This window comes from Odontesthes bonariensis, chromosome 6 (assembly GCF_027942865.1).
Source record: "Odontesthes bonariensis isolate fOdoBon6 chromosome 6, fOdoBon6.hap1, whole genome shotgun sequence".
Lineage (NCBI taxonomy): Eukaryota > Metazoa > Chordata > Actinopteri > Atheriniformes > Atherinopsidae > Odontesthes > Odontesthes bonariensis.
In genome coordinates this window covers 30,156,709-30,220,885 of record NC_134511.1, presented here as the reverse complement: position 1 = coordinate 30,220,885, position 64,177 = coordinate 30,156,709, and the positions used below count along the sequence as shown (strand labels likewise).

Genomic DNA, 64,177 nt, shown 5'->3' with positions numbered 1-64,177 from the left:
TTTTAATCTTCTTGTTCTGGTCTGGAATGACCTTCAGCTGAACTGGGGAAGATATTTCTGAGTCAATTTAGTTCAAGCCAAATTATTTACAAATGTGGCACAATTTTCTGGAAGACCCCAAGAAGCCTAATCAATGACATTTATTATGAGTTTGGGAGTTCCTTTGTGGTAAATTCACATAAAGTTCAGTCCAGTTGACAATTAAAGGCACTATCTGATAAGTCACCCTTTTTAAATGATTTATGAAACAATCAAGACAATAATAAAAAAAAAAAACTGTCATGTTGTTTAGGTTAGTTAAGGCCAATAGGTATTCATTGCTAACCCTCGTAGGAACTGATGAGGTTCAGCAAGTAGCAAAGTAGTGAAAAATCCCTTCTGTGTCTGTGTTACAGATTATGCTTTACAAATTATGCTTATTTGCTGTCTGGCTATGAATTGAATTAGAAAACTGATATAATTCTTTGTATAAAATCAAATATAAGCCCTTTGTAGAACGAGCAGCTAGTTACCTTAGCCTAACAGAAACAGCAAGTTAGCTGAGTTTAACAGAAACATGGGGATGTTATTAAAGTTGATGGGTCTGTCTGTCAAGTTCAAAATCTGCCTAATAGCGCCTCTAAAGCTCACCTATGTCTTATTTCTTTAAGAACGTCTAGATTGTTAAACCCTTTATGTATCTGCAAGTTATCAAGAAATAGCTAGCCTGATAGATCCAATCTAGTTGTTTCCCAGGTTTTTGTGCTAAGCTAAGTTAGTGAGCTGTTGTTGTTAGCCTTACATTACATTACAAACATACATGAGACGGATTTATCTGAAAGCGAAAATTACCAAAATGTAGAGCTATTCTTTTATTAGGCAATAATACAGGGCATCGGATATCAACATGCTGTTATAAGCGGTGAGTAGTTTCTCTCTCTGAAGAAGCCAAAAAGATAATTTGTTGATACACTTGATAAGAGCTTTTTTAAAGAGCGATAAACCTGAATTTGAAAGTAAGTCAATAGAGTTTCCTGCCTTTTTCAGGATAGAGGCCATACACTTGTGTTCATGAGCTATTAAGCTGCTGCTCAAGGTGGAAAAATACAAGCCTTGTGGATTTTTCCTACATGTATTAAACTCACTAGTTAACCGCGATTTGATTAAGAAGACATCAGGATTCTCGGGTTAACACTTTCAATACCAAAAGTATGCACCAAAAACCAAGCTATTTCACCCTAAACTCACCAAAATGGCATATATCGCAACCCAAAAAATATTTATAACAAAAAGTACAAAATAACTTAAGCCGACAAAAATTCAGGAATATGTCATAACATCAACAACCAAAAGTGAAAGCAGACACACTAAGCTGCAATGATTTGATTTCCTAAATGGCATTTTTTTTATGTAATAATTTAACAGTAATGCAGCCATTAAAAACCTCTCCATGAAGGGTGCCATTTTAAAAAGTTCTTTATTAAAAATGCATGATCAGACAGACACCCTAAAGTTAATGAGCCACATGCTTCTCCTGTAATGTAGAAGTCGTTGTATTGAATTACTGCACGATTGACGTGTTATTACAGCAATTTGGAACTCCCATCCATTGACTGCCAGGTGAGAAATGGGTTTAGCGACAGTCACTCCCGCCAGAACCAGACTGTAATTTGTCTCTTTTCATATCACATTTGTTAGAAAGACAATACACTGTATGATTTTTGGTTCTGCTAACATTATATTAGTGTAATTACTGTCTTCGTTTCTTGTTGGTTTGACTTTTGCTCTGACACTAGACTGAACTGATTCATTTTCCAACTGAAAGCATGTGCTGTCTTTCTGCGGTAGGCTAAACATCATGATGCTGCTTCTGTAGATCGAGTGTGTGTTGCAGTGGCAGTCACACAGAGATGCCATTGAGTGTGTTTTTGTTCATCGTCCCTCCATGGACTGATGCTGTTTTGGAATTTAATGCTTTCGATGGGCTCATTGTGCTCCGTGTGACTAACAGCACTTGTTTCAGTTGCAAAATGCTTCAAACTATTCAAAATATTTGCCATGCAATTTTCTTAGTATTTTTTGTACAAATAAATACTTTACAATCCTCTTGTCTCCTCTGACTTGGACTGGATGAACAGATGCTTTCTGTCTGTGGTTCTCACAGTCATCTAAATGAAGCTGCTGATGCTTCTAGTTTTCAGATGAATTACAAAAGCAGCAGTGTGAGGGATAAAAGTGTAGCGGGTGAATGGTGAAAAGGTGACTTCTGGATGGAAGAGCACAGACATTGGACACTGGAAGACACTGAGGAACAGGCCATTTGTGAGATGCAGAACAAACCAATAGATGCTCAATACCATCAGTCAAGCATGGTGGGGGCAGTGTGATGGTCTGGTGGTGCTTTGGAGGTGGTAAAACAGCTATCACATCTTTTTGCAGCCACTGTCATGCCACACCCTGTGGACAGCGCTTTATTGGGGCCAGTTTCATTCTACAACATCCAAGATGTGTTGGCAGTATTTAAAGAACAAGCAGTCGCCCAGAATTCTCCATCAAGCTAAAGCCAAGTTTCTATTTTCAACTCTGACAGTGTCTGCATGTCCTGTTCATCTGCTATATTTCCTATTCAGACTAATTTTGTGGGGGTTTCCACGGAAAACAAGAAAACTTCCAAGTGATCCCAAACTTTTGAGCAACCATGTATGTGTACTGATGATGTAAAGACACTCAGGCATGAGTTCCCTGGTGAAAAATGAACATACTCTATTCTATTTAAAAGATATTCACATTTTCAGACGCATATTGTCAATGTAAGGACTAAAGTGAAATATCTAAAAATATACAAGTATGCTAATGTAACGCTTTGTACACTTTAGTGAAATATAATGAAAGGAAATAGACTAAGTTTAAGTTATCTGCAATTACTAAAGTGTAGTAAAACAGTATTCACAGAATTATCATTAGCCGCATTCGGACAGAGCAGTTCTAAGAACGGTGCTCCTCGTATTTTAACCCATAAACTCATAAAAGTAAATTTGTAAGTTCAAACTTTTATCAATAGAAATGTATGAAAAGTACAAAAGATTATTCAAATAAAAGATATTGGCAGTTTTGCAATCATTTTTAAGTATCTTTATAAACAAAGTAATTAAAGTTTATTCTACTAATCAAATTAGTACACACAATAATGTACAAGTTGTCCCACTTTAGCGCTAAAGTACACTTCAAATTCTTCTTTTTCTACAATTTTATTACAACTATCATAAACTTGGCTCTAAACCAGTTGTTCCAAAATAGGAAACTTCAATTAAACTAGTCATTACCATGTTTTAAGTGGGTTAATCTGCCTGTAAGTTCTCAAGTATGCTCAAATTTCATATTTCACATTTGTTTTCATCAGGGTTTGAGAGCTTTGTAGATATTAAAGAACGAGGATATTTGCTGCTTGTGGAGAAACAACTTCTTATAATAAAACACAATTTATCGTTCCAAAAAGAGTTTTGCCAAAGACCAGTTCACATTTCCTCCCATACAGTTTTATTCACAATAAAAAACAGAATAGACACAGGTTTAAAATTAACTCCAGATCAAGCCTCAGATTACTGACAAATGACATCAGCCATTATGTGTCAAATATTTATTCCTTTAAAACGTTTATTACTGATTAAATTCATGTAGGGAAAATTGAATAGTACATCTTTTTTTTTTTCTCCAGTGTACAGCAAACCACAGCTGACGAGTGTGTTTCAACCGTAGCACACGGGCCATGTTTAACACATGCGCATTTTGGTGTGCTAATTACTTGTGTATGTTCTATACTGAATATAAACACACCAATATATTTATATATACATACACATAATGAAGGGAAATCATAAAGTGTGATATTTGATACCATTTTTTAGGCGCGTCTGGTCACAGGGACCCCTCGACATTTATCAGGATCCCAATCAGTTAGCCAGAGTCCGCTCAGCGATGAAAACCAAGTGTTTTCAACAGAGGAGTACGCAGCGCCTGTCGCTCTCTCCATTCACAACTCTCCCAAATTATAAAATAAAGAAAAAAATGTCAGTAATAAATCGTGCGTGCTGCTAGGCCTCCGAGACGAACCCTGGCAGAGAAGCTCGGGATCCAGTGCTGCAGTTTGTCCCCGTTTGTTCTCACATTACCAGCCGCACACTCATCACGGACACCAAAAACACGACTGTTTGAACACTTCAGTTTGAACAGGTAGTGGCGTTCGTGACAAAGAAGACAAAAACATGACGCAAGACTTTAAATATTAGTCCACTGTTAGGAATATTCTGCAAGATGAGAACACGCAGTAAATTCATGACAGCTCCGATGCTAAACGTATGTCGTTACCTGTTACAGACCCCTTCAAAAAGAGTGTTACATGCTCAAAAACACACAAAACAAGTCTCGGATTGGAGGTCACGATGACGATGCACGGTTGGAACTTCAGTGCGCTCCTGGATTTCAGGCGGCGAGGCTGTCGCTGTGAGAGGTGCTGATATGTGGGTGTTGAGGGGAAGAGAAGGCCTACGGCTACAGAAACACAGAAGAAGAGAGGAAGAGGGAGGAAGCACTTCCTGAGGACTTGACGGGGTCCCATCAGATGCTGATTCACCCTGCTTCTGCTTCTTGGCCAACTGCGGGTCACTATGGCAACAGTCCAACAAGAGGCTCTCCTGAGCTCTGAATATTGTTTGATATTGGCAGTATCATTGTTGTTTTCTTTTCTTTTCTTTCTTTTTTTTTTTTTTAAATAGAGAGGAAAAAGGTTTGACAGAAGACTGCATTGAACGGTGCAGTCAGAGCTCCAGGAGTGGTTAATCTGCTCCAATGCATTTAAAGGACAAAAAAAGTCAAATAAAAATCAATTATCATTGGCTCAGCACTACTGGGAGTTAGTGGGGAGAGGGTGGGAGGCTTGGCAAAATACAGAAGAAGACAGTACATAAGAGTCACCAGTTCTGTCCATGGGATTAGTTGCTTGAAGTCGTCTACCAATAAACATCTACATCATCATCTGTGTGATTTTTTTCCCCCACCAAGTCAAATAAAAAGACATCTAGCACATGATCTCTTGGCGTGGGCTGTGGCGAGACTCCAGGGAGGTTCTGAGACCTCCACTCTTCCTCATACGCCCATCCAGACAACCGTGTCTGAACCACACAAACAGCCCCACCCAAACAAACAAACAAACAAACAAAAAAAAAACGAAAAACAGAACTAGAACCAAATAAGTCCAGGAGAGTTGAGCCCTCCTCCTCCTCAGGTGCAGAGTCGGCCTCGACTTTGAATGTCCCGTGTGCAGTGGAATGAGAAGGAGAGATGACGTACTGATGGAGGAACACGAGGGTTATGTGGATAGAAATCGGAACATTATGGCGGTCAGTTGTCAGCTTGCAGGTCCTTTTACAAACGAGGACCTCAGGTCAACAGCGCCCATCCGCTGAATTCCAAATAAAACTTGATCTGACATCTAATAAAAATCTGTACATTTTTTTTTTTTTTAAAGTCTTCATGATTAGTTTGTCCAAAGGGGACATTTTTCCATTTATTTACTTTTTAATCTTTCAACTTATATTTATTAAATCTTTATCTGCTCTTTAATTTAGATGCTCTGAGTCCCATCGTGTGTGTGTGTGTGCATGTGTGAGAAAAAGACGCCCCCGGCCTTTGGTGGATGGCTTCCGATTTGCTAGCAGCACTTTTTCTTCCGTTTACTGTTCCGGGTGAGTTTGACCACGTCGTTCTGTTGCTGCTGCTGCTGCTTTGCGAGAACCTCCTTCTTGGCTCGTAGCACTAGCTCTGTGATGCAGTTAAACATCTGCGGGGGAAGCACAGGCCAGAGGCGATTACTTTACGATGTATGCAGAGTTTGAACATTTCCCTTCCACAGTCCAATATGCATATTCTCATCATCGTAATCAGCAATGAAGAAATTCTAGATCCTTCAAGTGATTGATGTAGCTACACTATTACACGAGGGATCAATATAAACACGACACTGCTTTTTGTGCACTTCTGTCCAGGCAGCCTGGTCTTGTGAAAAGACGTAGTTATTATAAGTCATTTGGTGCATTATTCCAACACTTTTTGGACGTTTTTGTGTCATTTTATGCAACGTATTTTGAAAAAATAAATGGCGTTCTGCCCTTTACTTTTGCCGTAACCCTATCTATTTCACGTTATGTACGGTAATATGAGAACCTTCACCGTACTGTACTATAACCCGAACCATTTGACATATTTGAACGGCGTAAACTAACGCCAAAAAGCCTTAAATGTGTACAAATGACATGCGAAAAAGTGCAGAGAGCAGCCAGCTGTTTATAAGCATTTCCACGAGGACACGTGGGGCCAGGAGGCTCATTCTCCAACGTTAAGCCGAAAGGGGTAAAGAGATTATGTTTCACATTAGCATCACATTTTACGCTACCCGGCAACGATTCAGGTCCTATTCTGAAAATATGGTGGCCATTGTTGTAGGTTTTTGATAATTTTTGTGTACTATGTCCGGGTAAAACTGTCCAGATGAGGGATGGAAACTTTGTTGATAATAGTGTATTTTTATACGAATCTGGCTGTACGATCTAGAAATCTGGAGATGGCTTTAAGTTTAATATGTCTGCGTTTGTACTGTGTTATAACGAGAAAATAACAATAAAGAAACTTAATCAGTGCAACATCAGTGTCAATTTACAATATTCTGACATCACTACTTTCAGCTGGACAGAACCTCAGTTGACGAAACATGAGATCAACGTCCAACTAACTACTCGGGACAAACACTGTGAGCGTTCTGAAGCCTGAGGCTGTACATTACCTCTTCGACGTTGATGTTTTCTTTTGCACTAGTCTCAAACAGGCTGATTCCCATCTGCTCTGCAAACTTCTGCGCGTCAGTCGTCTCCACTACTTTGGAGTTGGGGTCGTCGTTCTTGTTTCCCACTAAGAACAAATAGAATATTACCAAGGTGGTGAAATGGAGCAAAGAAATATTCTGCCCACTGTCTGCAAATAAAAACTTGAGTGAAGGAGGCGAAAAGAAGCAGAGGCAGAGCCTGGACCTTTGAAAGCCCGCTGAAAAAGGAGCACACTCACCTAATATTCGGCACACGTCGTCACAGTTCTGGTTGATTTCATGTAACCATCGTTTAACATTGACAAAAGACTCGGCACTCGTGACGTCGTATACCACTATGACCCCATGCGTTCCCCTGTAGTATCTGAGGATGCAGAGGGAGAGAAGCACAGCGAGCTTTATTGTTACCCGTTAAATCCAGAATAGAGTTTAAAGTCATTCTCCTCACATATAAAGCTCTTAATGACCAAGCTCCATATCTTAAAAGACCTCATTGTTAGATATTTACACAACAGAGCACTTTGCTCTCAAACTGCAGGTTTACTTGTGGTTCCCAGAGTTTCTAAAAGTAGAATGGGAGGCAGAGCCTTCAGTTTTTCTATTCTATATACATGCTACATTATTGTTGTCATTAACTTGTGTTTTCTCTGTCTCAGCAGGTATCCCTGGCCTGGTGTCATGGTGCTTGTTGTCCTCTCAAACCCCAGCTGGTTGAGGCGGATGGCTACCCTTCCTGGTTCTGGTTCAGTTTATTCTTTCCACAATCACTTCGTGCACACTCAGGGCAGGGGATTGGATCGAAGAGAAGTTTCAGTTTTTAACTGGCTGATAAGGAGTTCAACAAATTGGAATTGATTGTCTTGTGATTGTACGATGACCTTACAAATCAAAATGTCATTAAGAAACACACTGAGCTTTGACACTGGCACACATTCATCATTAGCTTATTTATATCCAAAACTGCCCTGATTTCTCTACATATTTTATTGATAATGGGAGAGTCGGACCACTGTGTGATTTTTCCTGCACATCCCAAAGATTCTCACTGGGTTTCAGGTCCGGACTCAGTGGAGGCCAATCCTTCCTTGTGTGAAAATGATGCCTCAGGCTCCCTGAACCACTCTTTCACAAACTGAGCCACATCTTGGATTATGCTCATGTCATCAGTGATAAAAATCTATCGATGGACACCTGATCAGGTAGTCAGCTGATTTAATTTTGGGTATATAATATTTGAGAACCTAGATTTGACAAACTGAAGCATCCATAAATCATAACACTGACTCCACATGCTTCTACGGTAAGCACTCAGCATGATGGGTGCCGCTCTTCTTACCCTGATGCGCCCATCACTCTGGAACATGGCACATCTGGACACAAGACCTCAAACTGAAGCCCTTTTTTTAATCCATTAACTTCACGTAGTGGCTAAAAATGCTGAGCTCAAACGCCGTCTTTGTCACCATCTTACGACCAAAAGTAACCAGAGACAAATTTCTGACAGTAACAGAAATTTAGGATAGTGTGTAAAGCAAAACAAATCAGGAAAATGTGAATGGAAGCAAAGCAATCGAAATCTGAATTGTGGGATTCAAACAAAGGTTGAGTTTTAGCAGCAGAAGCCTTGTCTATATGATGTGTCGTCCAGCACAGACCATGAGAAGAAATAGCAGATGAAGTACTTTCAGTTTATAAAGCTTTACTTTAAGAATGGGTGGGGGGGAAGAATTAAATCTAAAATGCATCAATTCTGGCGTGAAAAATTCTGAATCAGTTCACAGCTTCAAAAAAGTGGAAATGTGAAACATCTGGACAGGCTATGGCACATGGAAGCACTTTGGCTTCTGTGAAGATAAATTAATTATATTAAACATGACAAACCATATTAAACGTTTAAACACCCGACTAAAGATGCTTGCAATCCAGAGGAACCCTGAATAAACGACGTCAAAGCTTCATCCCAACTCAAAAAGTAGCCGTTGCAACTTTTGTCGCCGAAAACGTTCCTCCAATTTCAGTCTTCGAACCACATTTGCTTTATCTTCTCATTTTATTTACACTTGTTTCAGTTAAAATCAGCAATACAAATGCAGGAATGGCCTTAGGAGGGACGTTTAATATGTCAGTTATGCGATTTCTGGGATAAAAGCCTCAAATCAGCGCTTCACCTGAAATTTCTGCTTCAAGAAATATTCTTCAAAGCTTTGGATCATAAAGCTAGAAGTCATGGAAAATGGTCAGCTTGAGAGCATGAAAAACTGTAGAAGTTGTTGGGTAAATGTATTAGATAAAGGGAAACATTCAGCAAAATGTTCATGGATAAACTTACAAGAATGGAAAAATGTCTCATAGCGAAAAGTGATGTGAATTTATAGAAAATATTTACTAAAGGTGACAGATATCAAGCAAAATCAGTGATGAATACTCGATAAATGATTCAGAAAAGGTAACGGATAAAGGAGTAAATGGATGTCCGTGGGTTAAAGTGAAACTTTTTTTGCTCCACTCTAAATTGCTAAACAGAAGCTTTTAAGAACATAAGACAATTTGATGACTAAAAACTATGTTCATCCTTCCTTATTTTCACTTTTATATTAAATACGATGAGAAATCGGCTGTAAAAAATAGGCATTTAAGGCTAAAGGCCACCAGAGGGAGACAGATATCAACTTGGGAATGATCCATGTCATCACCTCAAATCTCAATTTATAAAAATAAAACAGTTTTTTATGTTTATTTTCTTCCGTGCTTTATTGTCCACATCGACAAGTAACAGCACAGTCAGAATAAATAACTCTACAACTATGCACAGATACAACATATAAAGGCAGAGTGTGATGAAGAGGAGGAAAAAGCACTCATCTGCCACCCGTATCTGCCCCCACACAGGCAACGAAACAGTGGTCAGATCCCAGAGAGGGAGCATCCTCAGAGTAGCTGCACAGCGCCAAACAAACACAAAGAACCTTTTGTCAGGCTTACTGTGTGCGCATGTGTGTTTGTCAGTGCTCCTGCCTTTACTGACAGCGTGGGGATACAGTGTTGTCTGAGTACTGTTGAGGGTTTAATATTACTTTTTACTATACATATTTATGCATTGTGCTTATACTGAGTTGATACACTCCTGTTTGAAGGGAACAAGCATTGACTTGTGAGTTTTGAGCTTTTAGATCCTAAAAGCAGCATTTTCATGTTACGCTGTGACCTCAGAGGTGACAGTTTTCAGTCTCAAGCCCAAATCAAGACAAGTGCTGTAACTGGAAGGTCTGACATATGGCCACCACCTCAGGTTGGTCTGTCTGAGTGGCCTGAGCAGGTCAGTGCCTACGATTAATCTCCAGAGAGAAATCTATTAAGATCTAATGAGGCACCACATCACTCCACTTTGGTGGAGGGATTCCTGCAGAACAACTGGTGACAGCGTTTCTAAACTGGGACAGTCATACCCCTCAGAGGCTGATGCATCAGTACCGCTAACGATTCCATGCTTTTTGGAAGATTTTGATTCCTGATGGTCAGTAATAACTGTCCAACGTGCCCTCCTGGTGCCGTTCGGGACAATGAAAGCAAGGACTGGGAGATGTCTCATAAATGCAGCCTCTGTCTGTTTTCTAAAGTCAAAAAGAGGTGATGCAATCCAGTTCACACATCAGTGTTGTTTCTCAGACACTCACAGAGTTATGCCGCATTTCACGTGCACAGGTTTTTACTTGTGAAAGGGACACTCGGATAAAATCTTATAAAAAAATAAAATAAAATAAAAAATAAAAAAACAGCATCAGGAGGACACGACGGCTTAAAAGCTTCAGAAAAACCACCTCGAACAAACTCCATAATGAAGCAAACAGGTCAGCGGTTCCCTCACGACAAACTGCATGTTGTTTATCTTAAATGTTTTGGATGCTTGACCTTCCTCGGCTTATTCTGTCGAGTCACTTGATGCAATCTTGCTGCAATGTAATCACAAGGGTTTATGCAGAGAAAGCTTTAAAGTTGAAAAAACATCAAATCAATGGATTAAATTGCTGATATGACATGATATGTATACATACAATAACTGTCCAGGAAACCTACTGGAGCATGAAGCTGTGTAAAACTCATCTACCTCTAAATACCTTTTCATCCTGATCAAAAAAGAAAACAACAGCACCCCATGACATCCGGCTTTTAAATGTAAAAGGCACATAATCTGCATTTAGAACCTGTGCAGAAGTCAGGACGGTGCACATGCTAACTTTCCATGAGGAAGGGGGTACAAGAGCACAGCTCACTTTTTATTCATAAAGACACACGCTTACAGATGGCAATATCTCTTTTAGAGAATGTGAAACTGACAGCAATAACCCAAAACAAACAAAAATGGATAAATAAATAAAAAAAGACAACTGGCAGCTAAATATCAGTTCCCCTAAGTGAGGATGACATCTGCAGCCTAGTCAGAAATAATCAACTCGTCTACTTATGTCAGAAACTTTGGTCCAACACAGCCTGTGAGACACACGCTTCGCCATAGCATCATGTTCCCTGAGAGCAGTGTTGGGGTAGTTACTCAAAAAAAGTAATTAGTTACTTATTACTAGTTACTTCTGAAAAATGTAATGAAATTACTTTACTAGTTACTGCATTTGAAAAGTAACTTAATTACCTATTACTTTACTTTACTGTTTCTTAATAAAGCGTTAAGGTATACACAAACATCATTGCCCCATCTTCACTTGGTATTTATTGTATAATACAAAATGGCATATAAAACCACATAGAACAATACCTCACAGAAAAATCAACTAAAAAGGCTAATGTGAGGTCGGTCAGTTTCAAAACACAGGCTCTGCGACACATGAGAACAAAAATCTCAATGTAAAAATGTAAAAAACAAAGGTCACTTTACCCCATACAATTAAAACAGGGATGCACTTATGCCCATACAAGGAAACAGATAACGCACTTAATTAAATAAACAGAAATGTCATATTAATGAAATACTAAAAGAATAATTTTCCCCTTAGCTCACTCTCCTCTGACCTCCTGTCAAGTCTCAAACCTTTGAAAATTCAGAACAGAATACTGTATGTCCTCCACAATGAAGCCTGCTACCATACTATTCAACTGCTTTTGCGTTATCTGCTTTTGTGCCACAAAAGAAAAAAGTTTTGCCCGTTTCAGTGGAGGTGGGGCCGGCTGCTGGTCGTCTCTTTCAGATGACTGGCGAGGATCTTTTGCCACAAGTTTTGAGCTCCCATGGACCGATGACAAATGTTTAGACAGGTTGCTCATCGAGGTTACCGCCATAGAAAGATATTTGTTGCCGGGACATAGAGTACATTTGACTCTAATGTTTTTGTCCTTACGACAAATTAATTCAAAGTAGTGACAATATTGCCACTGGCCAAAGCCCCCTATCTCCGTCTCTGTCTCCGTGTCCATTTTCCCTCACAATCTTTTATTTATTTTCTCTCAGTTGTTTTTTTAAGTTTTCCTTCTCTCTCAGTTGTTGACAGTCGCCACTCCCGCCCCCAGCAGCTACGTCGCTATGGCAACTAGCACGTCTTTCTCTCTCACACACACACACACACACATCACAAAAAAAAAAGACAAAAAACCACACAGGCAGCACGTTCGCATACAGGCAACACAAAACAGATCAGGACTTTTCAGTGGCAAAAGCAGCCTGGGTAACGCAGGAAATCGCATTACTATAGTCTAGTAAAGTAGTGTAGTTACCGTTTTTGTTGTTTTTAATGTAACGCCTTACTTTACTTCGTTACCTTGAAAAGTAATATCGTTATGCAATCTCATGACTTTGTTATGCGTTACCCCCAACACTGCCTGAGAGGTAGCGATAATCGCAGGAAATATTCTGAATCTAAACACTACTAAGGGGTATTGATTTAATCAGCTTGTGAACATTAAACAGTAAAGAATACAACATTTTCAGTCTTTGGGGATCATATTGGTTTAGCTTCACCTGCCTTTTTCTGCCAAGTGACTTGTCACTGTCACCTGAAGGCTAAAGCCTGATTCTTACTCGGCGCAACCTCGCTTTGACCCATTCTGGTCGCAAATGGCGCAAACGGTCACGTGACCCAAAATTCCGCCACGCCCCCCGTCGCAAGCTAAAAAATCCTCGCGCGTCGCAAGGTCGCGCGCACTCAACTTTTTTTCTGACTTCGCGCGAGCTCAACCAGAAACAGCTGACCAAGAGAAAGGAAACATGAACACTGCAGAGACCGCGGTGACCGAGAGGGTGCGCCTCTACAAACATCTGTACGACACGTCTATGAAGTTACACTGGGACAACACGGCAGTGTCGAATTCCTGGGGGGAAAAAAATCGGCAGGCATCTGGGGCAGTCGGTGGTGGAGGTGAAGAAAACATGGAAATGCATCCGTGCATTCTGTTTTTGCCGCAGCCGCTTAGCTCTGAGATACATATACAGTTCTACACCCAGAGTAAATTCATTACGCATCCGCATCAGATGTGCCAGCCTCTGCTGACGTGACACCACAGGTGGCATTGTGTATGCTTTCTTCGTATGCTTTTCTTCGTCCGGTTCTTCAGCTTGTTTCCTCAACAGTGACGCCCGCTGGTCTGGAGAGAACTGCAAATGTGACGCATACTCGGCGCAAACTGCGCTTATGAGCTGAATGAACTGTGAAGGGGCTGGCGCTTTCGATGACGTCATTAATGGTTCTCGAGCCAGAACAGTTGCGCGGTTGCGCCGAGTAAGAATCAGGCTTAACTACTGAAGCATCCTCCAGTCTAACATCACTGTGATGTAATCCAGAGTTTTATTCATTAGCACTGCGAAATGCACGAGTGAGGGCAAATTTGAGCAACCGTTGGGTAGTTAACACACTTTACTTTCAGTTTCATGACATAAATCTGTTATGTTCAGTCTAAAAAAAGGACATAATTCGTCTTTTAAGGAGGGCAAGCCGTTCTAAATGTGTCAGTGTAGAGGCACATGGATTTACCATGCTGTAAGAGACCCAGCTGCCACCGTCATTTCGCAGTGCCGTACGTTTGGAGCCTCCCTCTCACATCTGTAATTAGGATCTGAGGGGAATTCCACCCAATTTCACAGTGCAGCACCAACTTACTGTAGTTGTCTGCAAACGGCTTCCTCATATAATATCTCGTCAAAAGACCGCAAAAAGCCTTTCTTGGTTTCAGCTCTAATCACTGAAGCGAAAACCCGACATGAAAGTGCAAATGTGAGTCTGGATCTACGTACGTTGAGGTGATGGTGCGAAAGCGTTCCTGCCCTGCTGTATCCCAGATTTGTAGCTTCACCTTCTCACCGTTGATCTCCACTGTCCGGATCTTAAAGTCCACGCCAATTGTGGTGATATAGCTACCTGTAAAGAGGCATGTGAATTAAATTTAAAAAAAAAAAAGGTTTTAGGAGAGGCTAATAAACTGTAGAGACTTCAGAGCAGAGGTTAGAGCCACACACCTGAAAATGTGTTGTCTGCAAATCGTAGGAGGAGACTGCTCTTGCCCACTCCTGTGGAGGAAACAAAAGCACAGGATGAGGTTTAGACTACGACTAGCTTCCAAACCGAGTAAAAGATATAAAGGAATAACCGAATGTTCTCTTTAGCATTTGACTATAAGCTTGTAACAAAACCCTACCTTTTTTTTTCTCTTGGTGGTGAGGACTGCGTGTATCCCTTTTCCAACCCAGTTTAGACAAAACCACGCCCCCTTGCTAGTACGGAAGCCGCGTATGCCGACGCGAAGTAGCAGCTACCCATACGCTATCATCGCTCGCCCGCCATCGTAACTTTACTGTGTAAAAGCAGTCATTTAGTAATGTTTATTTATTGTCATGAGCGCATATGTCATTCTGATCACAAATGCGAAAAGACGTAGCTCGTCTATGTGCTAGCTAGGCTATCGCATATCTTTAGTGTAGTCAGCAGTTAAGCAGTCAGTTTAGTAATCTTAATAAATTGTCATGACAGACAGCGTAGTTTGGTGTACTACGCCACTCTCTGTTAAAGATTCTAAGACGCGATTATCTCCCATCATATTTTTTTATATTCTTGAATTCGTTTTGGGAGGCAATTAAAAGAATTAATGCCAGCACCCAAGTTGGTATAATAATACTAGATACAGTCTAGCTAATCATCTAACGTTATCTCACGTTGTCACTGACGCCGCCTTCATACATATTTTTTACAGCTTAGCAAGTGAGTTATTATCATGTTAGTTTGGTGTTGTTCATAGATAATTAATTACTGTAGCTAAGTTAGGCATGCTGTTTTGTGATGGTTTGAGCTTCTTTGGTACGTTATCTATGAACAACACCAAACTAACATGATAATAACTTACTTGCTAAGCTGTAAAAAATATGTATGAAGGCGGCGTCAGTGATAACGTGAGATAACGTTAGATGATTAGCTAGACTGTATCTAGTATACAACTTGGGTGCTGGCATTAATTCACATAACATGCTAACGTACCAAAGAAGCTCTGCGTATGTATGATCGTGATCTGTCATCTTGAATGGGGCGAATTTACGATTTAGGAACGACTGATAAGCGCGGCATAAGCGTGCGGCGCGTTCTCGTACTAGTTTCCATTGGTTCAGTCTCTCGCTTCCCGACTAGGCTTCCGTACTGCGGAAGTGGGCGTGGTTTTGTCTAAACTGGGTTGGAAAAGGGATACACGCGGTGAGGACTATATACCACACAGACACAAGTGTGAGTCAGGTTCTGGTTTCACATGTTATATCCTAGAAATATACGACTACAGACCGTAAACTGCAACAGTTGCTCTAATCCTTGCAAACCAAAAGATTTAGTTATACACGTTGCACAGTGCATGTGCTGGGGGGGGTTAAGGTAATGATGTTTATAGCTAAACATGTTTAATCAATGCAGCAACACACAAAAGCCACAAAGGAAAGACAACAAACAGAAAAATATATCAGTAACACAACTGATTAAGAGAGAGGACGAGGAGTACAACCGAGATGGATCAGTGCTTAATCTTTAAGAGATCACCTTTCTGGAAGTTAAGCATCTGCTGCCCAGCCTGTTATTTTTGTGTTATTGTCATCTAATGTTTGATTTGTCCTGATACTGAAAGCTCTCAGGTTCCTGTGATCTCAGGGTTTTGTTCAAACAAACAATGAGCTTCAAAGCAGAAGAGACATAACCAGCCTGAATATGCCATGCTTTACAGCTGCCTAGCAAAAATTTAACATATCAGCGACGGAATCACTTCTATAGTTTTGCAGCCTGGAAGCTGGTCTGTTAAGTTAAAGTAAATAAGAATTTGTTTCATTAGTGAGTGACCTTGAGTCAAAACAACACAAGTCAACCTCAGCATAGGTTGGGATCTAGTGCCTGCAAAATCTCATTATCCAACATCTGTAAAGGCACAGAAGTAAGTAAATCTTTCCCAAATCATCTATGAGCAAAACTGCCAATAGCTGAGATGCCTTGTTGTAGATGAAGGGACACTGGACCCTGTGTGTGAGATCCAGAGAAGGGCTTGCTGTGGTGCCTTGTCCTGCTCTGAGAGCAGCCAGCTGATGGGGTAGTACTGCCAGGACTGGCGCTGTCAATGAAAGCAAAGATCACTGCACACAAAGACTTGCAGCGGGATGAGGCTCTACAACTACAGAGAGTGGAATAAAGTTGTAAAGTCAAGTTTTGACTCAGATAACTAGCTTATATCATATTCATATTGATCTTCAACATGCATCCACCTGTGGCGGTTTAGATGGTCATGGGTTTTAACACAATAAAGGAGCTATGTCTAGTTTAATAACACATACTGAGTAGCTCTTGAACCCCAGAGATGCTCTTAACTGAGACACACATCTGATACTGACCACTTTGTTAGTATCACTTCAGTTTAGTTTGACTGGCTGGATTTGAACCAGTCTGAAGTGTAGCATTCCTCCACTAAGAATTAGCTGAGACTTTCTTGCTAACCAGCTAACTCCCTAACAAAACCAATTGCAATAACTTAACCCAACTTTATTGACTTTTCACACTTACTTAGGCTTAACTGCACTTCTTAGCAACAAGCTTCAAAGCCAAACAGACGTCAATAAATAGTTACTGACGTTACCAAGCCTGAAACGCTGTTAGCCTAATTTTTAGCTAGCCCACGTTACACAGCTAATATGAGATACAAACAAAAGGCCAAAATAGGGGAATATAAGAGCCCCCGGGGCGGTATTTGGGTCGGTGTGAGTTTTGTCATGAAGCTAAAACAAAAACCTCCCTGAAAATGGAACAAAGCAAGTAAACTTCGAGAGGAGAGCCTTTAAGATCTGGAGGCGGTATCCGGCCTGATCGGCTGACATGCCCAGTCCGGACACACAACCTCCGCCCTGTCACTGGGCATGGAAATATGGCGGATGTGTACGTTTCACAAATTATTTTCAATGCATTAAATATCAAGTAACACACAGCAAACAAGCATAGTCAGTTTACAGCGGCTCGTTAACTGTAGTTATGCCTTATTCTTCCGTATTAAAAGAAAAGAAAAAAACACGACAAGGCCCACTTCCCGTCCTGAATCCCCGGCGTCGGCTTACCGCTGTCACCGATGATGAGCAGCTTGAAGAGGTAATCGTAGTCCCTGGCCATGCCGGTAGCTGGTAGCTCACCCGCGCCTTGTGCCGCTTCTTTCCGTGGTTTGCTGCTCAACTCCCCTGACCCGTAAAAAAAAGAAATCACCAGTCCCCCCTAGATATGAAAGACAACAGCCACTACCGACGCTTGGAACTGTTAGCCCCCCGAGGCGGTGGCGTTTTTTTCTCGGGGTTTCGCGGCGTCAGCAATCCTCTCAGTCCGCTGCAAACAGCCGGAAACTCCGCTTCCTTCTCTTGTGGAGCTGCACCCAAGTGTGACCCGGCCTCACTGCGCAGGCTCCAGCTATAGCTCAGACGTCCCGTCTCATTGATGAGCGCTTTTTACATGCGACTGATGGGGCAGTCTCATACCGTCAACACTACAGTTTATACCTCCAAAACAAATCTCTAATCGTACATATTGCCTCCCAATTTCTCTAACAGTATTCCAAAGTTAATATGTCAACATCTAAAACCTAATATTTTTCTTAATGTCTCTATAATCCCCGCATGTGCAACCAAACCTCGAAGAAAACAGCATCCCAATATTTCACACACATCGTCAAATCATTTTTTTTATTTTGCATTGCCTTTTTACAACTTTTATCACCGATAAGAATGATTTGTCTTCTTATAAGAGGCTGCTTTCCCCAAACAACTCTCACACACAAAGTCAAAATAAAAGTTAAAGACAGGGGGTGCATGTTAAATGCTTGAAATTATGTTGGTAAAATAAGTAGCAAAAAGCACTTAAATATCAAAACGGATTTGGCATTGTGTCTTCCTAATGACGCTCAGCACAGGGGAGCACCCTGCACATCGCAAGATAAAAGAAACGAGTAAGAAATTGGGCTTAAAGGCCGCTAAAACAATGATGTAAAGCCAGAGGGGGGCAAAAAAATAAAAATAAAAAATGGTTTTCATGGTTATACAGCATGTGGGGAAAAAAAAAAAAAAAATCTGTGAAAATACAACCCATCTGAGCAATATGAGCATGTGTGATGAGTGTCTGGGGGTTCTCATATACTGAGGAAATGTTACTGTCAGTCACGCTTCTGTTGACCTCCGTAGATTCTTGTATAGTCCTGCTTTAATCATGTCAAGATGGTGTCATCAATCTCTTCATTGGAGTCTTGCAGGCTGGCGATTTTCTTCAACGACCGGCGGTGACACTCTGATAGCAGGTCGTTACTGGCAGAGTCCAGAATGGCAGTAATACTCTGACATGAAAAAAAGTGGAAAATAGAGTTGATTTTGATACAGAGACGACGTCTAAATGCTGTGAATCTGAAGCCTCACCTGCATGGTTTCCTCCCCTTGGCGGAGTTGTAGCAGGTTGACGATGGTGTGCTCGCTCTGGGCTCTGACGGTGGTGTTTTTATCCTTGGTGTTGTCCAGCAGACTCTTCAGCATGGGCTTGATGGCACTGATGTCCATGGAAGGTGGTGATGGCTCTCTGAATATCCACCACAAAACCCGCTCCGACACCAGTCTGATGTCACTGGACTGATTCTGAAGACCCTGTTGGATCACACACACACAATTATGTCACAAAACAAATCCCAAATCTACTACACAAGGCTCTGAAAGGTACTCCAAGGGTTCATCCTATAAACGCAGAGGCAACAGGTTCAGGAGAGAAACTCAAACATCCCTCTCTCCAGCTCCTCCTAGGTGTTCCCAGGCTAGAAGGGATATATAACCTCTCAAGCTCCTTCCCCTACCTCTAAAGGCCTATACCCAGCAAGAACACAGAAATCTGTTCCCTCTCCCTGGTTTAGGAGTTCTCACAGCTTGTCCTTGACACATCTGGGCAGAACTGTTTTTCCTTGTTTGTCCAACAAATACTGTATGATTGGTCAGAAATTTTGAGTGGGCGTGGTTAATGAGAAAAAAGTGGAAATGATGCAACAGGTTGTACAGTAATGGATGGTTCTGAAGATCAGCTGGCCAAGGCAGTGAGGAAGTACGAAAATCTATATAACACATCTTGTGAGGCATCTAAAGACATGCAAATGGCTAATAATTCTCAGACTTAGATTCCCACAATGCTTAGCATGTATGCTGCAGTGAGAGAGCACTATGAGTTTGGCACTTGAGCTTCTCCTGAGGTATGAAATGTCCTGGCCAGAACAAACTTTGTTCTCTTTCACCTCAAGAAAACAAACAAATGACTTTGTTCAACAAATTAGTCTGAATGAATCACTACCCCAATCTGTGACCATAGGTGAGGGTTGGAACTAGATGGACCAGTAAACTGAAAGCTTCTGACTGACACACCTAATGATGCTGAGGAACACAACTGAGGATGTGTCCCTAACATCCGCTGGTGGTTGATGGAACAGTAATCTTGTGCAAAGATCCTTCAAAGTACATGGGATTACTACCATCTTGTGCTGTACATAAAAAATAAAAAAAACTGGGTTCCACTGTGAAAAAAATAATTGATTTATTAGGTTGGAAAGTCTACATTTTACACAGGACCTGTGCTTTTGCATGAGAAAAAGCAAGCATGCTGGAAGAAGCTCTTCCTGGTTAATTGCCCAAATATTTAGGAATAAGGGACTTAATATGTGCCTCACAAAGTCACAGGCAGTGGATGGTAAGGAGCAATTTAGTGATTTGTTGGCACCAACTTCCTCATGTGTTAGGGAAGTAAAAGGGAAGCAAACAGAGTGTGATTACCAGCTGATTAAAAGGTTTTCTTACCTTTACAAATTGTGTGATGAAGCGCTGCGAAACACTGCTGCCTCCCTCCGTTTTCAGAAGATGCCTCATCAGGTATCCCATACCTCTGATCCCACTGGTAGCAATGGGAATCTGGAACAGGATAAAGGGAATGAACACACACGGTTAGAAACTGGTAGGAGACTTGGAGCTTTAGCCTAAACTGAGAGGATTGGATCAATAAGACAACATACTAATACATTTACACTCATTTTTTATGGTCTTTTGAAATATTAGATAATCAAAATGAATAGGAAAAGGAAAACAATACAACACGGATGTCAGTCAGGTGCATCTAAATGTCACAGTAAGGAGTTGTTTTCTTTAGCTTATGTTAAAAAAAAAAAAAAACAACCATCATGTTATGGGTTCAGCATTGGGTTGAACTATTAATGAGCCAGATGTAGCAGCTTCCTGAGGTAGTAGCTGGGACCCAACCAGCACAAACACTCCTGGTGAAGACACTGGTAAAGCATGTTAACTCTCCATAAAACCAAAACAAATGTCCAACAATGCCTATTCCTTCACAGGCGAGTTAATAAGGCAACCGTGTGTCTGCTGAACACTTTGTGCTCACCCTGTCAGCAGTGGCGTTGGCTAAAATAGTCTCTGTCACAGTATTGCAGTACTCCTTCCCACACAGCTTCTCAGGAGCACATTTGACAGCTATGGCCAGAGCCAAGCTGCGGCCATGACGCACCATCCAGTCCACACCAGACACGTCAGCTGAAGGAGGCAGAGAAATATATTACCCAATGCTCTGACATTTCTGCTGATGAACATTTTTTTTTAATAACCATTTCTTTTATTAAATCACTTCATAACCTGCCACAGACACTTTACTTCACTTTACCATCATTAAAATTGCACTAACGAAACTGCACTATTGTTGCTCTGTATATTGGTTACTGTGTATTGTTGTACACACCTTGTACATTTTGTATTCATATATTTTTATTCTTTATTTTTTATCATTATATCCCTGTTACATGTTTGCACCTTACGCCGCAGCAAATTCCTAGTTAGTGAACACTGTTCACTAACAATGGCAATAAAAACAAATTCTGATTCTGATTCTGATTTTTTTGGGCTTCTTGTTCATCGTGTTATTGTATCAAGTACAAATACAAACCCAAGACATGCTGAAGTAACACACTCTTCAGCTCCTCCTCAGACAGGAAGGCACACAGCTCACCAACACAGCCGGCTGAGGCCATACGGGTTGCATCCTGCATGCACAAACACACACCAATCAGACAACCAGAAAGGGAGAGGTTCTGTGTCATTTATTCTCAAATTGACATGACTGCTCAAAACCACCTTTTCAGAAAACCACATCCTCTGTCTGACTTCCGTTTTTCTACTGTGATCACAGACAAAATGACACCCCTGAGCGTACCTCTCTGAAATCTCCTCCAAGAGATTAAATATAAATGCTTTGTTTAATTGGTTATTACTAAATGTATTCAGTAACCATTGCAGACCCTGGAGTGAAATAGTGGGTGTGTTGCCACAGATTTAGTCTCCTCTGCTCCTCTCATCATACCTCATCATGTCCCAGCATGCCGAGCAATGTGGTGGTGATGTTCTTTCGAATGGCTGGGTCCACTTTTGATCCAGCCCCCTGGATGACGAACCTTAAGGATTGGAGCATTGTCTCCCTGTGAAAACAAGTGAGAGCCAGAAAGTCCCTAAAACATCAGCCTTTATGACACAATATTTTCAAACCAATCAGGAACCAGAGCACTGTACCATTCATGTGTGAAAAATAAGGTGTAATGTTTGCAGGAGTCTTGTGGTCAATAGTCTATCCTCAATTTAAGTCATGTGAGCAGATACTGCATCTTTGACAACCGCTCAGTTAAAACACGAATGATCCATAAAGCCGACAGAGATGCGTTAGATGTGAAGTGAATAGGACATTGTAAACATTAATCTTTCAGAGTCCTCTGGTGGACAAATGATGTAATGAAGATGCGTATAAACACCTATTTCTTAGTCACCTCCTGCAAATTCTAATATGACTGCAAGGAGACTTTAATTAAGATAATAATGACTGATAATATCAAAAGCTGGTATTTTCTGAGTTTTGAATTCTAAGCGCACACCTGACTCCAGAGTCCTCAGCGTTGCGGATAGCAGAGAGCTGCTCTGTGAAGAGCGGGTCGACCTTAGTGTGGATGGAAACCAGCTGACCCAGAGCCTCGGCAGCCCTCAGCCTCACCGCACGGCTGGAATCCTGCAGGGCCTTCAGGAAGGTGGTTTGCAGCTGTGGCAGGAAGGGCTTCAGAGCGATTCCCACCTGTTTTGGGGTTTTTTTGGAGGGGGAGCACAGCCCAGAGGTTAGATTTCTAACTCAGACTTTGAGGGTGTTTACAACATTTTTTGTCTAAGAGGTGCTCCGTCAGAGAGATGCAGGTAAGAACCTTAGCCAGCAGCAGGGTGAGAGTCTCCAGAAGAGCGGTCTTCACAGTCCAAGCGAAGCGGTCTCCCAAGATTCGGATAAGAGGTCCAGTTATGTTGACAACTGAAGGACGCAGAGCCTCAGGAGAGGTCAGTTTGATGACCCCTCCTAAGGCTTTAGCCGCCTCTTCTTTCTGCTCAGGGCTGCCAGTGAGGACACCTTCTCTCAGGACTGGCAGGATACAGGTCACGCCCTATGCAAAGAAATTAAACAATGTATATAATAATTTTTTTTTTAAACGTTAATTTAGTTTTTGTGAGAAGACTCCAGACTTAGTCTGTAACGTGTTTAAAAGCATCCAACTGTCTTCTTTATTTTCATTCTTGTTCGTGAACTAAATAAGCAGAAAAATTAGACAAAGCCATGGATGGACGAAGAAGAACAGACAGGACTTTGGTGAGTAGTTCTTTGCCATTACGACACATACTTAACTGTTCCTGTTCAACAGTAAATCTGAGCTGGTGAAATGGCTGCTGTAGTACAAGCATCACATTTGTGGCACTGATGTTGCACATGAACAGAAAAATGGGAAAGGGTCCATGAAACTGAAATGTTGTTACATGTAAGTGTGGACACAAATATAAAACGTGTGAACCAGATTACTGTTCCCAGCAGAGAGAGTTAAGTTCTGGTTATTTCACAGAATTGCAGCTCAGGAGGGAAACTTAATGAAAGTCATCATATCATAAGAAGGTTCTGGTATCATTTGCGTCAGGAGCTGCCTTGTTACCTTCTTAGGCAGACAGAAACCAGGCAGGTGCTGACCCTTCACATCTGCAGCTACTGATCGAATATCTCGATGCAGATCATCGATTAAGGCCAGCTGGCTGCTCGCATCCAGTTTCTACAGAACACAAACATACACAAAAAAGTGAGTTTGCAATCAGCCTTAGACTAAGAAACAATCACGTTTCCTTGGACTAAATTGTATGGATTCAATCATTTTAATGTCAGCACACCTTAGTAATGGAGTTGATGGTGTCCCAGCTCTGTGACAGGACGTAGGGGTTGGAGTCATTCAGAAGGCGGATAAGGCCTGACAGCAAAGTGCGTGTATGAGCGCTGTAGTCCTGGCGGGTGCGAGCAAAGTAGCCATTGAGGATGGTGACAGCAGCCTGTCTGAGGCCGGGGTCAGCTCCTCGAGATGCCTCCAGCAGGTCTTCTATGATGATCCGCTGGCCCACTTCATCCTCCACAGAGAGGATCACCGTTTGACAGCTGCACAACTCCTGAATCAAACAGAACACGCAAACTTTTTAGTCACTTATCAATCATTCATTTTTTGTAAACTGAAATAAAGGCGCTACTGGCCTTTGTTCAAAAGTGACAAAACAGGAAAGTGGGCAAGCTGGGACTAAAGGACTGAACATAGTTTTCCATATGCTCTCTGTTTGCTGCCACGCAAATGAACATCTAGATAAAAAAAAAAGATGTGAATCAATCTGAGCTGTGGACGGCTCTTAGTTGAGATGGCACTGTTGTTGTTCCTTTAGCTTTGCTTCTGCTTTGGAGTTTCAGTATAGAAAGTCAGTATGTAACATCATCACCAGAACCTATGTGTTAGCTTCTTGGAGGACAGCACATCTGTCAAGTCTGTGTTGATAAAAAAAAAAAAAATGGCCATCTCTGTGGTTGGAGAGCACCGCAGATGGATACCTCTAAGATCAATAAAATGTCCCTCAAACATGGGGTGCCTGAGATAAAGACCGATAGCCACAGTACATTAAAACTTGTCCCTGACAAGTGCTTTACAGAAATAAATTATCAAGTTTTGATCATTTATCATTTTAAGTGATTAGAGTAATCACAATTGACAAAAACAGATGACTGATAAAAGGCTAGAGAAAAAGGCTGAATCTTTAGATGAATCTGAAAGTTATTAATGTGAGAGGAAAAGTATCATTTTGCAAACTAGTTGTGAACTGGTCAGCAGATTAGCAAGTTTGTGTAGTTCCAAAACTTAATGACAACTGATGCGGTGGTTTAAAAGTCTCCCTCAAAAGGAAAATTAAGTTGTAAACCTTGTTAACAAGTCCATTATGGGTTTTTAATATACCAAGACATCTTGAGCAAAATGGGCACTTAAAGCTATGGCTGACCATTTCAACTGTTAAAATGCAGCATACCATGAGCAGTTTCAAAAACATGGATTCAGACAGCCTGTTTTCTATGTGTACAAAACCTAAAGAACCCACCCCATTAACATGCAGGATGGAACTTGCACGAGCAACACATAATTAGAAGCTGAACCCTGGTGAGCATGGGAAATAGAGGTAGGACTAATCTAAAAGGTGGTTATATGCATAGCTACATGGGTATTACACGAGGCCAAACCACTTTAAGACATAAAGTGCTTATTTTCAATAAGTTCTACATATGTAATTTTGGATTAACAGATGTGGTCACTAAATATCTGTCCTCTGTATCAGCAGCTGCTGTTTTTTGAAGCAGCTGTAGTTAAGGTATGGCTGGCAGATTCTTCCTTAGAAACAAATGTAACAGCTGAGGCAAGAAAAAACAAAAGCGATTGTCTAAAAACCAAAACTGGAAAATGTGATAATATTTCCTCAGGTAGCATACAGGAGGAAAACAAAACCACCCCAGTGTGACGGGCTGAAAATCTTGAAAACTAAGCTGACATTTGTCCAGGAAATACAGTTCCTTCAGAGCACAAGTGGAGAACAAATAGCTCCATCACGGCGCAGAGACGTAAATTCAAGTTAATTGTGGTTGTACCTGTGTTTCTTCCTCTGTTCCGAGTTTTCCTTTAAGGGAGGACAGCAAGGCGGGCAGGATGACTCCGAGGTGACGGGTCAGAGCATCTCCAGCCACAGCAGACAGGAAGGCCAACACACGGGTGTTCACAGGAGGAGCAGTCAGCTGGTACGACCACATAGGACATCCACTTTAATCACATACCCAGAAACAATCAGGGGCTACAACAGGAAAAGCTGACTGATGTTTTACCTTTGGAACCAAGTACGGCAGCACAGAGCGACTCTTTACAGCCATGACTTGCTTCAGACCGTCCAAAGCGAACTCAGCCGTTTCCTCATCATCCTGAGAAAACATGTTCAATGTGTTCTAAGCCAAACTGGAACATTTTTAAGTTATTTTTGGATTTGCCAGTGCATTTGTGTTCCCAACGCCTCACCAGTTGTTTGAGCAGGGTCGGCAGGATGTCGTCCAGCGCCTGGTGACCGATGGTCGCATGGAGCTGCTCAAAAGTTTTGGCTGCTGCCTCTCGGACCTCCTCTAGAGGGTCACAGAGAGCCTTCCTCACTGTGGGGACGAGTGACTCAGAAAAGACAAGCACCTAAATCACAAAAATCATCAGGTTAATAATGCTTTAATTATAGTAACAGTCAAAAGACACGTCTGACCTTCCATCAAAATGGAAAAAAGGTTTGTCGTCTCTCCTGTTACGGCAGCTGTGACCAGCTGTTTGACTCACCGCATCTTTGCTGGTGGACTTCATGATTTCACTGAGACCAATGCAGACGCCCTGCCTCTCATCGCTCTTATCAGAGCGCAGCCCCTCCTCCAGGATGGGAATGATCTCAGGGAGGATCTTCTCTCCAAGCTTCCTCACCAGATCTCCCAGTGTGCGAGCGGCGATCTAAAGCCACGCCAACGTAGCAACTTAGCGTTAGTGACAGCCGCAGTCCAGGAATGACAAATACAGAGTGCTTTACTAAATTCAACGCAGAGGTACCGTTCTCTTGTCGGGGCAGGTGGAAGCCAGGAAGCCCAGCAGGAGAGAGAAGAGGGTTGGGAGGGTCTCCCTCAAAGTTCTGGGGGTGTTGGACACCACAATCTTCCACACGTGGAGGGAAGCCTGTCGAACCACCAGCTGGGTGTCTGAGCGGCCCATGTAGAGGCCTGAGAGCACACGGTTACGTCGCTCAGCCCCAAGAGCAGAAATGATAGCCTGGCAGGTGGAAAGGTCAAAGCCCAGCAATTCATAAACACTTCTGTGATGGCAAGTAAATATGTAAATTACTGGATGAATTTGTTCTGGATTTGCTGAGAAAAAGTATTCATACTTTATTGGACGCAGCTGTTCCAAAGTTGTCATCCTCTGAGGCCGTTTCTGTGGTCATTTTTCCTGTTACTCCAGAGATATGGAACAGCAGGTCTCCAAGCAGCTGTACAGAGCTGAACCTACAAACCAACAAGAGCACGGATTCGCAGTTAGTCAGAATGTCGGAGATTGTCATTTCACCGCTAAAACGTTACTAGATCTGACCTGATTCTCCACAAGTCATCAAACAGGCCTTGTTCCAGCTCAGGAAGCAGCAGCGCGATGGCGGTCTCAGCGTACATGCTGATGATTCTCTGGCCAGCTCGCAGTGCCGTGTCTCTCACGTACTCGTTCTCGTCAGCCAAAGCCTGGAGGACCAGAAACAGAGAGGATGAGGATCTCCATGGTGATATGAAACAGTTTGGTCCTCCGGTAATGAGTCTTTTTGATATAAATATTTGAGTTTAAATCCCTTTTCACACAACTCATAGAAATACTTCAAGTTAAGCATCAAAACCAAATTGGAAAAAAGTTGACAGCACCTTGAGAATGCAGGGGATGATGGGTCCGACATAGGGGGTGAATTTATCTCCAAAGGTGAGAGGCAGGTAGATGAACATCATGATGTAGCCGTCCCTGACGTGGGAAGCAATGTCCACCTTGCTGGCAGTCTGCACTACATCTGGCATCAGCTTGTCCAGCTTCTCGACTCCCAGTCCGGCCATCACCTCAGCCAGACCTGAGAGGGCCATCACACCAATCACTCACCGACCGAATTATATCAAGCACAAATGAAGAAGATGAGATGAACTGACCTTGTGCGGCTCCAGAGCGGTCCACAGAGCTCTGCTCAGACGCCAACGTCTCCATGAGCCATGGCAGCAGGTCGTCAAAGCAGGATTCGCCCATCCCCTTCACCATGGCACCCAGGGCTTTGGCTGAGACGGTTCGTACCTGGACAGGGGAGGAGATGGCGTAGCTTCTGTTTCACACTCAGAGCACAGATAGACAGATTTTACAATTCCACAGCTGCTTACAACCACTAAACCCACCTCAGGAACAGGGTCCAGCAGGGAGGTCTTCAGTCCAGGAATAACACTTGGTAGGTAGGGTGACAAATCCTGTAAGCAAGAAAATATTTTGTCATTAAAAAAATCTTATAAAGCCTTAATGACACATCAGCTTATCGGTATAGTTAACTGCGTTTACCTTCTGGTCAGTTAGAGAGTACATGTTGCCAATGATCTGAGCAGCCATCTTGCGGGTGTCTGTGGAGCGATCTTGGAAGGCTCTCTGGACGATGGGCATGATGAGGGCCAGGGAAGGGGCATCGATGAAGTGCACAAACTTGGTGTCCAGCAATGTCTGCAGACAAGTCTGAGTCCTTTTTGAAGGATCCGTGAGGGCGTCTAACAGGATGGGAGTGATGGCTGGGAGAAGAACAAAGGTACTGCTACATTTTTCACCCTGCTTATGGTCAAATGTTCTAGTGATTAAAAGTGTACAACACTATTATTTATCATAGATATTCATTCTCCTTTTCTTCCATCTTTACATGGAGCTTAAATTACCCAAAATACAGCTTAACAATAGTTTCTTCAATTAAAGTTTCTAATATTTTGTTTACATTTGTGTTTAAGCCCTCCGTGGCCAATATAACTCCCCTTTAACTATAACCAATGAAAAGGAATTTTGTAGAAGTAACCCTGACATCACACAATTTAAGGAAACCGTTCCCAAAAATGCAGAAAAATTACTTTTTGGATGTCGGAAACAGACGTGTAAACTTTGGTTCCTATCCAAATAATAGTCGTTTAATCCTGAGACTGTTGCAATTGCCGTGTCGAGTGCTTCAATACAATAGTGTAGTAACCCCACGCATACCTTTCTCACTGCAATTAAGTTTTATTTCGGATTTATTTCGGATTTTATTTCGAATTTAGTTTATTTTTCACAGCTGCCTCTGCTATTCCTGCTCTTCTCAGGTGTACCTAATGTAGTTTTACATCATTTGTAACGTGATGTATATCTTGATTAACAAATTGTAAATAACAACACGTTTATTCGTGTCCCTGCCCTCACTTTCCTCATGTTTTTTCTCGCGGGGGTGCTGCACAGCCGCGGGGCCTTTAAGAATTTAACATTCTAAATGTGACGTCACGAGCTACCAAAGCTACCAAAGCAAATTCTCAAGCGAAGCTTCTCCAGCGAGGTCGCTCTTGGTGTACACGCAGCAGGTAGACCAGCTTATTCACATGCATGGCTCCAGCAGTTTCTCTAGCTTCACCAACTTCTCATATTCAGCACTTGTTGGGAGGGCCAGGTGGTGTTGCTGTTGCGTTGTGTGCAGTGCGTCTCTGTTGCGCCACACGCGCTTGATCATCTCGAGGGTGGAATTCCACCGTGTTGGAACATCTTGCACGAGCGGCTCCTGAACTTGCCCAAGGGAGGTTTGCTGGACTTTCAGCTCGTCTGCGTTGGCCGGACTGTGTTTGACATGTCCCACCATTTGTCGACACTTGGCAAGTGCAGCATCAAAAACCCCTTCTCGCAGTGACATTACAATCGCTCTACAACATGTACAGACACACGGCAGATGCTTGAAGGGCAGTATCCTCCCTGCGGCCACCATATTAGGAGCGCTGTCTGTTCCAACAGAGCAGATTTTGTCAACTATCCCCCACAGATTAGCGACCTCCATAAACTGCCTAGCACAGGCTTCTGCAAAGTGGCGTTATTCTGTTTTCATCACACCTAACGGCAGACAAAGTACATCGGCCTACACCTGAGCTAAAATATCAAGGTAAAAGTCATCACAGTTTGCTTACCTATTTTGACCCAGTTCCCAACCCAACTTTGAGAATAGATTAACGGCGATATTTTTTATATCACCCGATAAGACTCTCAAATTATCGCAGCACGTTAACGCCGATAACGGCCCACCACTAAAATATATATATATATATATATATATATATATATATATATATATATATAAAAAAAAAACCGTTCAGGCAACAGGTCCTCTGTGGTGGCAGCTCTGCCTCATGAAAGTGAGTCACTTACCAAGGATTTCAGGGTTGCGAATGACGGAGCCAATCTGTCGGAGGGCCTGCTGGCCAGCCTTCTGCACCTTCACATGGGAGTCAGTCAGCACCTCCGTCAGCTTGGGCACGATGCTGGGCAGGCAGGAGGACAACTGCTTGGGAGCGCAGAAAGCCATGGCACCCAACAACTCCACCGAGCCTGGGAGATGGAGAGAGGTGAGTCACATGTAGCCACTTTATGGGTGACAAAGACAGTGAGCAACTGTCACAGATTCAACATGAAAATGAAGAAAAAAGGAGCATATTTTACACAGTTGATGGTGGGTATGTGGTGCATTATGTATGCAAGAACATTAGGTCTTCTAAACAATTTCATAAAATGTTAACAGTCTGAAAACCAAACAATCTGGTTAGAAATCTGGTCCTCACCTGCTTTAGTCCTCCATGACTCTTCCTCCAGGGCCACCAGCAGGGAGGGGAGGACCAGTTTCACCCCGTGGGCGCTCAGGTTCCTCATCACAGCCTTGGCGCAGTCATCTGCAGCCTGGAGTGAGGTGCAAGCGGGAGAGATCAATATCTTGAAACATTTTAATCCTTAATTGTCAAATACTACACAAGCTCAGCTACTTTTCATTGCACATATGCGGAAACAGTGGACGGTACAGTTTTTGGGCACCCCGTATCTGAAACTAATGTCACTCTACGAGGTTATCCTGCCTCCTCCCTCTGCATCCCTGCCCAACTCCAACTTCGGATGTTGCTGCATTCACTGGACCTCAGAAGAGGGAAGTTGAAAGTATTTAGCGGTTTTTTACTTTACTGTTAACATCCAATCTCATGACTGGTCACATAGAACAAAAAACTAAATGAGGCTTTAACAGTACTTTATTCGATGTTCTATGGAAAATCTAGTTCTAGGAAATCTGACCCTTATTGATGTCTTTTTAATATTTTACCAGTTGGAAATTCTGACTTCCAATTCGTCGTTTAATGCACAATCAGTAATCACTGGTAACTGCAATTACAAAACAAATATCTGTGAAATATTGCCAATATAATATAAAACAAACTGAAAGAGAATAATTGCTCTGTGCTGGGGACTTCTCTTTAACCCCTGGAAATGTGTATGTTAGTTACAGACTGTAGATAAGTATAAGTATTAGAGAAGAAAACTACCAGTCAAGTATTTTTCTGTCACTTTTTGGTGTGTGGTCTGAGCTCTAAAAACATGCTCTGAGGGTTATTAAGTACTGCTACTGATCTGCTTGAATAGAGGTGAATAGATGAAAAGGAGACTGGTGTAATGTGCCTCTCTGTGTGTCATGAAATTGTTTTCAAGTTCCCAACAAAGAAATCGGCTGAAATGTCCGACTCAATAAGTTTTCTTTTTTTATATTGTAAAGTCCTGCTTTAATCTCCTAATAAACTTATTTTACTGGCTCCATCTTTGTTATTAAAGCCGGCTGGGTACTGGTTAGTTAGGATCCCAAAATTTACACCTGCCCATTCCAGTGACATTTGCTCCAGTTCCCCCGCAATCTCACAGTCCCCTGAAGTCCCCTTATGCCTCACTCACCTCTCTAACATACTGATTTCCATCTCCGAAGCAGAGCAAGAGGTGTGGCAGCACATGGACCACATACGGCTCAAACAGCTTCCCCAACATGTTACACAGCATCTCAAAGGCAAACAAGGCTCCTGCAATGACAAAAAGCTGCTAAGTAATTTCCTCTATTTTTTGAGCACAGAGAAAACGACTTTCTGTACCATGAGGCACACCTAATGAAGATAACACCAGTTTATAAAAAGATTGAACATCATACAAAGCCAAACAGTTCAGCAGTTTTATAATCCTCACTGACCCTCCCTCCGTCTGAAGTTCTTCTTGTCCTGGATGGCGTCGGTTAGCGTGGTCATGATGTCCTGCTGTTTGAGTGCCAGTATCCCAAGACCTTTGACCAGTCCAGCCAGTCCGTATGCTGCCCCCTTCCTCTCTGCATATTTGTCACTCTCCAGCAGCAGCTGCAGCAGGTTTCGTACAATTCCTGCTGAGTCCTCCTTGATGGCAGGGACTAAAGGAGGCAGGCAGCTGGCCACAGACTCCTGGACCTGATGTGGGATTACAAATTTTATAAAATAATACAGCAAATTGCTCATTTCTGTGCAGATGATAGTAATAAGAATGTTAACAGGGTTATATCGGGTGAGTAATTGGGAAGCAGAATTAATCGTTCACCTGCTGTGAAGGTGTAGAGAGTGCAGTGATAAGCTTGGCCACAATGGGTTTGACCTTAGGGTCATTTTTGTCCAGATGTTTGGCCAAAGATCCCATAAGAATAACTACACTCTGACGGACAGAGTCGTAGCTGGCATCCTGTGGAGCGTTCTTCAGAAACTCCTCAAACACCGGCAGCAGGGAGCTCACATTGTCCTGACAGAGAACAGATACATAAGTTACAGCACAAGACATACGTGACATCTGCCTGAAAATACAGGACAAGTGAGCAGTACCTTTCCATGTGTGTTGAGCGCTGAGAGGGCAGCGTCCAGCATGCAGCGCCGCACCTCTGTGTGCCGATCATTCAGAGCGTCAGGGACAAAGAAAAGGAAGAGAGGGGTGACCTGAGACTCATTCAGGTACTGTGACAGCTTATTCAGAGCCAGAGCGATGCCACATCTGGAGAAACAAGTTGGGAAAAGAAAGGGCTAAGAGGACACACTGAACTGCTGAGACCACAGCTTAATTCGTGTTTTAGCTGGTCTCTTACCTGGCCTCCCACTGGTCAGGTGGAGCTTCAGAGATCACTCTGCCAAGGGCATCCAGCACAGGAGGTGGCCTCTATGGAGGGGAGAAAAAAAAACTTTAGTTATTGAGCTCTTTAAATACACCCAGTGGTATGAATTCATTTAAAGCTGGTTATAGCACAAAGTCGTACATAAAGTTTCTTATGGTAGAGCTCTGTAAGCTGGGCGAGCACCGAGGCAGACTGGTCTGTGTACTCGGACACGGCACTCGACAGAGCTTCTGCTGCAGCAGATCGGATGGCCTCCTCATGGTGAGTGATGTCTCCGATCAGCAGGGGGCAGAGTTCAGGGACCAACTCCAGATCCAGGGACTCCCAGAGTCTGAGGAGGACAAGCAAAGATGCATGTTCAGCAGCTGAATTTACAGCCGTTTACCTTCACATTACAAATCTTACATTCATTATAAGAACAGCACGGTTGAAATGAGAATTCTTCAAACGTTGGTGTCTTATGTTGTTATGACAAAACGTGGACATGGAATGTGCTGCGAGAAAAGATTCAACCGAAGTGAAGAATCACACTGAAAAGGAACAGATTTCCATATTACATACTTTTCAGCCAAGGCTCGTCCTTCCGCCTCAACATCAAACCTGGCAACCCAAAGCCTGCGCAGCAAACTCAACCCACTGGCCTCTGTGCTGTCTGTCGGCAGGGCAAACTCCATCTCCAGCAAACCCTGCGCACAAATAAGACTGCGTGTTAAAACGGATGTCATGGATCCGCAGGCTCAACAAATATCAAAATGAAGCGTCCAGGGCTCACCCTAAGGGCAGCATCCCGGACTGAGAAGCAGGGTGAGAGCAGGGCGTTGAGCAGGACGTCAATCTCTGGCTGCTCTGCTACGGTGCAGCCGTCTCCTCCTCCTGCGCTGGCGCACAGCGCTGTCAGACACTGAGATGCAAACACCTGAAACACAAAAGGTAAAGCAGCACATTTGTCATCCAATGGAGCAACGGTAAAACAGTCTTATTATTAAAAGGGCTACTAATCATGCAAAGAAGCTAAATGCTTCTATATGAAATAAACACTGAGCTCTAGCATACCTGGAGTCTTGGGGTGGCTGTAGAGATAATTCTGGTCAGCAACAGCAGCATGCTGACACGAGGGAGCAACTCTGGCCCGTTCTAAAACCAACATCACATAAAGCCTTTTACTCTCACATTTGAAAGTCTCTGAAATTACAGCCATTTAAAAACACACCAATTAACCAGATGTCCAAACGCATCAAGCAGCAGCGCGAAACAAATCAGTGTTGTGGATGGACGTGTGCATATTTTCCGTGAGTTGTTAACTCAACGAGGCAGTTCCCCAAAATTTGATCGTTTCTGTGCCAGACAAAGGTCCGGCTACCATTTATTGCCTGCAACTAATGCAACTGCACTGCGACAATCACAGATATGTGCAGAGCTGTGCAACAACAACCCCACAGCAGGCAGAAACTGACTAAAAGTATCATGCCATAACGAAAGCAGCGTACAGAAGTTTTAAAAGGTGTCAGTGAAGCCTGCCAGCTCGGTCCGAAACATTTAATAGAGGATTTTGTAGAATAGAAAGTCAGAAGAGAGCACCTGTAATATAAGCTGAACTTTTGTTTTCGGCCTTGGCTCAGACAGCTGCGTATTCACAGACTCTCCCCTATGTCCTGCACTGCTGGTAAAACAACACTGAAGAAGTTTGTGAACCTTAAAACGATGAGCTTCTGACTCTTTTTGAAGGATATTGACATTTGTTATGCACATTCCCGGGGCTGAAACTGCCCTGGAGCGCCTGGTGCCCGAGATACTGCAGTTCGCTTGACATTTTTGTGAGCTTTTGATGACGTCTTTGTGGTCTCTTCAACATGTCAACGAATACATGTGTATGGCTGTAAAAATTATCTTGTGTTACTATAAGGCTGGCTGAGTTCACGTGAGCATCAAGCTCACATACTTGCCTGTGTAGGTCACTTGTTACCAGAATATTCCACAAGGGGGCACACTTCTGTTTGCACTCTGCCAAACCGTAAACATGGCGTCAATAGAAGAGGTTAGAATTTTGCTGATCTTAAGATCACAACAGAAAAAGCGAAGTTATCGGTGATGGTTTGTGAGGTCCCTCGATACAAAACATAGAAACATCAAAAGTATGCCTCACTCTCCCCCTACGATTCACTTACATATTGCAGCTTGCGTACACGTAACGTTAATTACTGAGGACACTCAAAACAAATGCAGGATACGTGAGGCAGCCATGATAAACACAATGTGTATTGTAAAGTTTCAAGTATATTTACAGCCAAAGACTGATTTTATCTGAGGTGGTCCTCCTTTATCACACTGCTGCTGTTTTATTAGATTCTTTTAGGCTTGCTGAAGCCATTTTAAGTTTGATTTATGTTAATTAAGAGACAGAAGTGCGTGTCTCTGGGCAACAATAGACAAATATACCTTAATCTATTTGCAAAAATGTCAACTAGCGCATAGTCGGACAAGAGAAAAGAGGAAGACAGGCTACACACTAAATACTAAGCTTGCATACATTGATTCCTCACTCCACTGGCACCAGTACAGTTTTAAAAAGATTCATTCAATTGACGAATTATAAATGTTAACTTATTTAAGCTCTGCAGTTGATGGTCATTTAGAGGCATTAAGATTTTATTGATCAAGATTTATTCTGCAACTTCACAGAGGCTGAATTTCTGTGATAAGTACACTGTTATGAATGTGACTTCTGAGGGAAAAGCTGTTGCATCTGTGAGGAGTCAAATGGACCCAGTTGAAGTGGTGTGGATGAAGCAGGCTGTACTAAAAACATTTAGTAATAAAATAGATAAATACAAAGATTCAAATGCATTTCCTCAGATGGTGTGTGTGTGTATATATATATATATATATATATATATATATATATATATATAGTTAATGTGAGCATGAACTAATTTTGATTTTTGAATAAGTTCTTGGGAAATGTGAACCTCATCTATAACGATGTCATCAATGCCCGTGGCGGCCCGAAGCTGGCAGTGTTCGTCGACGACCTGCAGCGCTCTGATCATCATGTTCTCCGTCTCCTCGGTGCTCTCTGAAGACTCCCTGAGCATGGCGTTCAGGAGAGGGAAGCAGAAGGAGAAAGCTGGAGCAGAAAGTGAGGAGACATCTGATGGAAAACAGACAAACAAAAGAGAGCAGTCAGTATTCCAGCACTTATCATACTTGTGAGATTAAACTCTTAACTTAACATGGAAAATTTCAATATCATCCTCTGCATCTTACACAAAGACAAAATGCCCACCTGTGAACCTTGTCTATTGTAAATAAAGGAAGAAATAAAGTGGAAAGATGTGGCAGCAGAGCAAAAAAAAAAAAAAACAAGTAACTGATAATCGTTTCCAGAGAACAAAAAGGGGCGTCTATATGTTGAAAAATTCTGGATCTGGTCGAGTAGTTTCATTAGCTTAGGAACATTCCTAAATAAGAGAAATGACCCGGACAAGTCTGAGCAGCAACCGTGATAAGAGTTGTTCGAATTCTCAAAATACTAAGAAAAGGAGCTCCGATACACTCTGTCCTTTAACATGTGAAAAACTGGGACGCCCCACAATTCTTTGTGGCCGCAGCTTTCATAGTGACAATTTTTCATCCAGTCGCACCATTTGTGATTCGCGTGGATATCTCAGGACAGGAGCGTGAGTAAGCAGCCTCTGACAATAAATATATTTAACTTTAAAAAAAAAATTCTTTCCTTTTTTAATTACAAACCTTGATAATAAGGTAAGTAGCATCTCCAACATGCCTTCATGTAACAATGTTATAAGACTGCATTAAAGTACTTTTTCAGAATATTTATTGAACATCTGGAGTAATGTATGTAACTTTTTTGACTATTTGACTGGAAAAAAAAATCTTATTTGAAAATGTTATTTTCTTTATATCCTCCATTATCCCTGATATTATATATATGATAACCTACCTATAACAATTTGATAAGATAGCATTTAACAAAGTACCTAAAGCAATTTTAATTGAAAATATGTTGAACATCTTTAGTTTCAGAGCTGCAGACGCACACCCTCACAGCTTGGGAAAAGACCAAAAGACTATTCGACCAAATCCCGTCTATGAAAATCTAATTTGAGGTCTGACTAGTGCCTGTAACGTTGTTTACCTCCAGTCTTGCCCTCTCTCTGTGGCACAGTGCAGTTATGCAGCTGCAGGACTGTGCGGTGGGTTGCTGTGTCCAGGTCCTCCTGTCCCCAGGCCTGATCCAGATCACACTCAGGCTTCAGTAACCGTAAAGTCACATGACCCACAAGTAAAGCTGAAAGGAAAAAAAAAAAAAAAAAAAAAGAGTGAGTTGAACTATCAGTACTACTGCTGTGTCGAGCCAAGCAATCCTCAAGCAGGCCATGTACCCAGATGATGAAGGTGGCTGGGCATGAGGCACACTCCGATGTCCAAGAAGAGCTGCTGGATGCGTGGAGCAGCCAGAGGAGAAGGGAGCAGGGGCAGTAGGCCCTGGAGGACAGCGGGGAGCTCTCTGGTGATCTGAGCTGGTCTCTCTTTCAGAATGGCTTTCAGCAGACCAATCATACTCTGCAGCTCCACATCCAACTGCAGACAGCGAGAGGTCAACAAGGAGGAAAAAAAAAAAATCTACATAAAAATCAGTTTTGATGTTTGTAATCTTGTTTCCATACCCCTTGAAGTCTTTTGCGAATAGCAGACTCCTTTTCCAGCTGGATTTGCATCATTTCCTTCTGTTTGCTGGTTAGCTGCACCTCGTCTTTGATGCCTTTTTTCTTCTTTAACTCCTGCGAGATTAAACAGAAAGAGATAAAACATTAAAATCATTAAATCAACAAACTGTGATAGTAATTACTTCAATCTACCTCCTGTAACTCCTGCTCAATGATCTGTTCCTTGTAGGAGTAGGCCTTATTCTCCCTCTTCATGTTTACTTTCTTGGTGTTTTCCTTCTGGGCGCTACAGAAAGTTTATAGGTGGAGGACAGGAGGAAATAAACACCAAATAGATGTCAGAAAGTCCTGGAGACACAGAGTTCAGACGACCACTGTGGTAGGTGAGGATGTGTTACCTTTGGATGATGCTATTGTCGTACAGCTCTCCCTCTGGCGTCTGCATGATGTTATACTCCTCCCTGGTGACGTGAAACAGGGCGGGTTGGCAAAGCCCTTCAATGACATGATTGATCACTCGCGGCAACAGCTTGTCGGGGGAGAGGCCAGAGAGGGCACCGACTGCGTTTTTCACGGCCTGTGTAATAACACATCAAATATTTAAAGCCATTTTCAGACACTGAATATGCAACAGCAATGTTGTTTAAATCTAACCGTTAATTTACTCCACGCAGTGGATACTAGTGGTGCAACGGATCATCATTGATCCGTGATCCGTTCGGATCAATTATTTCGGTTCGGCACACACATGATCCGCGGATTGATTTATGAAAAAAAAAAAAATTGTGCGCATGTTCAGTCCTCACACAGCCGTTACCATTCCTGCTAGTTCCAGGGACAGAGCTACTTTCCACGCTCTGGGTAAAAGTCTGCAACAGTTCCCTCTTCAAAAAGAAAACAGTCCTATGGCTCGTTTGTGATTTATTGTCCTCAGCGTACAACATGTAAAACAGTGGGCATGGAAAATAAAAGTAGGCTAGACTTCGGTGACTACTGTAACGATAACTGCTGCCTCTAGTGCTACGTCTGTTTCCATATACTCGCGCTGCCACACAAACCTGTCGCCTAGGTTACCACACAGACATAACACGTAGCTGACATAGCGATAGCTAACATAAAGAAAACCCCTAACCTGCAATACAGCGTGGTCATGGCGAGCGGAGGAACGCCCCACGTCATTTAAATCCCCTGTTTGGGAGCATTTTGGCTTCCCTGTCAAATTTATGAAGAAGGAAAGAGGTTGGTGGATAAAACCGTGACGGTGTGTAGGCACTGTGGCACAAGAAAGCTACACAACAGTGGAAACACATCGAGCATGGCCACGTATTTGCTGCGACATCACCATGGTGTTTCACTGACAGGAGTGAAACCGAAAGCGGCTCCTAAGCAGCCCCTTCCTTCACAATCCGACCGGGCTAAAGCGATCACAAACGCTATCGGTGTGTTTATAGGTGCAGATATGAGGCCATATTCAGTTGTGCAAAACAAGGGCTTTAAACACATGCTGAACGTGCTCGAGCCACGTTAATAATTTAAAAGTGTTAAAAAACAAAAAGACAAAACATGTTTTTTTGTCTTGTCTATTTTATTATTATTATTTTTTTTTGCTGATCCGAAAAATGATCCGATCCGTGACACTGATCCGAGGAACGATCCGAACCGTGAATTTTTTGATCCGTTGCACCCCTAGTGGATACAGATAAATGCTGACAAAATCAAACCCACTGTGACAAAACAAGTCTTATCAGCCCTGTAGTGTGAGGGGAAAAGGGTGAATGTAGTGCATCTGTAAACCAAAAGCATGGAGTGTGCCTCCAGTGTTCTCAGACCTGGCTGTCAGCATTGACCTCCAGCAGATGTGGCAGAATAGCCTCGAGATTCTTTTCAATGAATTCTTCTGCTTTAATGTTCATGGAGGAGAGCAGAAGAGGCCACAGCCCACAGCGAGCTTTGACTGAAAGAAAAAACACGGGAGTGCCATAAATACACTATTTCAACAAACCCCAAGTTACTTAAAACTATTAAAAACTCAGAGCATTTTGGTCTTGTACCTATGGATGGATGATGAGTGATGATGAGGATCTCCATGGCCAAATTCTCTGCTTCTATGGGGTCCCCCCACTGGCTGGCTGAGGAGCAGATGACACACAGCGCGTCCAGCAGGACACGGGGGGGAACGTAGCTGCGACCCAGCTCAGTCAACTCTCCTGTCTCTGAAACCAAGACATCCTGGGGCAAAACCTGACAGTTTTGCAAAATACAGTTAATAAACTCTTTTCTTTAGACTAAAACAACAACAATAGTCCCTAGAGGCTTGATTTGTGACAGACAATGTGAGGTATCACTGGATATAGTCCATTAGAGCTCAGCTTGTACTTTGTGTTTGTTGACGACCACCCGGAGTTCTCCCAGAAGGCCGTGGGCAAGACTGGATCCACCGAGAGGGGAGAGCAGCTTTCTGACGGTCTGCTGTGCTCTCTTCCTCACACGCCAGCTCCGAGACAGCAAAATGGCAACCGTGGCGTGATGATACATCCTAAAGAGTAGATACACGTGGAGGACAATGAACCAGTAACTTCCAAGCAGTGCATTTAGATTGTCAGATGATGTTACTGTACAACTGAAGATACATTTGACCAAAAGCACCAAAAACGTAAACAGTGTGGAGCTTTTTTTTTTCTTTTCCTTTTCCAAGGAGCTTAAATGTCATTTCAGCTCTTGGTTTTCTGGATTTTCACTGAAATCTGAGGTAGAGGTTAGGTTATTATGCGTTTCACTCCTCCCCAACAGTTCTCATCAGGTTGTCCAGAGATGCTGAGCTGACAAAATGCATTAACAGTGGGTGCTTTTATCTGTGTCTTTGAATTGAGATGTTGTCAAACAAGCAGGGATTAATGATTTTGGGGATAGATTCACAATAATTAATTCTGTTGGCAACTGTGTTTTATGTGATTTACATGCAAGTTTCCAATGAGATATTCTTCACCCTATTGTCCTCACATATTTGGGGCTAAAATTTAACGAAAGGGTTTCAATGATTTTGGTTTTGAATAATGAATCAATAGCTACAGAGTGAGCGATGAGGAGATAGGAGGACGGGACAAATGAGACGGTTTGGAACACCAAACAAACCTCTGTGCCTCATTGTGTTTGGTTGTTTCAGAGGATATATGCTGATGATTTATACTAAAAACAAAAAAATAAAATAAGTAAAATTGTTTTAAAAACATGGTTGTAAAACAAAAATACAGGTTTGCAAAATGTAATTTGGCAAACCTCAGCCTTTTCTCCCCGTTTCCCTTAAGAACGGCTTCTTGACAGCCACCCTTCCATGGAGACCATTTCTGATGAGGCTTGGGCCAACAGTAGATGGATCAGCTGAAGGTCCAGATGCATCTCAGGTCCTGTGTCAGGTCTTTGCTGGATTTATCACTTTCAGATGCTATTCATCTGCTGTAGATCGTTTTTTAGGCCTGACACTTCTTCACTTGTCCAGTTTCCTCAAATGTCTTAAGGACACACTGCAAACCATGGGAACTTTGGGAATCACTTCATTGGTGCTAAAATACTATTTTCTGTCTGTCAAACTGTGTTATCTTTGGTGTTTTTCATAACAGGAACAAATTATGTGTCTTTGTGACAGGCTGCTAGTAACAAAGTTCCTAAAGATACAATTCAAAATCAGTTCTTTGCTAAGTTGTCTGTTACGTGTAGACAAAACACTGACCGACCCCTTCAGACAGGGGCTTTTTAAGCTTGAATGATTCACAGGTTAACTACAAAGAACCCCCTCCATTTTTTTTATGTCCATAAAAACTATGCTGAGCCTGGTTTTATAGAAAATAATCATTCTAAGACATTTGTGGTACTAAAAATCAAATGGTTGTATAGGTGACCAGTAAGACAGACTCACTGTGACTTGCTGGTGGTCAGTCTGTGGGCATGGTCCAGAAACAGCCTTTCACAGAGCAGCAGCACTGTGAGCAGAGCTAGAAACACAGGGCAGTGGAAACAGACCATCATTCCGTGTCTGATTAGCATTGTTTAGCATCTGTTAGCATGCTAAATCATCTACATTTAAAAAGGTCTTACCCTCTTCACTGGCCTGGGAGAGGAACTTCTCTGTGGTGAATAGTGGCTTCTTCTCATCCAAAATGAGGTTCCAAAAGCTGCTGAATTTAGTCTCTGCAGAAACAAAAACAAAGAAAACTATCAATTTCTATTTGCCGTTTGCTCCGAGTCATCTTTGAGGCTCCACAAGTGAAGCAAAAGCCTCACCAGTTTGTGTGTCCAGCAGAGCCAGTCGACTTAGAAGAACAGACGCTGCCACGCCCTCCGCAAGCAAAGCATGCTGGGAGTTCTGCGCAGCAGCTTTCTCAACCGATTGGAGGAGCAAGGGAACAAGGTTTGAGGCTTGGGCCAGAGTGTCACCTAAACACACAGGCAACAAGATGAGAGGAGATGAGAAGTTTGACTTCAATACATGTACTACAGTGTAATTCCCTCAGTGGGACAGACCTCTAAAGGCTCCCAGCATGGCCTGTAGGTAGGCGTGTCGAACCAGAGAGGTGGAGGTCTTGAGGGTGAAAGCTTTTTTCAACCAATCCAGCAGAGCGGTGGGCATTTCAACTGTGAGGCGACTGCTCCACTGCGAGAGCACAGACACGGCGTGCACCAAGGTTCCCTCGTGAACTAACAAAACAAAACAAAAGTTAAAGACCGAAACATTACCGATTTATGACCTTCAGACAGAGTGTGAAGGAAGAGAAACCAGAGCAGTGATACCTTCTTGTTGTAAATATGGAATGAACATCACAGTGACCGCAGAGCTCAGAGTCTGGCTGGAGGTTCCTGACACGGCGTGATGGCTGCAGCTGGAAATCCCTTTGGTGAAAATTTTAAAAATACATGTTAATTCATTCAAGAGCGCTCCATCTCATGGTTGGTCAGTGTGTTTGAACGCCACTCACCTGACAACACACTCATCTTTTGGGCAACAACTGTGAGCTTTCCCTCAGATCCTGCAACCAGAAGGAAAAAATAACAATAAAATCAGGTCTTCATGTTAGACATTTATCCCACTCTGATGGGCAAAGAATTAGTTCACCTCCAAGGATCTTGAAGAGGTGTGTGACAACATCCTGCACAGCACTTGGATCACTGCACTGCTGGGCTAGGTTCTGCATGGCCTGGACAGCTTCCTCCATCAGCTGGGCATTATTAGCTTTCAGCTGGCCTGAAACATGGGCAGAACCATAATTAAATACGCATCACTCCCCATGTGCTCAAGCACGCAGCTGAGTATCAATTAACGCCTTACTTGCTATGGCCTTTCCGACATCCATGGCATACTGACTCAGATCCAGAGTTACGGCAGACAGCAGGCAGGAAATGGCTGCAAAGGCATAACACAGCAGCTTAGCCAACTGCACGAGCTTAAAACGGGTCAAATTAAAGGTTATCACACAACAGTTAAGGCGTCTCACTTTGCATGGCGTTCTCTGGACTGCGGAGCATCGTCTTCTGCAGGGCAGGCAGCAGCAGCTCCTTGAACTCAGAGTGAGTCACGTGACGCAACAACGAGCCGCTTTTATCCAAAATGTGCTGCTGTGGCTTCGTCTTGCTCATTAGAACGGATTTTATGTAAAGGTCCAACATGGCGCTCTGAAAAACAACAGAAGTGGAGTTGTGCTCGTGGAAGCCATCATATCAACATAATAAACAAATAACGTCAGACTCCAAGACCGACGTCTCCTCATTTTATATTTGTAAAGGAATATTCAACTCATTTATATCTATTCGTCTATACCAGGGGTCGGCAACCTTTAACACTCAAAGAGCCATTTGGACCCGTTTTCCACGGAAAAGAAAACACTGGGAGCCACAAATACTTTTTGACATCTTGTTTTTTTAACTGTTACGCTTTGTACAAACAACTATAGTTTGTTGCTTATGAAATCCATGAAGTGCTACAGAGAAAAGGAAATTTTATTTATGTAATGGATAATTTTGAACTCTTAAAAAAATAATAATAAAAGAAAAATAGCCGAGTTGAAGGTTTCTTTCTCACCACAAATTAGGCATACTGGTAAATCACTCTAGTCAGAGGTAAATGCAAATTAATCTGCCCAGGCATCATTAAATGTTCTATTTTCTTCAGATATTTTTCTTTTCTTACATTTCTCCATACTTGGCCTACCTGGGGTTAAAAGTCTTGATAAATGCACAGCGTTTCGGCGAGTGTGACGCATATTTTGAGCGACAAAAAATAATAAAAATATTATTTTATTTTATTATTTCAAGATCACAATAATCTTCCAATTCAGAACTACAATAAAAAAACGAACCAACAAATAAAATACACTTCAATTGGAATTGGTATTACTTTTTAATCTATTTTCCGAAGCCACGTGGAGCCGCAGCATAAGGATGAAAGCGGAGCCGCGGGTTGCCGACCCTGATCTATACATTAGAATGCATACAGATACACAATCTATACATAAATGTACCCATTTAATATACAGCACTCTGTTCTTTCCATATACATATTTTCATACATTGATCTATACTTATACTTATTACTTATCCTAAAATATGGCTCATTAAATCACTGAAATGATCCAATCATCAACTGTCCTCCACTCCAAAACATGCAATCATAATTTAAAATATTTAGCATATCAAAACACCATACTTGATCTGTATACTGCTTTATAAGTGTTGTTTTTTTTTTATATAACCTACGCTGGCATTTATTGATGAGACGAATGTGACACAAAGATATTTCTGAACATGGGGGCGGCCGGAAGGTTGGCGGTTCGATTCCCACTCTCGCCACTCAAAAAAAGATTGGTGGAACTGATAGCTGGAGGGATGTCAGTCCACCTCCTTGGCTGAGGTGCCCTTGAGCAAGGCACCATACCCCCATGCTCCCCGGGCGCTGAATGGCTGCCCACCGCTCCAGGTTGGCATCTGTCTCTGAGTGTGTGACCGTGTGTGTGTCAACAGGTGCCAACCTGGATGGGTTAAAAGCGGAGGACAAATTTCGTGTGTATGCATGTATGCATGACCAATAAATCGGATCTTAATCTTAACATGTGCCTTCCACAATGAAGACATAAAATACCAATCTTTTAAAAAAAATAATAAAAATTTAGCATGTTCATTTTGAGCCAATCCCGATGCTATATTGTACATCTAATGGCCCTTTTGGGACAATACTGAACAGAACCATTAAAAACAAGTCACTCACCTTGTGCTTTTCTATTATAGCTTTGTCTTTCTGAGCAGTGCAGAAATCTAAACACACCCCCAACATGGCCAGAGTAGTGGGGCTCTGTTCCAAAGTCAACAGAGTGCTGATGTAGTGATCAACCAGTTCCGGTTTCTGGAAGAGACAAATTAAATGTCAGGCCAATTCAGCCTCCCCGTGTGAACGACACTTGTTTCCCAGATCAAAATCCAAAATGAAGGATGTGTGGTTGCAAGTATTAAGACATTTCCCTCCTCTCAGGCAACAGGCATTGCTCCAGACAGTCTTTTTGTCGATGTTTAGTAAAATAGGGCTGGGTAAAAAAAAAAAAAAAAAAAAAATCGATTCAATCGATTTTGGATCGATTTCATTTTAAATTTTACAAAATCGATTTGTAGGGCATGAGATCGATTATTTATTTATTTTTTTTTTTCATGAAGTTAACCCCAGTATCTTGTGCGTGATGCAACAGTGGCGCGTTTACGTCCGCTTGTCATTCAAGCGCACAAGCTTGCAAGATGGCCGACGCAGGTAAAACTCCGCTCACCAAGCGCCCCGACTTAAGTCTGAGGTCTGGAACCATTTCGGATTTAAAACAACAAAGGACAAAGAGCTGGATAAAACCAAAGTGGTTTGCAAGATCTGCCAAGCGGAGGTCAGTTATTGTCGAAATACTACAAACCTCAGAAACCACTTGACAAGGTATCACACTACGCTAACATTAGCTTCCGCCAACAAGCCGTCCGGGGCAAAACTAAAGAAACCGAGGGAATCACTAACATTACCAGCCGATTCTCCGCGGGCCATAAAGATAACAGAGGCCATCGCAACTTTTGTCTGCAAAGGTTTACGCCCGTACTCGGTAGTAGAAAACGAAGGCTTCAAGCACTTTGTTCGTGTGCTCGATCCACGCTACGTTATGGTGCAACGTAAACATCTGACTGATAAGTGCGTATCCACTGTTGGCTCGCCTGGCGCAGCGATACCTTTGTGTCCCAGGGACCGGTATTGAATCGCAGAGGGTGTTTTCAACTGCAGGTGATATTGTCACTGCAAAAAAGAGCTGCCTAACCCCAGATCATGTCAATGAGCTCCTTTTCCTGCACAAGAATCTCACAATTACCAAGTGAGAAAAAAAGTCACAATAACAGGACTTGACTTTAGATCGTTTAAGTTTACTTTTAGTTTTGTTACCATTATTATTATTATCATTTTTGCACATTAAGAAACAATGCCTTAATGCAAGTTGCAGTGATGGAATGTTGTAGTTCAAGTACACTTTCCCTTGCAATTCCTTTATAGTTTTAAAATGACACTTTTGAGACGGTTGTGTTCACAGCTGAAGTTTACAGCTGAAATGTCCAATTCACAAGTTTGCACTTAAAACCTGTTGTTTATGGTGAAAATAATAGATAAAATAAAATACATTAGTATTTTGTAAAACAGTTGAGCCATTTTCATTATTTAAGAGCAGATTGAATTGAATCGTGATTAATCGATTCAGGACCTTATGAATCAAAATCAAATCGATTTAGGAAATTGGCCACGATACCCAGCCCTAGTGTGAAAACATCATGACTATACTGCTATTTTATGTGTGCAACAGATCCTGCTCTTTAGTTTATCTCAACTTATGCCTTATGTGTGTGAGATGGCCAATGTCGACGAGTTAGAAACACTTTCAAAATGATGTCCACATCCTCTAAAACCCACTCACGGCTGGCTTTTGAGAGCGATGAGAAAGTCTAATTATCATTCAGTCCCGCTTAAAATGACCCTGAAGAACTTGAGGGTATCTATCAGCTCTGGCTCTGATTATCATTGATGGGAACACAATATCTCGTTTTCGCTCCACTCAGGGCTCCAAGAGTGGGTACAGCTCACGCTTTCTTTACAAAAAACACACGTTTACCGACTCTCACTTATCACAAGGAGGCTCTGAAGCTGACAGCAAACTCTTAAAAGAACAAAAATATAGTAGACCTGCTTCAGCAATATGCTTCATAGGTTGAAGCTTCGAGGCGATCAGGCTTTTGCAATAATAGCTCCCAAACTTTGGAACAAGTTGCCTTTAGATGTTAGGCAGGCTCATTCTCTTTTAAAATGAGTTTTCTTTACCTTTTACAACAATGTGGTTGTTTAGTTTACTCTGCTATTTCATGTTTGCTTTTAGTGTTTTATGTACGTTTTTAAATTTATAATTGACTGTTCTGCACTTCGGGTCAACTCTGATGTTTTAGATGTGCTTAATAAATAGTTGGATTGGATTGGAAGTGGGATAAATTTTTACTTAGAGCAAGACAGCTTGAAGCCCACTCCAAATCTCGCTTTGTGGCGCTGAAGCCCTCCCGGTCCACTCAAAAATAATCAACTAGGCTATTTATCTCAGAAACACGTGATTATCAGAAACTGTGGTCCAACCCAGCCAACAGGATACAGCTACATGCCGTGATTTCATGTTCTTGTTGGGAGGTAGTTGTAATAAACTGACATGTTCTTAACGCAGCAGAGCCCCCAGAGCACTAAGGGTAAACACACTGAGTAGTGAGAATAGATTTAACTGGTTCATCTGAGAGGAATTACCCTTGTTAAAACAAACCCACTGCAACAAACTACAACAGCATTTGGGCAAGATGCCCCCCGGCCTGCTTGTTGACCTTTGCACCTCTTTCATTTGTTTGGCGATTTTTAATCAAGCAAATCAAAACGGAAAAGGAAACAAGAACAGCCATTTAGTCTCCTAATCAGGTTCCAACCTCTCAGGACCTTTAACTGTGAGTGTCATTCGTACTCACTTCCACCCAGTGGTGACTGAGATTCTTGAGGCTTGATTTCTTAGCCGTGGTCTTGGCTCCTCCCACCACCTCGGCGACAAGAAGGCTCTGTACCTCCACCTGAAGGAGAGGGGAGCAGATCAAATAGTTGACACCAACTTCCAGTCTATCACAATGATCTTATTCAGATTTGTTAGCTCCATAAGCCATTTCAGCAGGAACTCAGACACCAACATTTCATACCTAAGAAGTGACAACGTCTGAATCGTAAATCTGTCACTTCAATTTTAAATAGAAAAAAAAAGCTCATGCACTGACCATTTTCTTCCAGATGGGTCCCTCCCTTTTCTCTGGGGCAGAAAAGACTCTGTGGACCAAAAGGCAGGTCCAGGACAAGCCGATAAAGGCGGCAGAGCCTGTGCTTTCACTGCAAATAAAACGACAGAAGCTAGCAGGATTACAGCATTCTTGACAAAATCATATTCTTCAATTTGCTCAGTTGCTGCACTCATATCCAGTGTTTCCCGCAGCGCATTATAGTCAAGGCGGCCGCCTTAGCAAACTCGCACTGCCGCCTTGCCAACGTTCCAAAAAAATTAAATAAATAAAATTATTATTATTATTATTTTATTTTTTTTAAACCGAAGTAATAATGCTTTGCCAGGCTCAGACATTAAAAGACAGCATTGATAACAATGAATTGCGACACCTACTGGTTGTTAATGTAAATAGTTAATAATGTAAATAAAAAAAGTGTTACTGCTCTTAAACAGCTTCGTTATTGCTCTAACAGCCCCTGTCCCATTCCAAGTACAACCCCCCCCCCCCCGCCCCCCGCCCGCCCGCCCGCCACCCGACGGAACGCTATCCGCGCAGAACCCCTGGTCCCGGCCGACGACTCACCACCTTGACTAAGCAATTTCCTGCGGGAAACACTGATATCATTATAGATGCATCATTTCTATTCTGTGATGCTGTAGCTGCTGGAATCAAGTTTCAAATCAAGTTTCAAAACTGCAAACCAGCAACACAAGGTCCAGAGGAGTACCTGGGCTCGCCATTTTTGCTGATGACTCCACTGTTCAGAAGGCAATGCAGGAGGCTGGTTACCAGGACGTCAGGCTGACTCTCAGCCAGCTGGCCTATGACGGAGAGGAGCTCTCGGCGCGATGCAGCATCCCTGAGAAGCGGACACACTCACGTAAAAAAAAACACCAAAGGCGGAAACGTTTCTTTATGTGTGGTTGTGTTTTCCCAATCGACAAAAAGAACCCACCGATATCTGTGCGGGGTGAGACAGAACAGCTTGCAAAGTCCTTTCACAGCAGGCTCGGGTAGCTCTGCAACCAAACATTCAAAAAGTTAGAACCACACTTTAAACCAGCACTGCAGAAATTCAAATTACACAAAGTCCCTCACCTTTACTCTTTAGACACCGTTTCAAGTCTCCAAATATCTCCTTGCGCTCTTTGATGCTGGCTGTAGTCACTTTCACAGCAAATTTCTTCAGCGTGTCTGAAACCTGCAGCAAAAGTCAAATCCAGAATAAATAAATAAATTGTCAAATAAATTGTTTTATTGAGGTAATAAAAGCTGTGATGTTGTCAATGTGCTGTTTAGCACCAAAGTACATTCAGTTTCTGATCATGTGAGACAGGAAAAGGAGGTTTGCAGTTCTGTGTAAAAGTCTCCATCCTTTATTTCTTGTACTCTTTTAAAGTGTCCTTTAGCAATAGTTTTTCTTTTGACATTAACCAGTTTTAGGGGCATGTGTGTGTAGGGATGGGAATCGAGAACCGGTTCTTGTTGAGAACCGGTGTCCAGTGTTTCAATTCCTTGGAATCGTTTGGCGATTTTGCAAACGATTCCCTTATCGATTCCAGTGGGCGCGAATGACGTCACCACGCAACGTTGCGAGTCCAGTGCAGCCAGCAGTCAACAGTAAACATGGCGCCCAAGCGGTACAAACGCTCGAAAGTTTGATTACACATCCCTAAAAAAGACAACAACAGGGCATCTTGCAAAGTGAATATTTCACCAAAGGGGGTAAATACTACCAACATGCAATAACTATGAATGAATGTCGCGTTTTCGATCTGCTCCGGATTCAACGTTGGTGAATCTGAACCCAGCGGCAGCAACGTTAGCATGTCCTCGGCTAACACTGCAGGTAACTAACTAACTAACAAACACTGCCTATCATGTTAGCGCCATTTGCCTCATTGTAAAACCTACTATTAGTAACGGTTAAGGTTAAATTAATGCCTTCTCATGCATTACATTTAGATGAAATCATGAGAGACAGAGCCTGACTGGCTCAGAGCCAGAGGCTGGTGGTACTACCCCCAGTTCACGTCTACCTCCAGCTTCTCCTTTCACCAGAGCAGGGAAGAGTTAAATTACCCAGGCCATGATAGACGAATGTGGACCTCACCGTTGTTGGGTTTGTAAGGTCATGACTCGTGTTACTTCTAAACTAAACAAAGTTGATGCTAATCGACCAGTTTGTTGTCCTTTTTCTCCAAATGAGAATCGATAAGGGAACCGATAAAGAACCGAATCGAAAATGGAATCGTAAAAATCTTATCAATTCCCATCCCTATGTGTGTGTGTTAAGCCACTCAACACTGACCTATGAATCATTCAAGCATAAAAAAGGCATCTAACTCAAGGGATGAAACAAACTTGTGTCTACACGTGACTGAAGGCTTAACAAAAACTATTTTATCAATATATTTTAGATCTTTTGGCACTTTCTCACTCAGATTGTTTTTTTGTTAGGTCTATGAAATTCCCAAAAATAATCCACTTTATCAAACGAAACAGTATCTTTGCACCACAAGGTGATTCTCAAAGAGCCATAGACTGAAAACTTGCATGGTGTGCAGTGTGTCAGGAAGTGGACTGAAAATCAGTGGCAACAGGTCTTATGGAGGGATGAATCCTCCCCAGAGCCCGGACCTCAACATTATTGAAGCAGTGTGGGATCATGTTGACAGAGAATGGAACAAAAGGTAGCCAACATCCAAAGAAGAGCTTTGGGATGTCCTTCAAGAAGCCTGGAGAACTATTCCTGAAGACTCCTTAAAGAAATGACAGAAAGCTTGTCTAAGAGGGTTCAGGCTGTGTTGGAGAATAAAGGTGCTCAGACCAAATATCCACTTTCAAGCTGGTTATAACTGTTATAACTGTACAAACATTTAAATTTGACCAAGTTTTAAAAAAAAAATAATCACTGCAACTGTTTCCTGTTTTACAGGAAATATGTAAAGAAATGAGGGCTGGATCAGGACTGTAAGTGGTCTTTTTTATCTGGTTGGAGGATAATCCAATAACCAGAGGACATCTGGATAGCGGATATCAAAAACTAACTGTTTTCTGATTGGAGCCTTCAACATCTTGGCTCTTCGTGAGTCCTGGCTGTGACAAGAAATATACAGTTTTTGCACAAAATACTGCATTTCTATTTCTGTTTACACATGTTTTGATCAACTTCATCATATATTTCCCATTTTGCTTGAAATTTCATATATATATATATATACACACAAATAAGTGGTAGCTCAAGACTTACACAAAATACTCTAGATTTGAGCTTTTTAATACTTAAATTAAAAATTAACGAGGAGTCAAAGCTCTACTTATATGGCAATATTATTATGCAAATCAATGTTGAGACAGGGTGGTAGTTTTCTTTTCTATTCATAAACCTGTACAACTACAGAAGATAAAGGGGTAGTTTGCAAGGTATCAGTCACTGACTAATAAATCTTTAATAGGGTAATGTAAAAACTTAGCCTATCACTAAGCTGAGTAGCAAGTCACCACTTATGGAGGGCGTGACTGTGTTAACTCAACACAAAAGATGCTTTGCTGCACAACTTTGAAAACTGAGACCAGCAAAAGTTGACGACATAAAGTAATAACGCCAGACGAGATAGTTAATGAGCAGTGCTTTGGCCAGCATATGCTGATAGTCGTTAGCACAGCAGCTCAGACTCATCGAGTCACACTGTTCGGGCTACGTAGCACTCCGCTAGCATGCTTGTTAGCCGTTGCTAATTTATTCCCAAATTTCTCGATGGTCGCCAACAAACGCCGACATATCTAGAAAAGCGACACCCAAGATATCACGAATTTGGTCTCCATTATACATAACAGTCATTCTCAAAGCGGTTGGCATACTATTAAATGTTCAACCACACAAACCTGCGTGTCCGCTGCCATAATGCCGGTCCTGTTGCAGGAAGGACTTCTCCAAACACTTCCGGGTCAAAACAGTTACGTAATACGGTGTTCTGCGTAATCCCATTCACATAGATCCGATTCCCCACAGATTTAACCAATTTTTACAACATTGTTTTAGTTTTGCCAAGGCAGTCTGTGTTTTTATCATCAACTTTATAAGAATATGTTTACTAAAACCGTTTTGTGATCTGTACCGCATTATCCATTTAAAAATGTAGCTGTGTTTTTAAGGTTACAAGATTCTTAAATCTTGGCTTTATTGTTCGGAAATCGTTTTGTTCTCAATGTTTCACCGCATAAATGTTCATTTTACAGCAATAAAGGGATTCAAATCATTATTACATCATTATTTGACGATTACGCTCATCTCAGTAGATTTTTCATACTATATTGTAAAGCAAATAAAGAAAAAACATTGCCATTTATTTATGGTACATCACATGTTTTATTTAGTGATTTCTTTTTCTTTTTAAGAGCTATAATAGATCTAATGTTGCAAGCTTTACTCAAAGCAACCCATTTGTGGATTTGAAATCACAACCATAGATTTGGGAGTATGCAAAGTGTACAGTGATTTATGTTTCACTCCAAGAAAATAATGTAAATATAGTTTTATACTTGCTTTATTCTTCAAATCACTAGTTTAAAATAGATGGTTGTGTCCTTATGTATTGCATATAAAAAACATTGTTTCTGTTTTTTTGTTTTGTTTTTTAAAGTAAGTTTGTTCAAGTTTGGATTTGGTGAAGAAATCAGCTGTCTGTCCCACAAAACAGGTTAAACATACTTAGTTCAATCCCCTGGCATGTAATTACCAATATGCCATAAAGCACTGTGTTGATGGAAATAAAAGCTATTGTCTGAAAACTCTCTGGATAAACCAGGCAAAGATTGTCATAGAAAGAATTTATTTATTTCTATTTCATTTTGAGCTATACATGCAGTTTTTTAAATTCCCCCCAGCATTCCTTTATGCAATAGGTGCCATTGTACTGACATAGCAGCAGAAATGTGAAAGAAAGGCATTTAAAGGTCCAACAAACCCATTTACAAAGACAAACCAGATACAAGTAAGAAGATATGATTCTTTTTGTTATCTGTGTGAACCGTGTCTCTACTTTAGCTGTTTGGCCCACCACCTGCAGGTTTCACATACTGTTTCAACATAAAACATATGACACAAACATTCAATTTTCTGCAGACACACAGCACATTGTATACTTCACAATTTCCAAAAGCATTTTAAAAAAAAGGCACACTTTATCTCCACAGAGACAGCAATGTCAAATATGTAAACAAGATAAATCCCTATGAGTGTCACTTTAACTGGACATCATTGTTGTCTGGCTCTGCAACACAGTCCCTGGATAATGTTGGAATTATCCACGAGAGTTTGAAGGTAGCACAGCTTTGCAGGAATCTTTGTGACTCAGAGATCATCAAGGTTCGTTTTGGGCAGCAGAGACTGACAGTTCTGATTATGATCCATGGTAAACATGATTATTATCTTATGTGTATATGTGACACCACAAGCTAAGACTTGTTGCCCTCTGCTTCTTGCCTCAGTTTTTACCCGAAGTAAAATAATTAGCCACCAGGGGTCACTGTTTGACCAGAAATGTGATCAGAAGTAAATAATTCCACATTGAAATGCCTAGTTGAAGCTTTTATCTAGTAATTTCCAGTATTTCAGTTCGGAAATTCAGTGTCAATTATAGCTTTAGATTACTTTTACTGGTTTGACTGGTTTTAACAGATCCATGCCAAGTTTTGGACTGATTCATTCAAAACAATGAATCTCTTTTCCTGCATACCTTACATATCAACAGTTCCAACTTAAAGCACTTTCTAATCTAAGCTCTTAAAAAGATTAAGAATAAAAACGATGTGACAGTGAAATAAGTCTCTCAACTTTAAAAAAAAAAATCAAACAAAAAGAAAAAGCCCACATTTTATTACACAGCTGTTTTTACAAGTGAAACTTTATGTTACAAACCCTCTGTTTATTCATTTAGATTCTAAGCTATATGGGTATTTACAAAGTTGGGCATCTGTTTTCTCTTCTGTCACCCACTGAATCATCGCTGAAATAAATTCAACAACAGGAGGAGTGTGATGATGTCTGCTTAGAAATATTTCTAATTTATAGACTTGCTTTAAGAGGCGGGTGGTTACAGGACTTTTTATGTGGTTGAAAATTTAACAAATCTCGTTGATGGAGAGATTTAACAGGGAAGACAGTTTTTTTTATTATCCGTGAACGTACATTCACTTTTAAGATTTTTTAAATATGTTGGAGCCTCTGTGTTTTTTTCACTGTGGGCTGTGCAGAGGCCTTTAAAAAGAAAGGAAGCAGCTGAGCAATAAATGGTACCATATCAACTGAAGACTTAAACTAGTGAAGAGTGGGAATGATACACCCATAAATAACGCAAGAAGCTGAAGTCCCATAGTTGCAGCTCTTCTTTTCCTGGACATTTATCCAGGACCTTGGTAGCTTTCCTGGACAGCCATGGAGCTCTGTGTCCATACTATCCAACACAGGCAAAGATTATAAGTCCCAAGATGACGAGTCCTGCCACCACTCCAATGCCAATAAAGACCACTTTCATCTTCTTGTTCTCCCATCTTTTCTTTTGCTTCACCTGGTTGGCAGTCTTTTCAAAGGCTTTACCCTGGTGAAAAACACACAGTCAGAAGATTATATTGTGTTCTTCTGACATTTACGTGCTTTTTAAGGTCATAGGCTGAGATAGGACACTCTGAAGTGGCAAAACACACTGGCTGAAAGGGATGAAAAGACATCTCTCCCATGAAAATGACATAGTTAATCACAGAGTTTCAGGCAAGTCTGAAACTATGTTTCCCTGCTGATTTCATACTTCAGAATAAATATCTTCATATCAACAAAGGATCACATGATCAGTTGAATGGGTCAACAAGTGGGACACAATGTTCCCACACTGCCCTGCTGCTCTGTATACACAGCTGAGCAGTTTTCAGAGGGATCAAAAAGCAAACATGCAAAGGATGGAGATTAATATCAAAGAGCCACACTTTTTACATCACATGGATGTGGAACAGACCAAAAAGGGACAGCAGATATCACTCTGAAGTTCAGCAGATCTCTGGGAAAAGACACCAACATTAACATAAAGCCTCACTCATCAGCATTTTTATGGCGATGTGGTCTGTGCGGATCTGCTCTGTGGTGCAAACAGGTGACGAACACAATATTTATCTGAGCTTTTGTCTTCTTAACAGCTGCTGGAAATGAAAGAAAACAGAAAAGTCTTAGATGATCGTTCTTTCCTAAAAGCGATAGATGCAGCTGCCTGGTGAGGCATCTATAGAGGGATGCTGCTGTATAAGGTCTAATTTACAGCAGCTGTTGGCAGAACTCAACATCCTAGTAGTTTAGTTCATATTAAAACGAAGAAGGTAAAGAGGTTAAGTGCCCAGTGTTGAAAACAACCCACAGAAGCAGAAGAGAGGTGATATAAAAACAAACAAGGGTGGTCCTTTATCTTATTTTACATGAATATGTGAACTTCTTGAAACAGAAACTCCAGCACTTGTTATAGCATATAACTTTACACTATTTGTTATAGCAAGAAAGATATAATATTGTGTGAAAAATTTTTGTATCATCAAAAACTATGTTTTATTCAGCATGAAATCGCCTTAGAATGAACCATCGAAATCTGAAATATGAGAGAGCTGACCTTATTACTACCGTAAAAGGCACAAAGAAAAATTATGTTCAAATGACAACAAAGTAGAGAAAATTGGAGGAACCACTGGTTGAAAGTACCATTTTCTGGTAAATTTGAGGGTACTCATTTGGGAAATGGAGGATCATACCCACTGTGTAATGACGTATGAGTCAACAAAAGTGAAAAGAAGAAGCCAATTCAAGAAAACTGAAGGCAGACAAAAGAACAAAGAAAAAATAAGAAACCCTAGAGTGGCTTTCCCCCGATAGAAAATGCAAATGAAGAAATAAGGTCGTTGAGACGTCAAAGTTGATTGTTTTCTCTTCGACAGGCAATTCTGACAACTGATACAGATGAGATATGTTGCTAGATGGCTACGACTTGGCCACTGGATGTCTACTCTTTGTACATCTCAAAACCCACCTGTTCAAAATCACCTACAACACCTGATAAAATGTTCCTCTCTCCCCCCCCCCATGTGCCTAAAGTCTGTAACAGTGTTTTTCTCTTGTTTATAATGTCTTGTTTTTTTGTCTATGCTTTTTGTTTGTTCCTTATGTAAAGCGTCTTTGAGCATTTGGAAAAGCGCTATATAAAACCTATGTATTATTATTATTATTACATTAATGTTGTTAGATCATCTTAATTATTGGTTGCAGTTTATTTATAGCAGTCGATATAATAAAATCCATGTAGATTAGTACAAGGATGACATTTACCTGGGATGGACCAGCACTGTTCGTAGCAGCAGCTAGAGCGCCTTGAAAAAGCATTCGTACCCCTTGAACTTTTCCACATTTTCTCACGTTACAACCACAAATGGAAAGAAAAACATCTACCTTCAGATGTCACCTAATTAGGAAAAAGAGTCCACCTGTGGGCACTTTAATCTCAATATAAATACAGCTGTTCTGTGAAGGCCTCAGAGGTTTGATAGAGAACATTAGTAAACAAACAGCATCATTAAGACCGAGGATCGCACCTGACAGGTCAGGGATAAAGCTGTGGAGAAGTTTAAAGCAGGGTTAGGTTATAAAAACATATCCCGGGCTTCGGAGCCCTTTGAATAAGTTCCAGGGGTGTGAGTACTTTTTCAAGGCACTGTATATCAGAACATGATTATAATGGAGGCCTTCTTGAAAGGCTTCAACAAGAGTCTGATGTACCCTCGCTTCTACCGACAGGTGATGGGATCAGTTGAATTTTTACCTGAGATAGACCCACGGTTAATCTAATTACCTGCCCGGTATGTTTTGAAGGTGCCTCCCTTTTTATAAACACTTCCAATAACAACACCAACGATGGCTTCACGAACATTTCTATTGAACAAACCGTTTGCCACGTCAGGTTGTTTAAGGCCTCGTTCCGAAGAACACCTAAAGCACTGAACTTCAACTCGAGATCTGCTCCCCTAGTTTGCCTGCTCCTTATCCATGTTATGTGCAACTGGGAAAATGAGTTTCTGATGCTTGAATTTCAATCCCTCCCCCTTTTTGCTTTTTCTTTTTAGCTCCCTGGGAGCTAAAACTGACAGTGTCATGTAACACAGGCCAGTGGGGCAATGTGGGAAAGATGTGACCTGTACGCCGACCCCCGGACGGACATTGGCCTCGTGGCATGTCCTGGACTTACTGGGTCGTACCCAGGGAGACCAGCTCGCTTCATTCATCTTAGGAAACAATAGGAAATACCTTTCTAAATATAGCACCATAAAACACAATCAGGATGTAAAAACATTTGTTTTCCTCTCCAGCTCCACCTAAAGAGTATTTATATAAATCAATATGACATCTCTTAATTCTAATCCCAGAATGCCTATGAAGCATTTGCTCCTGTGATTCACATCATATTTGCCTCTCAGCGGACTTCTCAAAGAACACGTTGTGATAATTATATTTTCCACTGGGACGGGTTCTCAGATTACTTGCTTACCTTTTGCAGCAGCTCTTCAGCCCGAACATCCAGATCGCTCAGTTTGTCACCTCTTTCCTCAGTTTTATTCAGGTTGTCCAGCATGATGCCCTTCACCTCCTCCACGTCACCCTGCAACCTTTCCAGCTGGCCATTACCGTTCTCCTGCAAGTAATCAGCACACATTGATTTTTATGTTAACTTGTCCTGTCATTTGGGGCTTTTTGCTGGTATTTACTCGCACTGCTTTAACTTGCACAGTGCTGCATTGGATGATAATGCTAATGAGTTGCCACTGTTGTGATGCTTTTCATGTTTTGGGATAAACAGAAGTTATCGTGTGTCGTGGGCAGTTATCATGGCCAGTCACAGCTATTATGAAATGCAGCCATGTAGGTACAGGTAAAAATGTAAGGAACTTATGGATGTCCACTTTAAAGTGAAGCTTTGGTTCATAACAGGACGTAATATTAGACATTCCGTGCAGGAGGTTTCTTCTGCATTTTTTTTTTTCATCATTTTTGTCACATTTAGTGCCTCTTGACTTAAACTTAATGTACCTGTAGCATTCACATGGATATTTATACTTTTATAAGAGTTATTAACAATAAGATGCAATTGCTAATAGGGGGATGTAAAAAAAAAAGTGGCTGCCGTATTGAAAATGATGACAAAGCCCAGTCTGGTCACTTTATTTGAGGGCCGTCTCGATGTGAAAATATGTAATTCAACTGTTCAGATTTGCAGGGGTCTGCAGATAAATCCACCGTCCTCATCTTTATCTTCACCCTCAACTTTACAGCTGCATTTGCTGTACCTCAGAAGTGGGAAGTCAAAGTTCTCTTGCTTTTTTGCTTTACAGTTAACAGAAAATTATCATTGAACATGATTAAGAAAACTGACTTGCTTATTTTTTTTATTTTTACCCAACAGAGATTTAAAGACAGGGTTAAAAAGGGAGCTGTTGTACTGTATCGCTCTGGTATTTTGATCAAAGCCTGCGACAAACATTTTATTTCGAATTTAAAAAGAAATAGTGTCAGCTTGTGGAGAGGTCTCCTTTATTGGTGGAGGTTACGTATGTAAAGCTCTATCACCACATCTCTATCTATGTTGTATATTCAACTGCATGATAGAGTTCAGACCGGCTTGTCATAAACAGAGAATCAGTCTTGCTGTAGCTTGCTGAGTTTAGCAGATCACATCAAATCCCGCTATGACCTGTACTTCAAACAGATTAAAGCAAGAGTACACACATTTGCTGTGTTTAAAACTAAAATGAATATTCTTTAAACAATAAGAAGTAACTTTCGCAACACTGAGTGAACCTTAAAAAGAAGGAAAGCAGCAACGTCTTATGAGAAACTAAATAAAAAATTATGAAGGACAGGTCTGCCCTGATGAAAAGGAATGCATCGAGCATGACTGTAATCAAGCACCTCAGAAGGTGACAGGAACAGGAAACCACCTACTAGAAGTAAACATCTCCACTCACTTCATAATGGTTTCGTAACTAATTTATTACAATGTCTCAGCTGGCTTGTGAATGTGGCCACTTTATCTGCTGTAAATTGATTTATGAACACCCTGAAAGCTTGCTTATCTCATTCTGGGCACACCAAATAGCAGCCAAACAATAGTCTGCGTTTAAAATTCAACCAGCCGCGTCTCAACACAGGAACTGCTGCCTATTTCAGTTTCCCTCCTTGCTTCCTTTCTTTCCTCCCTCACTCCCTCCCTCCTTCCTACATCTATATACCTGGCATTGCCCTGGGAGGCCACATTTATATGATGTTACAGTAGGCTCTCTAGCATGGCCACAGAAAGCATGTGTTGTGCGAATACACAATAAAATCACTGTGCTGTAATTAAGACGTAATAAAGGGGGTTAAACATTGGAAGTTAATGACTAAATTAAATTATTTAATCTTTCATAGATAACAAATACAATATAATCATATTATAAGGTTCGCCTCTGTTATTCACTCACTTGTTGAGCTTAAGCTCACTTCGCAGCAGCAACCCTATTTATTTAGGGAGCTTTAACTTATTCTAAATCAAAGCGACTCGTATGCCTGCAATTTAATAGGACTTTGCTCACAGATTAGAAAGGGACACTGTACAATTTCAGAAAGCGTTCTTCCTTCATTCTTATCGGTATTAACTCAAGCTGTTAAGTTTGTGTAGCAAAAGTAGTTTACCCCAGGAGACGGATATTTACTTACCATGTCTGTCGCGTCTTTCGCTGATCTTGCGTCGTTAGTGTCACTGAACTGCCTGCATTGAAAGGTCAACTGAAGACAGCTTTACAGAAACAGGAAATAAAGAGTGCACGTTCTGTGGGTTTGGTGTGGCATCAAATAAAGCGTGACGCCCCAACGTTTCTTCTTTCCCTTTGTATGTTATCTTCAACGTGTGAGTTTGTTCCTGTCGCTTTCGCTTCTGCCTGCAGTTGCCCCACAAACTCTTCTTACTGCTGCTTATGAGGCGTTCACGGTATTCCCGGAAAGTTGGCTTTTACGCAAAGTAGTCACATGAGCGAACCAACTAATGATGAACCGACTTCTATTATTGTCACTGCTGACTGTAGAGGATGTGCTCAGCACCGTACCTCCATATTAAAACAAGTTCTGAACTTATTATATTCTATTTTTGCTCCACCACACGGGTTTGAACTACCCTTTAACGGTAAAAACCAGCCATATTAGTTTTCCAGTTTTTTTGTATAGCGCCAAATCACAATAATCATCACACAATAGTCATCTCGAGGCACTTCATTGACACTGTCCAATTCAAACCATTTAGAGTACATTTCATTGTAGCCATAATCCAATCAAATCCAATCCAATTCGTTAAATTCAAAGACTATTTCCTAGCTAATGAAACCAACGGATTGCACCGAAACTTGTCTTTGGTCCAATCTCCTATTCTGAGCATGCATGAGGCGACTGTGGAAAGAAAAAACTTCCCTCTGAAGACGAAGAAACCTCCATCAGAACCAGACTTTGGATGTGTGGCCATCCGCCTTGACCAGCTGGGGTTTGAGAGGATAGAATAGAGGGGACAACAAACACCATAACACCAGGCCAGGGATACCTGCTGAGAAAGAGAAACACAAGTTAATGACAACAATAATGCCATATGTACATAATGTCATATAAGGAAATAAAAGGGGGGAAAAAGAGAGCAAAGTGAGGAAAGGTGTGTCATAGGAGGTCCCCCAGCAGTCTGGGCCCATAGTTGCATAACTATGGGATGTTTCAGAGCCATCCCTCACTATAAGCTTCATCAAAAAAGACAGTTTAAAACCTAATCTTAAAGGTAGAGAGGGTGTCTGCTTCCCAGACATTTACTGACAGCTGATTCCACAGAGAGGGGCCTGATAACTGAAGGCTCTGCATCCCATTCTACTTTTAGAAACTCTGGGAACCACAAGTAAACCTGCAGTTCTGGAGCAAAGTGCTCTGTTGGGAAAATATCCAACTATGAAATCCTTAAGATATGATGGAGCTTGGTCATTAAGAGCAGATCTATGTCGTTAAATGTCATCAAAAAATTTCCATTTCATTGTGTGCTTTTAATAAGCCATAGTCATCCTCAAGTATATCAAAAGCATTGATTTCACTCTTGATAACTGAAATATCTTATCTTGTCGGCATTTAATGATAACAGACTGCGTATGCATTTTAGATATAATGTTTTGCCACAAATCTTACATTTGTCTGTTAGAATCTTATTTTGGCTCAATTTTAATTAAACCAGAGTAGATGGTTCTGCTACTGGTGTCTGAATCCATACTACATATCACCTGATTCTAGCAGAGAGCACCATCTGCATTTAGGATGGACTAAAATAGGTCTCGTGTTGACTTGCAGCTGTGACTGCAGAACCAGACTTTGGACAAACTTCAAAAGATTGTCTCAGAATGTCATATCTTCAACTAACACCTTTTGATATGCCAAGAGAATACATCTGTGTTCAAGAGGTACAACATCTGGAGACATTTTCTGACCACTAACTAACTGACTTTTTTTAAACCTTGACCTTATTTCTGGCGTAAAATACGTTCATCTACTCACCAATAACAGTTTGGTGAAAGTCGGCGTCCTTCGGACGATATTTAGATCACTCGAGATCCACGTATATCCATATAACGGAAGTGAACAGGGCATAGACAATACAGCCTCTAAATAAGGCATTATTTGTCTTTATTAGTAAAGCTTTAGTAAATCCAGGAAAGGAAGTGAAAGCTGAACTTTGTCCAAGTAGTCATTTTGTTTGGACAATTTGGAAATACACAAACATGAACCATGTTACCAGCAGTAGCAAACTCTGTTTGAAGATAGCCGGCTGTCACAGAGCACGGAGTAAATAAGCTGCGCTACAGCGGCGCGGGGCGATGACTTTATCCCAAGTGACCCGGCTGTAGAAAGCCCCCAATAACAATAACACGGCAGCTCTGAACTAACAGTGCAATAGTACGCGTTCATTCATTTATTCGTCTTAAAGTATTGGTGAAATAAAGACAGATAATGCCTTATTTAGAGGCTGTATTGTCTATGCCGCGTTCAATCCCGTTATATGGATATACGCGGATCTCTAGCGATCTTAATATCTACCGAAGGACGCCGACTTTCACCGAAATGTTATCGAGTAGATGAACGTATTGTATGCAAGAAATAAGATCCAGGTTTAAAAAAAAAAGACAATCATCTTCCAACCTAACTGCCAGACAGAATATTTTTTACAAAACTGGCCATCCAGGAATGTTGGCTCAAATAGGCGACCATGTTTCAGTTCATTTTCCAAATTGTGGACCTTGGGTTACTTTAACAAAGTCAGTACGATTCGCACTGACTGTCTCTCTCATTTTTCTGAGGATATAAAACACGTAGCAGCATCTGTAGTTAATTGTTTTATAATCTTAATACTTTTCCTTGCATATGCCAGTTTGTCTCCTGAGTTGCAATCACCAGGAGCAGCTGACTTTTACCCTGCTTCGTACAGTCATTGCTTTATCTCCTTCATGCAGCAGGGAAACTCATGTGTGATAAACCAACTGGCTCACTGAGTCTGGCAGTGTATCCGTCTTCTCGTTGTCACGAAGAAGGCCTTTACAGACATACTGCAGAGCAGTTAGGTCACTTAAGGGTGTTGCCTACTTATGGGCCATGTGAGTTTTTTAAAAAGGTGGCTGCTTGTCCTCCCTTTCAGAAATATGTGAGATATTCATATGATATCCCCACAGCGACTGCCATTGAGTTAATCGTGCACTTGGTGCTGCTCTTTATGTTACCTCCATGTTTCTATTTAATTTCAATCTTTAAGTTGATGGGTAACTTTTCTTTCTGAGAAGAGAAAACAATGGCGCTGTTGTCCTCCAGAGAAGTCTGTTGCGGGACGAAAATGTGACACGGTTACATGTTTGTGCTATGGCGTATGTTTGGCCACATGATCTCGTTCTTTCTGATGCATTATGCAACCTCTTAATGATGAGCACTTCCTTGTGTGTCTGTGTCTGAGTGATGCTTTTGATAAGGGACCGACAAGCAGACAAAACGACTCTATTGTATCTCAGCTGCGTCACTCATGTGGGTAATTAAAATTCCTCCCAACAGTCTTCAATTCATCCTGTGTTGATAATGGTACATGCCAAACAAACTAATCCAACCCTGCTGCTGCAGTTTGGGCTCAAAGCTCAAATTATATGACTCAAAACATAAGTGATCAAGACACAATCAGGTCAACACCTGTTGTCACACTGCTGCATCAACTTCTTTGTAATCTGCCTGTTCAACTGTGCCTTCAAAGTGTCCTCACTCACCAATTTAATTCCTACTCATGTAAGTGCAGACTGGAATTACAATAAACACTCTTTGAATCCTTTAAATAGGTGGCAAAAAGATGATGTTTGATCAAAAGCACAGAAACTTTCAAAAGGGGAAGTAGAGCAAATTGTGCTTTCCCTCCTATGACATTAGCAGAGTGAACTTCCTTTCTCGTGGGAATTTTGCAAAAAGGTCAAAATCCCCCATACTTCACTTTATTTGGTCAACAAAACCTCACTGACTGAGGTACAACACACAGGGTATGTAAATAAGATACAACCACGTCATTTAGTTAGAGATTAAAGGTTAAATGCCAACCAATTTGACACTGAACAGCAAATGGTGCGAGAATTGAGACTAGAGACCAACATGGGAATGACACTAAAGAGAGATAGAAGCAATCTGAGGACAGAGCTGTGGTAAGAAGTGAAGAGATTGACACATGTTGGCGGGTTTCCCCCCAAACTGATGATATTTTTAGTAGGAATTACCTGTTTATCCAGACAAACACAGACATTATACATGAAAAACATTATCAGTATCATCCACAGTAAAGAGTTTTGACTGAAACCAGTTGCTCAGTTATTTAATTATGACCTAAAGTTTGACAAGTTAGAAAATAGGAAAGAAAGAGGAACCTTGTCTATGTGAGCTGAGCTCCTGGGTCTCACCCAGTGTAAATAAAAGCTTGGTGACAACCATGAATAAATACAATAAAACTGAAAATAAAATTATTACTGTAACCTGGGCCTGTAACTGCTTTTATTTATGCCAGAGCTGTTGTAAAAGGAAATGTGTCATGTTAAAGACAGGTGATTATTAGTTACATTACATTACATTAAGGAGCTACTTGCACTTTTGACCTAAATTGAATTGAATGATGGTTTATTCATCCTCAAAGGATTGTTTTATTGTTGCAGTATAATTTACAATGGAAAAATACTAATTTAATAACAAAGTAAGATAACAATCCCTTGACAAACTGCTTTGGAAGCATCACAGAGAGAAAACAGGGATCGAATTTCACAGCAAACGGATTAATATCCGGTGTGCAGATATGCTCCTTCTCTGTGACATGCTCAGATTGCACCATCAGCTGTTAAAAAGCTTGGTAATCCCTCCTCCATTACTCTTGTTGCTCCATCTCCCTCTGCTGTATAAGCTGAGAGCTATTTGAGTCCAGAATACGTTCCTGCATCCATGTCTCGGTTAAACACATGATACTGCATTCCCTGATCGTCCTACTGTGTCCA

The 64,177-nt window shown here is 41.5% G+C and overlaps 3 protein-coding genes across 3 annotated transcripts; all 3 read right to left on the bottom strand.

Annotated features, from left to right (window-relative positions):
- Positions 1 to 3,493: 3,493 nt before the first annotated feature.
- rab35b (RAB35, member RAS oncogene family b) lies at positions 3,494 to 17,746 on the bottom strand. Its single transcript, XM_075468222.1, has 6 exons — positions 17,415 to 17,746; positions 14,310 to 14,360; positions 14,088 to 14,211; positions 7,093 to 7,217; positions 6,815 to 6,939; positions 3,494 to 5,815 (listed from the first exon to the last, which is right to left on the bottom strand). Exons 1-6 carry the CDS (start codon positions 17,464 to 17,466, stop codon positions 5,687 to 5,689), a joined length of 606 nt encoding a protein of 201 aa, XP_075324337.1. The 5' UTR covers positions 17,467 to 17,746; the 3' UTR covers positions 3,494 to 5,686.
- Positions 17,747 to 18,012: 266 nt separating this feature from the next.
- On the bottom strand, positions 18,013 to 51,484 carry gcn1 (GCN1 activator of EIF2AK4). The gene is made up of 57 exons (XM_075468220.1): positions 51,431 to 51,484; positions 48,641 to 48,743; positions 48,498 to 48,561; positions 48,270 to 48,401; positions 47,540 to 47,648; positions 47,243 to 47,341; positions 44,448 to 44,582; positions 42,682 to 42,859; positions 42,516 to 42,590; positions 42,303 to 42,431; positions 42,166 to 42,216; positions 41,981 to 42,079; positions 41,714 to 41,887; positions 41,474 to 41,626; positions 41,288 to 41,380; positions 41,109 to 41,184; positions 39,572 to 39,731; positions 39,247 to 39,436; positions 39,025 to 39,149; positions 37,594 to 37,772; positions 37,388 to 37,481; positions 37,196 to 37,309; positions 36,911 to 37,109; positions 36,664 to 36,816; positions 35,474 to 35,655; positions 33,561 to 33,641; positions 33,280 to 33,423; positions 33,069 to 33,193; positions 32,649 to 32,838; positions 32,481 to 32,551; positions 32,224 to 32,389; positions 31,949 to 32,143; positions 31,575 to 31,821; positions 31,289 to 31,410; positions 30,142 to 30,256; positions 29,732 to 29,911; positions 27,875 to 28,095; positions 27,718 to 27,786; positions 27,481 to 27,619; positions 27,208 to 27,404; positions 26,891 to 27,033; positions 26,688 to 26,805; positions 26,357 to 26,572; positions 26,096 to 26,260; positions 25,796 to 25,957; positions 25,609 to 25,701; positions 25,378 to 25,521; positions 23,601 to 23,870; positions 23,372 to 23,485; positions 22,604 to 22,834; positions 22,286 to 22,479; positions 21,724 to 21,838; positions 21,310 to 21,406; positions 20,755 to 20,903; positions 20,160 to 20,270; positions 18,750 to 18,971; positions 18,013 to 18,670 (listed from the first exon to the last, which is right to left on the bottom strand). Exons 1-57 carry the CDS (start codon positions 51,446 to 51,448, stop codon positions 18,545 to 18,547), a joined length of 8,016 nt encoding a protein of 2,671 aa, XP_075324335.1. The 5' UTR covers positions 51,449 to 51,484; the 3' UTR covers positions 18,013 to 18,544.
- An 876-nt stretch (positions 51,485 to 52,360) lies between these two features.
- vamp5 (vesicle-associated membrane protein 5) lies at positions 52,361 to 59,582 on the bottom strand. Its single transcript, XM_075468219.1, has 3 exons — positions 59,322 to 59,582; positions 57,118 to 57,261; positions 52,361 to 54,144 (listed from the first exon to the last, which is right to left on the bottom strand). Exons 1-3 carry the CDS (start codon positions 59,322 to 59,324, stop codon positions 54,001 to 54,003), a joined length of 291 nt encoding a protein of 96 aa, XP_075324334.1. The 5' UTR covers positions 59,325 to 59,582; the 3' UTR covers positions 52,361 to 54,000.
- Positions 59,583 to 64,177: the final 4,595 nt, after the last annotated feature.

Excerpts from the sequence above, each read along its gene's own strand:
- rab35b (XM_075468222.1), bottom strand. The coding sequence starts at position 17,466 with ATGGCCAGGGACTACGATTACCTCTTCAAGCTGCTCATCATCGGTGAC. Across the intron at positions 6,940-7,092 it reads CGACGTGTGCCGAATATTAG|TGGGAAACAAGAACGACGAC; the intron begins GTGAGTGTGCTC and ends ATTTGTTCTTAG. Across the intron at positions 5,816-6,814 it reads AAAACATCAACGTCGAAGAG|ATGTTTAACTGCATCACAGA; the intron begins GTAATGTACAGC and ends CTTCCCCCGCAG.
- gcn1 (XM_075468220.1), bottom strand. Across the intron at positions 33,424-33,560 it reads CAGCCACCCCAAGACTCCAG|GTGTTTGCATCTCAGTGTCT; the intron begins GTATGCTAGAGC and ends TTTGTGTTTCAG. Across the intron at positions 25,702-25,795 it reads CGACCCTGCTCAAACAACTG|GATGATGAGGAAACGGCTGA; the intron begins GTGAGGCGTTGG and ends ATGTTTTCTCAG.
- vamp5 (XM_075468219.1), bottom strand. Across the intron at positions 54,145-57,117 it reads CTGAAGAGCTGCTGCAAAAG|GGTAAAGCCTTTGAAAAGAC; the intron begins GTAAGCAAGTAA and ends GTTTTTCACCAG.